This window comes from Eumetopias jubatus, unplaced genomic scaffold, assembly GCF_037043125.1.
Source record: "Eumetopias jubatus isolate StellerSeaLion01/CBP00866 unplaced genomic scaffold, mEumJub1_p1.0 scaffold_14, whole genome shotgun sequence".
Lineage (NCBI taxonomy): Eukaryota > Metazoa > Chordata > Mammalia > Carnivora > Otariidae > Eumetopias > Eumetopias jubatus.
Genome location: NW_028274820.1, coordinates 35065851 through 35137939, shown reverse-complemented (window position 1 = coordinate 35137939; position 72089 = coordinate 35065851). Strand labels below are relative to the sequence as shown.

General features: G+C 36.3%; 1 pseudogene; it reads left to right on the top strand.

Annotated features, from left to right (window-relative positions):
• Positions 1-14922: 14922 nt before the first annotated feature.
• On the top strand, positions 14923-20356 carry LOC114220053 (Y-box-binding protein 1 pseudogene; annotated as a pseudogene).
• The last annotated feature ends 51733 nt before the right edge of the window (positions 20357-72089 follow it).

Below are 72089 nucleotides of genomic sequence, written 5' to 3'. Positions count from 1 at the left end.
TTTCTATGTGTTCATTATTAATAGAACTACAGTTGATTTTTTTTTACTTTGATCTTGTATCATTTGACCTTTAATGAAGTTACTCATTAGTTCCAGAAATTTTTGCTGTTGGTCTTTTGGGATTTTTCTTTATGTAGATAATCATGCCATTTGCCAGGAGGGATAGTTTCCCTAACCACCCCCTTTCTGATTTGTTATTTCATTTTCTGGACTTTCTAGGACTGACTAGGATTTCCACTACAATGTTAAATACGAGTGGTGAGAGCATACATTCTTGCATTGTTTGCAATGGAAACAAGGGAGAAAATATGCAGTCTATCACTATTGAGTGTACTGTTAGCAGTAGGATTTTGTATATATTCCTCATCACATCGAGGGAGTTCCCCTTTGTTTGTACTTTTCAGAGCACTTTTGTCATGAGTGAAGTTGAAATTTGTTAAATGCCTTTTCTACATTGACCTATTTTTCTTTTCATCCTGTCATTTGGTGAATTTTTTTTGTTTGTGGAGAATCTGTACATCTCCTAACAATGGTTAACTGAGTAAAGAAAGTAATGAAATTGTTGAGCTTAGATTTCTACTAATTAAAGTACGTGATGTAATTGTTGTGGTGGATCTCTGCTGAAAATAGAGGATTATAGATTTAGGGGTTAGAGTCAGACCTTATTCTTACAGTAAGAATTTAGGTAGACAGTCTGGTATGTAGGAGTATATGTATTTCTCTATTTATTGATTTTTTTTTTTTTTATGTAACCAAAGCACAAGAACATGTAGTAACAAACTTGTAATGCCTGCCTCTTCCTCTTTTTATTCTTCCTTTTCTCCCTTATCCACTTATTTCTTTAATGAGTAAATGGTACTGCTCTAAAGCATTGCAGACCCTCACCCTAACTGCACTGTTGCCCCTTTCTCCTCAAGAACATGAAATTTTCCCCATTTGCCCACTGATGCTACTTCATTGAAGGTGCTGAAAAGTAATTCTCATTCTTACTAAATAGGTGTTCTGTAAGAACAGTTATCAGTGCTCATGTCTATTTTGCTCACTGTTGTATTGTGAAGTAATAGCCTAGTATTTGGTATATAATAAATGCTTAATTAATACTTGATTAATGGATGAAATAATCCAGGGGTAGCTAGATATGAAGCACTGTGCTAGCCCCTAAAAGTAATTTATTATCAGAAATAGTTTTTGTTTTCTAGGAGCTTATGATTTTGTTACAGAGGTAAAGTGCATTTTCTTAGTTTAATAGGTTATAAAAAAAATGATTGCCATAATTAGTGGGCTGGGATTCAGAGATGGAGCAGAGCCTGTGGGTTGTTCCATAGGGGGATGAGAGAGTGGAATTTGAATGGGAGGGAAAAAAAAAAAGGAAAAATGTGGCAGAAGAGCAGTAGTTATGTGCGGCTCACCTCAGTAGATTCATGCCAAAAAATAGTGATAAGAAAATTTGGATTAGAGGGTTGAATTCCACCCCCCACCCCCGGCCACCAAATATTGAACCAGACTTGCATACCTGGAATAAACTCCACTTGGTCATGGTATATAATAATTTTGATGTTTTGCTGAATCCTATACTTTAACAAAGTTTTTTTGCATGTATATTCTTGAGAGGTATTGGTATATAGTTTTCTTAGTACTGTCTTTCTCTGGTTTGGTTTTAGAGTAATGCTAACTTCGTAAAATTAATTGAAGTATACCCTCTGTTTTCTGGAAGAGATTGTATAGAATTAGTGCTAATTCTTTTCCTTTCTCTTTAATTCTAGAAAAAAAACAAAAACAGATGGACCAGAATATCCTCTTCTGGGAAGTCTTTAAATTATAAATTCAACTTCCTCTATCAATTCTTTTTAGGATAGGTATGCTGGTAATAAGTTCTTTTAGTTTTCTTTCATTTGAGAATATTTTTATTTCCCTTTAATTGCTGAGAGCTATTTTCATTCGATGGAGGATTCTGGGCTGACAATTCATTTCTTTAAGCATTTGAAAAATGCTGTGCCACTTATTTCTGGATTCTGTGTTTTCTCATAAGAAATAAACTGTCATGCAAATGTTTTTCTCCTACAAGTAGGTGTCATTTCTCTCATGCAGCTTTCCAGAACTCTTCTTTGTTCTACTTTTTCAGAATATATAGGTTTATGTTTCTTTTTTTTAATTTTATTTTAATCACCATACATTATATCATTAGTTTTTGATTTAGTATTCCATGATTCATTGTTTGCGTATAACACCCAGTGCTCCCTTCAGTACGTGCCCTCTTTAATACCCATCACCAGGCTAACCCATCCCCCCACACTCCTCCCCTCTAGAACCCTCAGTTTGTTTCTCAGAGTCCATAGTCTCTCATGGTTTGTCTCCCCCTCTAATTTCCCCCCCTTCATTTTTCCCTTCCTACTATCTTCTTCTTTTTCTTTTTTAAACATATAATGTATTATTTGTTTCAGAGGTACAGATTCAACAGTCTTACACAATTCACAGCACTCACCATAGCACATACCCTCCCTAATGTCTATCACTCAGCCACCCCATCCCTCCCACCCCCCGCTTCTCCAGCAACCCTCAGTTTCTTTCCTGAGATTAAGAATTCCTCATATCCGTGAGGTCATATGATACATGTCTTTCTCTGATTGACTTATTTCACTCAGCATAACACCCTCCAGTTCCATCCACGTCGTTGCAAATGTCAAGATTTCATTCCTTTTCATGGCTGCATAATACTCCGTTGTGTATATATACCACATCTTCTTTATCCATTCATCTGTCGATGGACATCTTGGCTCTTTCCATAGTTTAGCTGTTGTGGACATTGCTGCTGTAAACATTGGGGTACACGTACCCCTTCGGATCCCTACATTTGTATCTTTGGGGTAAATACCCAGTAGTGCAATTGCTGGGTCATATGGTAGCTCTATTTTCAACTTTTTGAGGAACCTCCATACTGTTTTCCAGAGTGGCTGCACCAGCTTGCATTCCCACCAAGAGTGTAGGAGGCTTCCCCTTTCTCTGCATCCCTGCCAACATGTGTTATTTCCAGACTTGTTAATTCTAGCCATTCTGACTGGTGTGAGGTGGTATCTCATTGAGGTTTTGATTTGGATTTCCCTGATGCCGAGCGATGTTGAGCAGTTTTTTATCTGTCTGTTGGCCATTTGGATGTCTACTTTGCAGAAATGTCTGTTCATGTTTTCTGCCCATGTTTTGAATGGATCATTTGTTCTTTGGGTGTTGAGTTTGATAAGTTCTTTATAGATTTTGGATACTAGCCCTTTATCTGATATGTCATTTGCAAATATCTTCTCCCATTCTGTCGGTTGTCTTTTGGTTTTGTGGACTGTTTCTTTTGCTGTGCAAAAGCTTTTGATCTTGATGAAGTCCCAATAGTTCATTTTTCCCCTTGCTTCCCTTGCCTTTGGCGATGTTTCTAGGAAGAAGTTGCTGCGGCTGAGGTCAAAGAGGTTGCTGCCTGTGTTCTCCTTTAGGATTTTGATGGACTCCTGTCTCACGTTTAGGTCTTTCAACCATTTGGAGTCTATTTTTGTGTGGGGTGTAAGGAAATGGTCCAGTTTCATTCTTCTGCATGTGGCTATCTGATTTTCCGAACACCATTTGTTGAAGAGACTGTCTTATTTCCATGGAATATTCTTTCCTGCTTTGTCGAATATTAGTTGACCATAGAGTTGAGGGTCCATTTCTGGGCTCTCCATTCTGTTCCATTGATCTATGTGTCTGTTTTTGTGCCAGTACCATAATGTCTTGATGGTGACAGCTTTGTAATAGAGCTTGAAGTCTGAAATTGTGATGCCACCAGCTTTGCTTTTCTTTTTCAACATTCCTCTGGCTATTCAGGTCTTTTCTGGTTCCATAAAAATTTTAGGATTATTTGTTCCATTTCTTTGAAAAAAGTTCATGGTGTTTTGATAGGGATTGCATTGAATGTGTAGATTGCTCTAGGGAGCATTGGCATCTTCACAATATTTGTTCTTCCAGTCCATGAGCATGGAACGTTTCTCCATTTTTTTGGGTCTTCCTCAATTTCTTTCATGAGTATTTTATAGTTTTCTCAATACGGATTCTTTGCCTCTTTGGTTAGATTTATTCCTAGGTATCTTATGGTTTTGGGTGCAATTGTAAATGGGATCAACTCCTTCATTTCTCTTTCTTCTGTCTTGTTGTTGGTGTATAGGAATGCCACTGATTTCTGTGCATTGATTTTATATCCTGGCACTTGACTGAATTTCTGTATGAGTTCTAGTGGTTTTGGGGTGGAGTTTTTGGGTTTTCCACATAATGTGTCATATCGTCTGCAAAGAGTGAGAGTTTGACGACTTTGCCGATTTGGGTGCCTTTTATTTTCTTGTTCTCTGATTGCTGTGGCTAGGACTTCTAATACTATGTTGAATAGCAGTGGTGAGAGTGGACATCCCTGCCGTGTCCCTAACCTTAGGGGGAAAGCTCTCAGTTTTTCCCCATTGAGAATGATATTTGCTGTGTGTTTTTCATAGATGGCTTTTATGATATTGAAGCATGTATCCTCTGTCCCTATATTCTGAAGAGTTTTGATCAAGAAAGGATGCTGTACTTTGTCAAATGCTTTTTCTGCATCGATTGAGAGGATCATATGATTCTTATTCTTTTGTTAATGTATTGTATCATATTGATTTTGCAGATGTTGAACCAACCTTGCAGCCCAGGGATAAATCCCACTTGGTCGTGGTGAATAATCCTTTTAATGTACTGTTGGATCCTATTGACTATTATTTTGGTGAGAATTTTTGCATCCATGTTCATCAAGGTTATTGGTCTGTAATTCTCCTTTTTGATGGGGTCTTTGTCTGGTTTGGGGATCAAGCTAATGGTGACCTCATAAAACGAGTTTGGAAGTTTCCTACCATTTCTATTTTTTGGAACAGTTTCAGAAGAATAGGTATTAATTCTTCTTTAAATATTTGGTAGAATTCCCCTGGGAAGCCCTCTGGCCCTGGGCTTTTGTTTTTTGGGAGATTTTTGATGACTGCTTCCATTTCCTTAGCGGTTACAGGTCTGTTCATGTTTTCTATTTCTTCCTAGTTCAGTTTTGGTAGTTGATACATCTCTAGGAATGCATCCATTTCTTCCAGGTCATCTAATTTGCTGACTCATAATTTTTGCTCATAATATGTTCTTACAGTTGTTTTTCTTTGGTGTCGGTTGTGATGTCTCCTCTCTCTTTCATGATTTTATTTATTTGGGTCATTTCTCTTTAATAAGTCTGGTCAGGGGTTTATCAATCTTATTAATTCCTTCAAAGAACTAGCTCCTAGTTTCGTTGATCTGTTCTACTGTTCTATTGGTTTCTATTTCATTGATTTCTGTTCTGATCTTTATTATTTCTCTTCTGCTGGTTTTGGCTTTATTTGCTGTTCTTTCTCCTACTCCTTTAGGTGTAGGATTAGGTTGTGAATTTGAGACCTTTCTTGTTTCTTGAGAAAGGCTTGTATTGCTACATATTTTCCTCTTAGGACTGCCTTTGCTGCATCCCAAAGATTTTGAACAGTTGTGTTTTCATTTTCATTGGTTTCCATGAATTTTTAAAATTATTTTCTAATTTCCTCGTTGACCCATTCATTCTTTAGTAGGATGCTCTTTCGTCTCCATGTATTTGAGTTCTTTCCGACATTCCTCTTGTGATTGAGTTCTAGTTTCAAAGCATTGTGGTCTGAAAATATGCAGTGAATGTTCCCAATCTCTTGGTACCATTTGAGACCTGATTTGTGACCTAGGATGTGATCTGTTCTGGAGAATGTTCCATGGGCACTAGAGAAGAATGTGTATTCTGTTGCTTTGGGATGGAATGTTCTGAATTTATCTGTGAAGTCCATTTGGTCCAGTGTGTCATTTAAAGTCTTTATTTTCTTGTTGATCTTCCGCTTAGATGATCTGTCCATTTTAGTGAGGAGGGTGTAAAAGTCCCCTACTATTATTGTATTGTTGTCGATGTGTCTTTGCTTTTGTTATTATTTGGCTTTTATAATTGGCTGCTCCCATGTTAGGGGCATAGATATTTACAATTGTTAGATATTCTTGTTGGATAGACCCTTTAAGTAGGACATAGTGTCCTTACTCATCTCTTATTATAGTCTCTGGTTTAAAATCTAATTTGTCTGATACAAGGATTGCCACCCCAGCTTTCTTTTGGTGTCCATTAGCATGGTAAATGGTTTTCCACCCCCTCACTTTCAATCTGGAGGTTTCTTTGGGTCTAAAATGGGTCTCTTGCAGACAGCATATCTTGGGTCTTGTTTTTTATTCAATATGGTAGCCTGTGTCTTTTGATTGGGGCATTTAGCCCATTTACATTCAGGAAACTATTGAAAGATATGAATTTAGTGCCACTGTATTGCCTGTAAGGTGACTGTTACTGTATATTCTCTGTGTTCCTTTCTGGTCTGTGTTACTTTTAGGCTGTCTGTTTGCTTAGAGGACCCTTTTCAATATTTCTTGTAGGGCTGGTTTCGTGTTTGCAAATTCCTTTAGTTTTTGTTTGTTTTGGAAGCTTTTTATCTCTCCTTCTATTTTCAGTGATAGCCCAGCTGGATAGAGTATTCTTGGCTGCATATTTTTCTTGTTTAGTGCTCTGAATATATCATTCCAGTCCTTTCTGGCTGCCAGGTCTCTGTGGATAGGTATGTTGCCAATCTCATGTTTCTACCGTTGTAGGTTACAGACCTCTTGTCCTGAGCTGCTTTCAGGATTTTCTCTTTGTCTCTGAGACTTACACGTTTTATTATTAGATGTTGGGGTGTTGACCTATTTTTATTGATTTTTGAGGGTGGTTCTCTGTGCCTCCTGGAATTTGATGCCTGTTTCCTTCTCCACATTAGGGATGTTCTCTGCTATAATTTGCTCCTATATACCTTCTGTCCCTCTCTCTCTTTCTTCTTCTTCTGGCATCCCAGTTATTCTAATATTGTTTCATCTTATGGTATCGTTTATCTCTTGAATTCTGCCCTCATGATCCAGTAGTTGTTCATCTCTCTTTTTCTCAGCTTCTTTATTTTCCATTGTTTGGTCTTCTATATCACTAATTCTCTTTTCTGCCTCATTTATCCTAGCAGTTAGAGCTTCCATTTTTGATTGCATCTCATTAATAGCCTTTTTGATTTCGACTTGGTTAGATTTTAGTTCCTTTATTTCTCCAGAATGGGTTTTTCTAATCTTCCATGCTTTCTGCAAACCCAGTTAGTATCTTTAAAATTGTCTCTCTGAACTCTAGTTCCGACATCTTACGAATGTTCGTATTGATTAGGGCCTGGCAGTTAGTACTGCCTCTTTTGTTTTTTTCTCTTTTTCTTTTTTATTATGTTATCGTTTTCTTTGAGGTGATTTTTTTCCATCTTTTCATTTTGTCCAGAGGATAATAGATGAGAGAACAAAATGCTAACAGGATAACAACGACCCCAGAAAAATATACACTAAACGAATCAGAAGAGACCTGAAACTGGGGGAAAAGAATGGGAAAGAAAGAAAAAAAGAAAAAGAAAAAAGATTAAAAAAATATGGTTAAATATGATCAGCCTGGTGCATAGATCAGTGTCACATACTAGATTTTGGCTGTATTTTGGTTAGAAGAACGTGTCTCACAAAATTTTAAAGAAAAACGTATGTGCGAAAATAAGGTGAAGGGAGGGAATATGACTGTAAAGATGAAAATTATAAAGGATTTTATAAAAGGAATTAAGATAAGTTGAATGAAAGAGGAATTAAAAAAAAAAAGGTAGAGAATGTCATCAGGCAGGAGACTAGAACAACACCATACACTAGAGATTTAGGGTATATTTTGGTCTCTTAGAAGAAACTGTATCCCCAAATTTTAAGAGAACAACTTAAATATATACCAAATGTAAGGTTAGCTATTTTTAAAGGAATTGATAAGATGTTGGTTGAAAAAGGGAAAAGGAAAAATTAAAAAAAGGTCAAGAAAATTAACTTTGAAAGACTAAAGAATCATGATAAAAAAGCAATGAATTGTATGTGCAGTATTCCCATAGCACTGGAATTCTGACGTTCTCATTGATCGGTAAACTTGGTCTTGGCCCGCGGATCTTGCTGATCTGCTGGGGGTGGGGACTGTTGCCGTGGTTCTCAAATGTCTTTGCCTGAGGCAGAATTTCTCCACCCTTCCCTGTCTGGGGTAAGTAATCTGCTTGGGTTTGCTCTTGGGAGCTTTTTTTCCCTGCAAGCCCTCCGTGTACAGGTTTGGGGGATAAGCGTGTAAATGGAGCCTCCCAGTCTCCGCCCCAGAGGAGCGGAGACCTCGGGGCCCTGCTCTTTAGTGCACCGCCAGAGAAAAGTAGTCAATCACTCTGGTCTTCCCGGTCTCTGGCCGCACTCTGTGCTCACCTGGCCTGTGACCGAGCGCTTCTATCTCTGGCACATGACCTCGTGTGGAGTTTCCAAACCCAGCAGATCCCTGTGGTGTGCTCCTGCACTGCTCCTCCCCGGGGAGCAAGGGTGTCTCCCTGGATCTGCCCCTTGTTGGGTCCCTTCTGGAGGAGCAGTGGCTGAACTGTGCCGCGGATCATGGTTTATGGCACCCCCGCGCTGAGAGTCCGCTCCTCGGCTCCATCTTGGCAGCCGGCTTCCCTGCTCCAATCCCTGGGAGCTCTGCCACACTCAGGTACCCCCGGTCTTTCAGTGACCCCGAAGGTCCTAAGACCACAATGTCCCAGTGAGGGTCCCACCCCCCCACCCCCCTACCTCCCCCAACCCCGCTTAGCCACTGGAGCGACATCCCTCAGTGGACCCGACTTCTAAAAGTTCCGATTTCGTGCTCCACGTCTTTATCACTTGCCAGAAGTGGGCGACGGAGGGCCCCCTCCCCCGCCGTCTATCCTCCCGAATATTGCCTCGGATTCACTTCTCCGCATGTCCTACCTTCCAGAAAGTGGTCGCTTTTCTGTTCAGAGAGTTGCTGCTATTCTTTTCTTCGATCTCCTGTTGAGTTCGTAGGTGTTCAGAATGGTTCGATCACTATCTAGCTGAATTCCTGGTACCAGACGAAAGTTAGATCTCCACTCCTCCTATAAGTTTATGTTTCTTGTCAACTCAGTAAAGTTTTCAGCCATTATTTTTTCAAATAATTTTAATATTTTCTTTTTTTTAAATTAAAGTCAATTAACATGTAGTATATTATTAGTTTCAGAGGTAGAGTTCAGTGATTCATCAGTTGTTCAGCCATTATTTTACTACTATTTTAGCCTTATTCTTTCTCCTCTGATTCGGGGACTAGACTTCTTGAATGTTAAATATTTTGCAATAGTCCCAGAGATACCTGAATATAATTTTCTTTCCTTTTTGATCAAAGTTGGCAGTTGCAAACAACAGAAACTCTTTGAATTTCTGAAAGAGAATTGTTTTTCCTTTTTTCTTCTCCATCTCACAGAATTATTGGGAGGACTAGAGATAGGAGCTCTGGGGTAAGCTTCCAGAACCACTCCCAGATCTACACTGCAGATTTGTCCCATTCATGAAAGTGTGGTTGTCCCTGACATGAGAAACCACAGAGCCTTTGCTTCCCCTGGACTAGCGAAATGGATGCCCCGTATCCATTGTGAGTCCCTACATATCTTACTTCTGAATTAAAGTCTCATATTAGTGTATTAGGTTAATATACCTATGCATCTCTCTGGTCCCCAAGCAGATAGTGCCCAAATGCAAGGGGGCCTTGGAAATGTAGGCTTTCCTCCCCCAGAAAGTGCTTTGAGATATAATTGATATATAACAATGTAAGTTTAAGGTGTACAATGTGTTCATTTCATAGACTTAAATATTGTGAAATGATTACCATAGTAAGGTCAGTTACCATCTCCGTAACATCATATAATTATCACTTTATTTTTGTGGTGAAAATGTTTAAGATTACTCTTTTAACTACAATTGCCATGTGTAAGTTACCAACTTAGTCATCTTTTAACTGAAAGTTTGTAGTATTTGACCAGCATCTCCTATTTCCCTCACACCCACCCTGCCCCAGCCTCTGGCAACCATCATTTTACTCTCTGAATTTAGCTTTGCTTTCTTAGATTTCACATATAAGTGATAGCATACAATATTTGATTGTCTCTTTCTGACTTAATTCACTTAGGATAATGCCCTCAAGTTCCATCCTTGTTGTTGCAAATGGCAGAATTTCCTTCTTTCTTTTGGCTGAATAACCTACCATTGTACCACATTGTACTACATCCTTTTTAATCATTCATCCATATTTGGATACTAGGTTATTTCAATAACTTGGCTATTATGAATAATGCTGTAGTGAGGTTGGGCATGCAGATATGTCTTGAAGGTGCTTTGAAGATTTCCTTTGGTTATATACCCAAAAGTGGGATTGTTAGATCATATGGTAGTTCAATTTTTAAGTTTTTGAGGAATTTTCATATTGTTTCCGTAGTGATTGTATCAACTTAAATTCCAACCAACAGTGCACAAGGGTTCCCTTTTCTCCACATCCTTGCCAATACTTATCTTTTGTCTTTTCTATGATATAACCTCACCCTGTTAGAATGGCTATCTCCTATCACTGTGGTTTTAATTTGAATTTAACTGATGATTAGTGATGTTGAGAATCTTTTCTTGTGCTTGTTGGCCATTGTCATCTTTGGAAAAAAATATCTGTTTAGTTCTTCTACTCATTTATTAATCAGATTGTGTTTTGCTTGTTTTTCTTCTAAGCTGTAGTAGTTCCTTATGTATTATGGATATTAGCTATTTATCAGATATATAGCTGGTAAATACAGTCTGCCATCATCTGTATGGGAGACTTTGTATGGTTGTAAGGATACAACTGTATGGTTGTTTTTTCACTTTGTTAATTTTTTTCTGTGTAGAACTTTTTAATTTGATACAGTCCCACTTACTAATTTTTACTTTTATTGCCTTTGCTGTGGTGTCCTATCCAAAAAATCATTTCCAAGACTAATTTTAATGCATCTGAATTGGAAAGGCGGAAGTAAAATTGTCTGTTTGCAGATATGATCTTCTATAGAAAATTGTAAGGATTCCACCAAAAAAACTGTTAACTAATCAAAAATTCAATAAAGTTGCAGGATTCAACCTCAACATACAGAAATCCATTATGTTTCTCGTATACTAACAATGAAATATTTTAAAGAAAAACAATCCTGTTCACAGATAGCATTAAAAACAATGAAATATTTAGGAATAAACTTGACCGAAGTGAAAAATCTGTACACTGAAAGCTACAAGAAATTGAAGACACAAAGTGGAAAGGTCTCTCCTGTTTGTGGATTTGAAAAATGCATATTGTTTCCATCTTAGATTTTGTTAATTTGTCCATACTACCAAAGGCCACTTATAGATTCAATGCAATCCCTGTAAAAATTCCAAAGGCATTTTTCAGAGAAATAGCAAAAAAAAATTCTAATATTTATATAGAACTGCAAAACACTTTGAATAGCCAAATCAGTCCCAACAAAGAAAAACAAGGCTTAGAGGTACCATGCTTCATGATCTCAAACTGTACAAAGCTATAGTAATCAAATCTGTTTGATACTGGCATAAAATAGACACATGGACCAATGGCACAGAATCAAGAGCCATGAAATAAGTCCTTGCATATATGGCCAACTAATATTTGACTAAAGATACAAGAATACTTAATGGGAAAAGGATAAATAAATGTGTTGGGAAAACTGGATAAATTCAGAATAATAAAATAGGGCCCTTATTTGACACCACTCACAAAAATTAATTTGGAATAAATTAAAGACTTAAACACAACTATTTATTTTTAAAGTATTTTTCTCTCTGTTCACGTTGAATAATTTCTATTCTATATTTCAGTTTACTGGTTGTTTTTCTTTTCCCTCCATTCTACTGTGGGATCCATCCATCAAGTTTTTTTTTTTTTTTTTTAGTTTTGGTGGTTGTGTTTTTCAGTTCTTAAAAAAAAATTTTTTTTTTAAGTACGCTCCACGCTGGATGTAGAGCTCAATGTGGGGCTTGAACTCATGACCTTGAGATCAAGACCTGAGCTAAAATCAAGAGTCGGATGCTTAGCCCATTGAGCTACCCAGGCATCCCAGTTTGAAAAATTATGTCTGATTCCTGTTAATGTTCTTTAAATATTAGAGTTTGTTCTCTCTATTCCAGGAAAGTTTCCTTCCATCATAGTTGTCAGTATTTTGTTCCACTGATTGTGTTTTCTTTTAAGAATTTCTTCGATATCTTCGTTGCATGTTTTTTGCTTGTCTTCTGTAGTTATTACTTTCTCCAATTTTTAAAATTCATTCCTTTATTACATTCTTATTTTGTCCTCTTTATTTCTGCAGAGGTTCATTCTATGATATCTGGTTCTTTTTGTATGCCTTATGGTTTAATCTACAATTCTCTGCGTACATCTACATCTGTTCCTTAAACATCCTTAAATGCCTCAACATTTATGATGGAAAATTCAGATTTGTTTCATTTGACAGCTTCTATAATTTTTTTTTTTGTAATAGAATCTAACTTTTTGTTCTCTAGTCATGTTTTTTTCTGATGTGATTTCATTTTTATAAGTATGTAATTTAGATTCCATCTTAGGTCTTGCAATATTTTTAATTGGGTTTAACTGCAATTTTTTTCATTGTTTATATTAAAGACAGTTTCCTGTATTTTAGGAGGAAGTGCCTGTTTAGCAGAAATGAAGGTCAGGATTGCTTTCCCAGCTTCAAAACTAGGTTTCCTCTTTGGTTTCACTGTAATAAACTTTAGAAAATATTTATCCGCATAGCTATATTTTTCTGAGATGACATTTGCAGCTTTTTTCTTTGGTTAGAATATAAGTCTCTTTCTTATACACAATATTTTTTTTTTTTTTTTAACCTCGAACAAATAGCTCTGAATGTACTCTGACCAGTTTCCGTTCATTGCAGGGTTTTGACTATTTTGACATCCTGGATGGTTCAGGCTGCCCCAACACCTTCAGAGTTGTGCAGTCCTCTTATACATATCTACAAATAGGAAACTGGGAAGCTTCCCAGTGCTTATGACTATCCTATGTGTGGCCATTTGAGTTCTCTACTTTGAGTGGAGACCTTCTCTTTGAGAATGAATGTGTGTTGGCAATTCCTGGCTTTCTTGGTTTTTAGAGCCCACCAGAATTCCCTTTGTATTCCCTTTTGCTTGTTCTAGCGTAGCTGCTGTTTTCTTTAGGGTCTTGCTGCTGTCAGTGTTTTAAATATACTTGCTCTTTTACTGGGATTTATGGGATAATTTATCATCTTGTTTTGCAATCTCTTCTGTTTATTGCTGCCTAACATATGTCCAAAGTATATTGCCTTAGAACAACAATTTATTGATATTTCTGGGTCATGGATTGAGGCGTGGCACAGTATGGGTGTTTTGTTTCTGTTTCACATTGTTGCAACTCCAGGTGAGATGACTGGAATGGTTGAGAGTTGGAACGGCGGGGCGGGGTGGGGGGCTTGCCAAGCCTCTTTCTCTCTCCACATGGCTCAATAGGCTTCCTCAAACTAGAGTGGCCTCAAGATATTTGAAGTTCTTGCATAGCAGCTGAAGTCTCCAGGAGATCAAGATGAAAGCATCCAGATCTCTTAAAAGCTAGGCCTGGAAATGGCATAGTGTCTTTTTTGCCTACTGTTATTCAAAGCATTCACAGACTCAAGGGCAAGGCAAATGGATCTGTCTCTTGATGGCAGGAATGCCTAAGAACTGTGTCCTCCTTTAACTCACCATAATAACCTAGTTAGCCTTTTAAAAATAACAGCTCTGTTGAGATCTAATTCATATATCCTGTAATTCATCCATTTAAAATGCACAATGTAGTGATTTTTGGTATGTGAACAGAGTTGTGCAACTTTTGCACAATTTTAGAACATTTTAATCACCCCCAAAAGAAACCCTGAACCAATTTAACAGTAACTTTCATTTCTGTTGGTTTTTTAAAAGGGAGTGGGAGATTCAAAAAATATGACACAGGACCACCACCATTTTGTTCAAACTTGTGATGTTTTTATTTAAAGGGAATATTTCTGGTTTGAGATATGTATTATTGAGACCAAGGCACAGATGCAATTTTAAAAATACATCAGTAATATGAGATTTTATCTTTCCTATTTTCTACCAGATGTTATAGGGAACAAATGATGAAAATAAAAACTGTTTTAGAAAGTTGAAAGTCTATTCTAAATGTATTATTTATTATTCCTTAAATATTAAACAGAGGAAAACAAAGTATTTTGAGAACATATTACCGTAGATTTTGTATATTTCTCAGTAGTTATAGTATCAATCTTCCTGTATTAAATTATGAAAATATATATTCCTCACATTTAAAGGAGTGAAAGCTAAAAATTTTTCCAGCAAAGTGAATGAATATTCACCTATATAGTTCTGTTTTTTCTTGAGAACCAATTTTAAAACTGAACTTAGGAATGGAGAAAACACATAAGAACAGAGTTGGAGTATGGGTTGTATAGCAGAGCCTCGGTAGTAAGAACTTCATCCTCTAATGCCGCTGCCCCTACCGTGTCTTCTCCTACACCTTCTCCTTATCCCAGCCTGGACCTCTGCGGCAAGGCTGCCTCGGTCCCAGGGATGGATACTGTATGACTGCCAACTTTCCTAAATTGGGGGTTCCCAAAAGGGAAAAACTGGATCTTCTCTCACTTATGATTGGGGTGATCATACGATAGATACTACCAAGTGGTGATGCATTTGTCTTGGAGAGATGTTAAACAGGACAGGCCATTGGGATAGCAGGGGTACACTGGGCTACTCCTGAGCAATCAAGGTGTTTGGTCCCTACCTAAAGATAACATCTTACTTGTCTTTGAAACTTTCTCTGAGTCACTTGGTAACTGAAGAATTGGGTGCTTTTCTTTCTGGGTATTGTCTTTCAACAAAGACTAGTCTAGTTGAGCAATGGCAGCTTGGGAGGAAGATGGATTTATAGTGAGGTATGCCTCCACCAATATGTAATGTAAATACAACATACTAATTTGAAGAGAGAGGGTCAGTGACATGCACCTTCCAAACCTGACTAATTGAAGGACTCTTTTTTTTTTTCTCTTAAATGGATTCACATATAAGTTACTTGGTTTTCTTTAAAATTATGCATAAAAATCCCTCATAAAACATGAGAGAGTGTCTACTATGAGCAGTTTAAATTCTCTACCCAAACTTGATTCTCCATTTCTCTAATGCTGGAGATTATCATGGGTTTAACCTTAATTAAACGTTAGTGTCTAACCTTAGTTTCTTTTCTTAAACAGTAAGGATGATACTAGTCCCTACCTCTCAGGGTTGTTTGAAGGCATACTAAGGTAAAATATGCAAAATGCCTTCTATACACTTAGTCTTATTTAAAGTCTTATATTAATCATATAGCAGGTATTACTGTTCACTGGTAAAGCATTTGGGCTCCAAAATGAAGATTCTTGGTTCTAAATTGCTGTTTCATAACTTACTTAGTGTGTGGCTTATATACTAACCTCACTAAACCTACGTTCTAGCTATAAGATGAGGATAAAACCAATACCTTCTTCTCAGGATTGTTTTAAGAATTGAAGTATAATAATATATATATAAATATTGTAGCCTAGTGCCTGGAAAACGCTAAGCAATGATAGATGTTAGTTATTATTAATAGGATGACTGGTCATATTAATGCTGACAGTAGAAAACTGGATAAGAACATTTACTTCAACAGGGTTTAATCGAGATTGTTCTTTGTGACTTTTTTTCTACAGAAGTCTGACAAAGATTTGAGGGTTTTTTTTTTTTTTAAGGCTCTGTGTCTTCTTTTCATGTATAAATATGGTTTTCTTTGCTACATTAGCATCTTAAATTCTGAAGTATTAAGAGACCAGTTGGTGAGGAAAGGCTTATCTATTCGTTCTTTCCTCAAGCTGTGCATGAAGCCCTGCTCTGTCAGGGCCCCTGGGCTTGTTGGATTTACTGGCAGAGGACAGTGTACTTGCTCTGTCTCCACTCCTGGACCCAGCACATATTTTGCCCCTGAACCTGCACAAGCCTGGACTCTTGGCCCAGACAGGATCCAATTCCCAGAAGGAAGAGGTGCCACTGACCTAGAATTCTGGCATTGTGATGTTCGGCTGTTTGATCCTCTGATTTTTCTCAGCTATGTCATGAGCATCTCCTGTTTGACGGTCATTCCTGCAGTGTGGTTTCATCTGTTTTGTGCCAATGACCTGGATCTTCTTCAAAACAGACCATAATGTCGGAACTCTGTTTTCAATTGAAGATTCGAGACTGATAACATAGCTGGGGTAAGGCTAATCTGGACTCACCTGTCTATAAAGGAATCTATAACTCTCTATAAAGATATTTTCCTTTTTTGTTTAAGCACTCAGTGTATGCTCTGCCTTCTGGTGTCTAAAGAAACAGCTTGTTCATTTCTTACAAGTGATCTGATCTTTGTCACAAGCTACTTGGCTGGGTTAAAACTGTCCTCTTCAGGTTTATGTTCAGTTTTTCAGAATTCTGCTTTTTTTAATTTCTCCCCAAGATGGAGTCTGCATGTGAAAAGGAGCTCCTGGTCCCCCTTGGCTTCAGAGAGAGGGCTGAAGTTGTGTGTGTGTGCGCTCTTGTTTTGCTCTCTGGATCTTTGCTGGGTTCCGTAACAGTTCTTATCAGCCTGTCATAGCTAGATGTGTCGGCATCCTCTGCTGGAGTTCGAGCCTGAAGAACATGGGATCTCTCCCTTTCTTGTCCTGGACAGAACTTATGGTCCTATCTGCCATCTTGACCCAACTTCCGTTCTTCTAAGTAGAGTGGCTGCCGCAGAGGTCTGGCTGTGATTCTCTTTTGCTTACTAGCCTATATGCTCTGCTAGTAAAGTGTTAACCCCTGCTAGTCATCCCATCAATTACCAGACATCTCATCCATTAATTTCCACGACTCTCGTTAGGGCATGTGAGAATTTCTGGATTCCTTCCATGACCTTACAGCCAAACTGGAGATGTCCACTCAGGCTCTTTCTCTACCCAACCCTGCTATGTCTCTGACTTGACACTGAAATGGCTTCCCTGGGTTGGCTGCTCTCCCTCCCAACTGCCAAAGCAAACGTGGAGAAAAAGCCCTCCAGAGTTCCTGAGAATGAAGAAAAGTAGGGCTTTCCTTAGCTCCTTATTGGTGGATATAGACTATTTTCCTTCCCTCCTACCTAAAGAAAGGAACTCCAAGTTTTGAATCTCCTGTTATACATTTTAACACTTATTAATTCTGCTTTTTTAAAAAGTCATCTACCTATTTCATTTCTCTTTTCCTGAAAAATTCAGCTCCTGTGTATTAATTTCTTCTTCCAACACCACAACTGTCCTAATTCTTGGTGATGCCAGCATCACCGAGATCCTCCAGTATCTCTGGCCTCATATCCTTCAGTGATAATGGCCTTATTTCTGCCACTCACGCCTGTTTACAGCCTAGATTTTTTTGTCCTTATTATTAATGATATCTCTTCAATCATTTCTATTTCCAGCTTCTCCTTCTCTGACCATCACTTTTTCTCTCCAGCTGGCTCCCTTTAATGGTCCAGCTCCAACAATCCTTTTACGCTCAGGGACTTGAAACTAGCTCATCTCCCACCTTTTCCATGTCCTTAAAATATGTCCTTATACCCTTTCTTCTGTTACAGGTCCATGTTTCATCATTATAATCATTCCTTTGCTATAAAACCACCGCTCCCTTGTATCTCTCTTGTTTTATTATACTGCCTGGCTATAAGACTGTTTATAGCACCCATGCCCATGCATGAAAACTTGAACATGGCTGGAGAAAAACTTGCCATCATGCTGATTGGTCTCATTTTAAATTTATGACACCCTCAAGTAGGCCCTAATGATGCCCAACAACCATTTATATTTCTCTTGTGTATTCACTTCTTCAGGCCTCAGATAACTTTTCAGACCTTTTCTTTCCTCTAGAACCTTTACAACATCTTCTCTTACTCTCATTCTCTGCTAATGATAATAAAATAAAAGCAATCAGAAGACAGTTTGCCTTGGTTTACCCTTCTCATATTTCTACCAATGTATATCAAAGCTTGTGTGTTCTCCCTTAACTCCTTTATATGAATGAACTGTCTAAATTCCTAGCAAAGAACATGCCTCTTTTAGTGCTCAAGGTCTCATGCCCTTATCCTTTTAAGAACTTTATGGTTATTCTCCTTTCTCATTCTTGCATCATCCGTTCTCTTCCTGTTGAACTTTTGCACGAGCATATTAGTGATTTCTCTTAACAAAACAAACTGCCTCTATTTTTTTTTTTCCAGTTACTCCCCTCATTTCTCTGATTTATTGGAAAGCTCCTAAACATTTGGCTCTGTGCATTTACTCCAATTCTTCTCTTCTGGACTGAACCTACTCAAGTCAGATTTCACACCTAGACCTCTTAAGAATGCTTGTGGTGTTCACCAGTGATCTCCAGGTTGGCTAAATCCAGTGCGTTTCTTTGGATGTCTTAAAGATGATTCAGAACTAACATATCTCAATCTGAACTCTTCATCTTGTTCCCATCTCAAAATCAACATCCTCCTTTACTTCTTCAAAATAACTTTTCTACATATACTGGAGTGGTGGATACATGACTATGATTTGTTAAAATTCATACAAAGCATTTTTTTCTTTTTCTTTTTTTTTTCCAAAGCATTTGTTTTTTAATTTCATAGGATAAAATACAAAGCTATAAAAATTCAGTGATGGCACTTCTTTATTCAAACTCTCCAAAGTTTGAGCCAAAGTCCTTACAATGGCCTACGAGTCCATTCTGCTTTAGTTATAGTGCACCGTCTGTACCTCAAACATATAAGACACACTCTCGTTTCAGGATCATTGTACCATAGTCAAAGAATGTAGACTAATATTGTTAATTTAAAAAAAAAAGACTAATTTTCATAATTGGTCTAATATGTGGCCAGTTTTTTTAATGGTCAAGGGACATTTTAAAAGAAGTATTATCTCTAGCATAAATTTTCAAAACCAAATTTATTATTAGTCGTTCTCTTACCTAGCATCATTTTACTTTTGCTACTTTATCTGTCAGATAATGAGAAAGGATAAAATATGTCACAACAGTGGAAGTTTATTATCCAACATGACCAGGACTGGAATGAATCAGTTAACCCAAAAGATCTATTAAGACTGGGGATAGAGGGCGCCTGGGTGGCTCAGTCATTAAGCCTCTGCCTTCGGCTGGGGTCATAATCCCAGGGTCCTGGGATTGAGCCCCGCATCGGGCTCCCTGCTCAGTGGGAAGCCTGCTTCTCCCTCTCCCACTCCCCCCTGCTTGTGTTCCTTCTCTCACTTTGTCTCTCTCTGTCAAATAAATAAAGTCTTAAAAAAGACTGGGGATAGAGTTCGAATGGGAGGGGGAGTGGAGAGCAGACCCCAGTGAGCCCTGAAGCTGCCCTCCCCGCTTTCCCCCTCCGCCCCCACTTCCCTAGTTTCCATCACACCCTGGGAGGCGGCCGCAGCTGCAGCTCCCTCGGCCTCACATCCGGGCACCTGCCGTTGGGGACAAGAAGGTCATCGCAAGGAAGGTTTTGGGAACAGTAAAGTGGTTCAATGTGAGAAACGGATATGGCTTCATCAACAGGAATGACCCCAAGGAGGGTGTATTTGTACACCAGCCTGCCAGAAAGAACAGCAACCCCGGGCAGCGCCTTCACAGTGTAGGAGATGGAGAAACGGTGGAGTTGATGTTGTTGAAGGAGAAAAGGGTGCGGGGGCAGCAGTGGTGACAGGCCTTGGTGGAGTTCCAGTGCAAGGCAGTAAATATGCAGCGGACCGGAGCCATTATAGACACTGTCACGGCGCAGGCGTCCTCTATGCAATTCCCAGCAGAATTCCCAGAATAGTGAGAGTGGGGAAAAGAAGAAAGGATCAGAAAGTGCTCCAAAGGCCTGGCCTCGAGAGCAGCGGCCCTGTTGCAGGCGACAGTTCTCACCTTACTACATGCAGAGACCCTCTGGGCGGCGCCACAGTATTCCGGCCCTCCTGTGCAGGGGGAAGGGATGGAAGGTGCTGACAACCAGGGTGCGGGAGAGCAAGATGGACCAGTGAGACAGAATGTGTATTGCGGTTGGAGACCATGATTCCGCAGGGGTCCTCCTCGGCAAGGACAGCCTAGAGGGGATTGCAAGGAGGAGGATAAGGAAAATCAAGGAGATGAGACCCAAGGTCAGCAGCCACCTCCGTGTCGGTACCGCCACAACTTCAGTTGCCAACGCAGACGCCCAGAAAACCCTAAACCACAAGATGGCAGAGAGACAAAAGCAGCCGATCCAGCAGCTGAGAATTCCTCCACTCCTGAGGCTGAGCAGGGCCAGGCTGAGTAAATGGCCAGTTTGTCATCTCTACCATCACTACCATCATCCAGCATGAAGGAATGAAGATGATATTCCAGCAATAAGTAATAAACAAAAGTTGGTACTGAAGACCTTAAGTGCTTGCTTTTTTGCCCATTGTCCAGAGAAATAGAACTATCTGCATTATCTATGTAGCATGGGGTTTTTATTATTTTTGCCTAAAGACGTCTCTTTTTGGTAATGACAAACGTGTTTTTTAAAAAAGCCTGGTTTTTCTCAATACACCTTTAAAAGTTTTTAAATTGTTTTGGGTATCTGGTCGAGTTGAGATTTTTAAAAACTTCATTTTTAATTCATAATAAAAGTTTACAATTTGAATTTTTTTTCCCAAAAAAGTCAACAAATGGCAAGCAGCCATTAATAAAGGTCTTAATTAAAAAAAAAAAAGGACTGGGGATAAAGAGAAATAATGTATACATATTGAAAACTTCTTTTTTTTGGTTTTGTTTTTGGTTGAAAACATTACCTGTATTTACTTGTTAATCTCTTGATGCAGGGCCAAAGCCTTAGAATGTGGGCCCTAAATTGGAGTTCTATTATTTGTGTGGCTTAACCACACCTCTTAGGTAAGTTCTGTCATTTTAAATGAATTTTTAAAGTGGAGAGTTCAGAGACGTTTTTGAAAGTCATCTGAGCATAGAATAGTATGTCTAGGTTTTTACAATTAATATTTGATCTAATAATTTACATTTGTGTCCCCACACTTAATTTGACAAGACTGTTGAGAGTCACATTGATTGAGCCTTTACAAACTCATTAAGTTTTAATTAAGTATAAACTTTCTACATATATTCAATACATAGTATTTAATATGCAGTAGCAGGTTCAGTATCAAGTACTACAGATGTAAGCATGTCTGGGAACAAATATGACTGACCCTTGGTAAGCGTACAGTTCAGTTTGTGGGAATGGAAGGATATGAGCAGTGGGAGCAACCCATCCGTGGTTAGTGTTTGCAATGCTGTGGATATGTCAGCATGTTTTGCAGAGGAATAGAAATTGTTAATTTAGAGAGTCAGTTAAGAGAGCTCTTACTGCATTACTGTGTTTCTGTTAATGTCAGCTTTTATTTTCAACCCATTTTTTTTGCTTTGTTTTATCCTTCATTGGATGCATAAAAGTTGATGACAGTTACAGCCTTTGAGCTTTGCTATTTCATACATAAAAGTAACATTCTTTGTTCTTTTGAAGCTTTCACCTTAGATTTGAATTTATCTCTTACTGTAACCTTTCTTTAGTACTCCTTATCTCTTTGTTTTCTGTTGTAGCTAGAGTTTCTTTGATATTTTTCCCTTTTGTAGCTTGGAAGGCCTCCAAATTGCTAGAGATCAATTTTAAGAATTTAAAAAACTTTCTGGATTCTGGATTACTCGAAAGTATCAGTTTTAATAACTCTTGGCTTTCCTTTTTGAGATGAAGTGTTGGCAAACTTTCAATTTTTTTCACTCTCCTATCTAACTTATATTTTGTAATATATTTTCCATAATCATTCTTCACAAATATTTATATATACATGCACACGTACATGTATATGCATGCTTAAACACACATGCACACACTCAAACATATTTAATGCCCACTAACAAATTCCTCTTTTATTGGCTACTTACTTGGATTAGTTTACTCGTGTATGACTTCAAATAGCTTCCTCCCCCTTCAGTGGCACATAAACAGTGTACTTTTCACACCATGTTTTTATCTGAGAAATTTTCTTATATTGCTTATTTTCCAGAATAGCAATCTATTAGACTGTAGGTTTCATGAATCAGAGTCCTTTCCTTTTAATATTAACAGATGTTAGTAGACAATAAATAGCATTTAATGTAGTCAAGGAGAAAAACCTACATGATCAAATTGCTTTTCTTTGTAGGTGAATCTCCCCTCCCCCACCCAGATGCTTGGAGGCTTTTTTTAACTTGCTCTCAAAAACGACTAATTTCATTAGGTGTGGAGTGAATACTTTTTAGCTGTAGATTTGATCATAAATATGTTCTTTTAGTACACCTCTGGTTATTCCATCCCATCTGTTCTGTTTTCTCCTGCAGGAAATCTTATTCCCAAATGTTGGATTTCTGCTTTCTGTTCTCAGTGTCTCTCATTTTTTCCTTAGACTGTTTTCTGGGTGATTCTTAAAGTCTCTCTTCCAAAGCAGTGGTTTGATATTTAATATTACTGATTCTACTTTCCCTTTCAATAGCGTTTAAGCATATATATCTTCTAATACCTTTTAGAACTCTTCAGAAACTAAATTTTTTTAGTGTGACCCAGGCATCCCAAGCTGATGACTTTCTATTTTTGTCTACTTTTGAACATATCATGACTTCCAATCCATTGAAATACCACTATTAAGGGAAACTAAGTCCTATGACTAAAACATGAAGCACAGTGCTTGCCATGTTAGACTTAATAAATGTGAGTTCTAGTCCCCTTGCCTTCCCAGGTGCTTTTATTGTCTAGCTCCTCTTCTGTTCTCTACATCCTGAAAATGATTGCTGAATAATTCTCTTTACAAGATAGCTCTCTTGGTACTTGAATCTCGGATTGGTTACAAAACCACTAACAAACTCTGTAGTCAGCAATCGTTTTATGTTTCATAAGCATTTCCTTGGGTTTTTTGTACATTCCTAGATGATATATAGCTAGACCAGTTAAAAGAACAGAATAGATACTCATGAATAGAATTCACTAATAAAATGGGAATATTCTTTGCTTTTTTGCTCTTTCTTTTTTTATTCTTTATCATTACTTTTGGATTCCTTACACTCATTGGCACTTGCTTTCCTTCCACTCTTACTCAAGTCTCAATGGGGGTTGAGTTTCAAGCAATATTGAAACTATTGTGTTTTTTTTTTTTTTAAGAAAATTCCATGGAAAATAATATTTGCTTGACATTTTTTTGGTTTCAGTGGAGGGTTTTGTTTGTGTTTAAATCTGAATAAAATATTTTCTGCCACTTTTGAGTTATATAGAAAAGTACATTTCTATAGAAGTATGGTTATATGGAAAGTACAGTTATTTTTTCTTTAAAAGGTGTACTGAGTCTTCTAAAAACTCTGTATTTATGCTGAAGACAATTCTATATTTCAGATTTGTTTCAGGAAAGAACCTAGAGCTAAAGAAAAATGAGGCATTAGGTAATAATATCTGTGTTATGAAATAATGCATCTTAGTTTAATGTAATCTCAGTGCCTTGGTTAATGTTGAAAGCATTGAAAGAACTAGGTTCAAGTTAGATTAGAACAAATTACATAGTGAGTCAGAAAGGAGATCTTGCTAGTGAGAAATGTACGTAACACCAAAATGATCTTCCTTCCGAAGTCTTCCTTTCAAAAGTTTTCAGTGTAGAGGATTATCTTTTCAATGATTTCTTTGCGATCTAAGCTAAACTACTCTTACTGCAATTTAAACTTTTTCCTATACCATTATAATTCTGTGGTATTGGAAACTTCATTTGACTCAACTAGATGCCGTCTTCCCAATAAATGGGTTCACTTAAAGGAATCTGAGAAGAGTACTTCACAAAATGCCTTTCTGTAAGACTTTCCTTCTTTTACACTGGTTACAATTAGATATTATTTTCTTTCTATACTCCCTTTTATTTTAGAGTCTTGATTTTTATGTAGCTTAATATAGATAATCAAAAATCTAAGGGAAAAGTTCAAGTTAGTTAAAGAATAACTTTTGTTAGAGATATGGGCTTTTCAAAATCCTTACTGAAAATTGATCATAATTTTCATTTATTTTGAAGTATGCCTTTAGGTTTTTGTTTTTTTTGTTGTTGTTTGTTCCTGAAGAGCATCTGTGTGGACATGCTGGTAAAATTCTGCTCACTAATCTGTCCCTGCATTACTGAGCATTTTAGAAAAGTATAAGAAAAAGATCAGTATAGCATAGCAATTAAAGGATTCAGCCTCTGGAAGAGTTGGCCTTGGTCTGAATTCTAGCTCTCCACTTGGAGCTGTGTGATCTTGGTCAAGTCACTTAACCTCTCTTCCTGTTTTCTCACCTGAAACAGATCATTGTGTCCATCTCAAAGGGTTATTAACAATTGTTGATTGAGTTATTATAAAGTACCTGTAAGAACTGGTGCATAGTATATACCGTACAATGTTAAATACGAATAATGATGGAATAAAAAGGTTTTTCATACTATAGAGGAAGGGTTGATCTTAAATTATCGTTGATTTTTATGATTCATTTAAAAGGAGCAGAGAATATGCATAGAATGCTGCTTTTTTTTTTTTTTCCTGTTGGTAGCCAAATTACTCTTCATCATGACAAAGTTTAGGCTCAGCACAATCTTTAATGATTTTCTGATTCACCAGCTATTCTATTTTAGAAATACCATTTTCGTGTTACTTTAGTGGACCATTTGGGTGTAAGACTTTGGGTACCAGCTAAAAAGGTTTAATTCTCATCAACATTAGATCTTTTCTCAGTCCTTTAAATTACAGGAGGGCGCCTGGGTGGCTCAGATGGTTAAGCGTCTGCCTTCGGCTCAGGTCATGATCCCGGGGTCCTGGGATCGAGTCCCGCATCGGGCTCCCCGCTCAGCGGGAAGCCTCCTTCTCCCTCTGCCTCTCTCTCTCTCTCTCTCTCTCTGTCTCTCATGAATAAATAAATAATCTTTAGAAAAAAAATCTTGAATTACAGGAAATTTCTTACAAATTTAAAATCTGGTACAGATAAGCTTAAAAATTAAAAGTCTGGTTTTTGACACATGCCATGCACTTAATACAAACAGGCCCTACCTCTTTTATTAGTCCACCATTGTTTATTTTATCCCCTCTGCCACAAAGAATTCTCTTAAGCATTTTAAAGAGAAGCGTATAGTGGCAAAGGCTTGAAATGGTAAAATCCCCCTTTCAGTGTTCAGTGTACTTTGTGGAGTTTTGGCCATAAATTCTTAATATTATACATAGCCTTTGACTTTATAACATTTATAATAAGAAAAATGTGTTTTTAAATATGTATTTTTCAAAATTGAGAACTCAATTTTTTAGCCTGCTGTTTTTCTTCAAGGCTCCTGTTGAAGTAGCTAAAATCTAGTTAGTAAAACTTGTGAAATCACACTCCACCATTTAAAAAAATTAATCACTTTATGTCCACAGGTAGGAAGCAGTGTAGCTTTGGAGATATTAATCATTGCGTTTCATGTCATGAATAATACATTTATGTTCTTTGTTGGACTTAAGCTGATGATATACATATGTAGCATGTTTACCCTTTGCAAGCATATTGTAGCTCTTATGACGTATTATGTATGTATAGGCAGTTCTGTTTATTAGAGCTTATGCTCAGATCTTGCTGCAGTGAAGTGAAAAAGTTGTAGTTACGTTCAACAATATTGGGGTCTTCATTAAAAGACAAGACTGGTGCTGGTCCTAACTTTTGCTGGGCTGGAGGTACAACTATAAATAGTGATTTATATGCCATATGTATAAGATCTTAAAGTTATAAATCAAACTAAAAATTATAATGTGCTATCCTCCTACCTTGATGAAGGCATATTCGTGAATTGCAAGATTGGTTAGAATTTGAAATCCTTTGAATAATTGGAGCTTCCCAGAGGGAGCTAGACATGTGGCCTATGATGGCTTACTCAAGCCACCAAGCTCTGTTCCACATCACAGGTACCTGGTGCCTTATATACACATGTGTGCATCTTCTAGTCCCCCTAGGCAAGCTTCATCTATAGCTGCCTCTTTGAACAAAAGTCTTCTTGGCCACTTTTCAGCTTTGCAATGGTGGCTTAGCTCACCCTTTGGAAGATGTAGCTAGTGAGAGACCTATGTAAGCCTCACTAAGGATATTTAGGTAGCTGATCCCAGGGCCCCAAGTTTCCAGAGCCTTGGCCTTACCAGGCCCTCATCTGTGTGGAGTAACATGCCTGTAGGAGGGTAAGAGCAGACTGCTCATACACTGGCTTAGGATAGGAGCCTTCTTGTCTAGGTGGTACTGCTGAGAGTCCAACCCAGAAATGTAGTCTTCATTTACTTTACTTGATGACTACATTGTTTTGAGAGTTGAATTTCTGCAGTTTCTGTGATCCAAACAGAAAAGAGAAGCTCTGTTTATTTACATGCAGGTATTTTAAAAACAAAGGTGAATTACCAAGGAGATTGTGAGTGATACTAATATATATTACAAATCCTGGCACTTAAGGAAACTTTTAGCATGACAGTAAATATACTTCTGTGGTTTTGTACAATGTAGGTTTTACTTGAAATAGCAAAATTCAGCAGTTTCCTGTTATCTGTAAGTCATCTGACATTTGTAGAAACCAGAAGAATAAGTCACCAGAAGAATTCTATGACTGTACTTTAAATTAGATCTGTGATTCATTTGTCTTCATACCTAAACACAAAGTAACTAAAAATGATTTTTCAACTGCCAGTAATTCTGAAATAGAAATAACATTTCTTTTGGAATTATAATGCAGGAAGAAGCCGCATCATTTTTTTTTTTTCTCTCAACTTTGCTGAAATATACTATCACTGCTGTTACCTAATCAGTCTGAGGGAATATTTACCCAGATCAACTGTAGATTATTATATTTCACATCAAACTGAAAGTTTTATTACAAGTACACAGTCAGGGATTTAGTTTTCCTTCACTCCTCATGCTTTACCAAAGCACATTTAATACATTCATTTGAAAGACTATCTCTTGTCAAATAACAAGTTGTTTTATGCTTTACAAATGACAAAGACAAAATCAACTTTCTGTCAGGTCTGCCAAAGGCTGCTTGTGCTAAGTAAGAAGGCAGAGGAGGTTCCTCAAGCAAAGGCAGGTTGTAGTTTCACCTTTACTACTATGTAGAGAGATGTGTGAAGCAAAACTCTGAAATGAGATCTAAAGGCATAGAACCCTTTGTAAAAATTATTTTGGGTGAGGTATTATTTCTCCTGTTGGGTTTTGCTGTACAGTTGTGCTTAGTGACTGCTAGTTCTACTCCCCGCATGCCAAAATCTGTTGGAAAAAGTGCACTATTTGGTGTTGCAGTCATGGTTTTAAAGAGCCACTAAGGGGCACATGCACCCCAGTGTTTATAGCAGCAATGCCCACAATAGCCAAACTATGTGAAGAGTCCAGATGTCCATCGACAGATGAATGGATAAAGACATGTGGGTGTATATATGTACACACACACAGCGGAATATTACTCAGTCATCAAAAACAATGAAATCTGGCCATTTGCAATGATGTGGATGGAACTCTAGAGGGTATTATGCTAAGCAAAATAAGTCAGAAAGATAAATATAGTATGATTTCACTCATGTGGCATTTAATAAACAAAACAGATGAACTAGGGGAAGGGAAGGAAAAATAAGATGAAAATTGAGAGGGAGGCAAACCATAAGACATGCTTAACTCTAGAAAACAAAACTGAGGGCTGCTGGAGGGGAGGGCGTCGGGGGATGGGGTAACTGGGTGATGAGCATTAAGGGCACTTGATGTAATGAGCACTGGGTATTATATGCAACTGATGAATCACTAAGTTCTACCTCTGAAATTAATAAAAACAAAGATACATATGATTTACAAAAAAAGCCACTTCTATAATTTGTGGAGGTATCACAGAGATCATGTTAGAACAGGAAGTTGGGTCTCAATAAAGTCCCGATCTCCTCTCCGTGGTCAGAGGATCTAATGGGAATTTCTTATTAATAACATACTCTATTCAGTGCCTCGGTCCACACATGTGCTGCAAGAGAAATTTTGAATTTGGAAGGTAAAAATCCTCCCTCAAAGAGTAAACTCATCTGTCATTAACTTCATTGACAGTGCAGTGACATTTATATGCACACATTTCCATCACTGAAAATAAATTACATGAAGTAATTTCAATTACTTTATCAAACACATTTGCAGGATTTCATGACATTTAAGTAATTACACACGGGCAATAGTAAGGAACATGTGTCTGAAATGAGATTCAGTCCTAAGGGAGTAGCACAATTTTTTCTCTGTAGAGTTCCTGTACTGAGAATGAAGATAAGTGTTCAGTCTTTTTGAATCTTAAGTGCCATTACATTTCAGAAATAGGCCAAAAATCATGGATTACAGGTTTTTTTTTTTTTTTTTTTTGCATAGGCGCTACCATAATTTGAGTATTAGTAGATGAAGTGACCAGCCCTCTGATTGCAATCCCTTATGAAGCAGTGTTGCTTTTTCCATTTAAAAGGGTCAAGAAATAACTAGAAACTGTGCTTCAAATTTTTGATATACGAGGCCAGAATTGGTTAAATTTTCTGGGCAATAAAGGTGGTGGGATAGCAGTCCCAGAATCAGCCTTGAGGAGTTTGCGGTCGTCTTAAACTCCTTTCCTTCTATCAAATCCAAGTTGAAATGGACACAGATATTTTGAAGTCAGTTGGAAAGGCTGTTTGGAAAGGTATGGTAATAGTGGTGATGTGAGGTCCTAGGTTGATTCTGACCTTTTGAACATTAATAGAAAGATTACATATTATTTCTCCCAACTCCAGGAGCTGAGGATCAAGCTCAGCCCCAAGCCTCAGTCTACTATAACCATATGAAAGCCTACTTGTTCCACTACTTACTCTCTTTTCCACTAGTGACTGTTTCCTTTGGATGTTGTTTATCTAAACTTCAGTTTTTTTAACTGCCTCCAAAAAAGACCCTGGTAGACATTAGCAGAGCCTCTAACTTCAAGCAAATGATTTAAGATTATCAGTAAGAAGAAATGAAGTAATGATGTTATACAGGGAAGTAGCGTTTAATTAAATACCCAGTAAGAGTAAGTAATGGTGAGGAAAGGGGATTTGTAAAGACAACCTGAGGAGAAGACCTGGGTAATCATTCATGAAAAGTTGCATCTTGCAAGGACTTCGGATTCAGGACAGGTCAGAATCCAAATTAAATTAGGAAAGTCCCTTTCTTTGAACCTCAGTTCCCTTTGAAGTAGAACGAGGCTAATGGCATCTATCATAATATTGGTGAGGTTTGCAAATAATGTATGCAAAACTGTTTTTTATGTAAGCATTTAATAAATTGTATCCTCGGATGACAAAAATGCAGCTAAGGTGCAACTCAGAGAAGAAGTGAGCATTTACAATGAAAAACCCAGATAGCTATTACATTTGGGAAGTCAGGGTAAAGGTTAGGAATGTTAAGATTTGGGAGAGAGGTATCGTGAGAAAGTAGGTAAGGATGAAGGCTTGAAATCCAGACTACTTGTTTTCAGATCCTAGTGCTACCATTTAACAGCTGTATTTTATTAGACAAATGACTTAAAGACTTTGGATTTCAGTTTACTCATCTGTAAAGTGGGAATAATGATAATCCTACCTGCCTGATAGGGTTGTTCTAGGGATTGAATGAGTTGATATTTGTATATCTAAGTCCCAGCACGTAGCAAACACGGAGTAAACATTTGTTTTCATTATGATTGCTTGGACTCCTGGGCACTATTTGATACCTTTTTATTGTCTCAGAGTGAAAGGGAAGATCGGTGATATTTTTTTCATAGTCGTAAGACTGTTGATTTTTATTTTGGATATAAAACCTCACAATTGACCATCAGTCTCAAATTTGCAATTAAACAAGCCAGAGAAACTATAAAAATCAGAGTTAAAATCATAAAGCCAAGCTTATAAAGAAACCCAAACAAACCAAACCTCAGAGGGCTAGAAGATCTTTATTAGGTAGAAGGGCTGAGCACTGCTCTCATCACTGACGAAATGCTTACCACAGATAAGAGAGGGAAAAACCACCGGAACTGCTAACACATGTGAAATAGCTGTGTGTGGGCTCTTGTAATAGATCAGAGCTACAAGGGACCACAACCAGAGAGCAAGTCTCTACTCGCCACCAACTGGAAAGTAGCATTTTAAAAATGTACAGTTGCATTAAGAAATCAGATAAGAAAACAAATCTAATGAAAGATGCCAAAGATCTCCCCACTGAAAACTATAAAATATTTAGAGAAATTAAATAGGACCTGAAACATGGATCTAGCAGGTTCCTCATTTAGAAAATAAAACGTTGAAATGTCTATACTTCCTCAATTGATAATACATTCGATGTAATCTTTATCAGAACGTCAAAGGCTGTTCTGAAGAAGTAGACAAGATGGTTCTGTATTATATATAGAAACGCAAAGAAAATAGGATGGCTAAAACTATGTTAAAAAGGAACAAAGTTGGGGGACTTAAATGAGCTGGTTTCAGAATTTACTATAAATGTACAGCAGTCAAAGCAGTGTGGTTTTGGCCTAAGTATAAACAAATAGAATAATGAAATAGGGTTTAGAAACAGACCCATACATATCTGGTTAACTGATTTTTAACAAAAAGTGCCAAGGCTATTCCTTGGGGGAAGACCTTTCCACAAATGTTGCGGGAGCAACTTGGTATCTATATGGAAGAAAATACATTTGACTCGGATCTCGTGCCATAAACAAAAAGTAATTTCAGATGGATCATAGATCCAGATGTAAAACCAGATTCAACAAGTTCTACAAGAAAACAGAAAAAGATTGTCATTACCTCAGTTTAGGCAAGATGCCCTGTACGGGACAGAAAAACGCAAATTGAGCACTTTTAAAGTGTACTTTTTTGGTGAAGTGTCTGCTCTATGGCACATATTTCAATGGAATTACTTGTGTTGATGGGTAAGAATTCTTTATATAGTCTTTGTCTTTTGTCAAATACTCTAAATTTTATTTTCCAGCTTGTGGTTTATTTATTCATTTTTAAGGGAATCTCTTAATGGGCAGAATTATAAAGAACAAAGAAATATTTTTTAATTTTATTTATGTTAGTCACCATACATTACACCATTAGTTTTTTTATTCTTTAACATTTCTTTTTTTATTATGTTAATCACCATACATTACATTACATCATTAGTTTTTGATGTAGTGTTCCATGATTCATTGTTTGCGTATAACACCCAGTGCTCCATGCAGTGCGTGCCCTCCTTAATACCCATCACCAGGCCCATCCATCCTCCCTCCCACCCCACTCCCCTCTGGAACCCTCAGTTTGTTTCTCAGAGTCCATAGTCTCTCATAGAAGAAGACAATATTTTTGTCAAGAACACAAATACTCATTTGTTTTGTTTGTTTGGCAGAATAGAATCCTCCCTCAGTACCAAACCCTTTTGTCCTGAAATATGTCACACTACCTAAGTGCAGCCATCCTGAACCGTGTCTCTAATCCCCAGTGTATTCTAATCTCTAGTGCAGCTGATTTCCTATATTGAAATTGACTAACATTCCTGCTCTCTTTGTGGTAAATAAAACAAATGCTGCAACAAGGCAACATTTTATGCATCTGAGATTTTCATAAGAAAGCAATCCCTTATTACAAAGCAACCCGTCATGTTTTCATTACTTGGCACCCTATTTTGCCAAATACATGATGAGGATCTATGTGGAGGTGTTGAGGAGGTAGAAAGTTAGGGTGGATTGAACTTCAGTGGGCTTGGATGAAGGATATTTTAGTCCCTTAATAAGGAAAAGCTCAATAGAATGAAATTATCTAATGGAACATGATAAATTCTGAGTCTGTAAATGTCCTATTGTGGGTTGATAAATTTATGTGCCCCTCTAACTTAGAAACACGGTTACCTGCTGCATTTGAAAGAGCTGTAAGTTCTACTTTCAAAATATGTGCATCCTTAGTAGTCAGCTTGTTTTAAGGGCATGTAATTGGTTAAATGCTTTAGAAATATCTTTATTACTGTCTTGTTATAATTATGCCAAGAGCTGATCAGGAGTGACCACTTTTGCGATGCCCTGAGTGAGTTTTCTTTATGCCACTGTCAACCCAGTTGAACTTTGAGCCTGATGAAAAGATATTCTCCCTGTCCTGGCATAGCTGAAAAGCATCTAAATACATAATTCGTGGTGCTGTGCTCATTTTAATCAGATCACCTTGGAATTCAAGTTATATATAATTCTTAGCAAGTTTTTTCTTGCTACAACTTTTGAGGAAAAAAGCATAATGAGGGCTGATGCTGTTGTTGAGCTCCTACATGGACTTAGGATGCATCAATTAGATATTTGTAGCCACAACTATTCTGAGGGAGAATTCCTGATGTGAGAGAGTGAGAGAGTATTCTGCCTTGGGATGATCATGGCACTGGGTCAGAAAGCATGACGGATACCACCTGTTTTTAAATTAAAAAAAATTTTTTTTTACTTTTTTCTTCACTACGCCCCCAAAGGGGGATCTCTTTTCCCTTCTTTGAGGGCCCAATGATCCTAACCCTGGGTGGGTTAAGATAAGGGCATCAGTGGCATTTTTCTTAATTCATATAACTGATGCCGAGTGGCCTTCCATACACCAGGATAGTATAAAAAGTGTGTGCTGTATACTTCTTACACATCTTAAAATGTGCATATACATAAACATGCATACACACACATACACACATAGCCGTTTGACCAGGTAAGAATTATTCTTCAGCTTAATTGGCCAGTTCATAGAGCACTTTTGGAGAACAAATTAGCAGGCTCAACCAAATTGGAAATGTGTATAACTTTTGCAAACAAATTTCACCTTTGAAAATCTATCCTACAGAAATTTTTGCACATTCTTAAAGGTATGTAACCATTGCAACCTTTTTTATAATATGAAGCAACTTAAATGTCCACCAGTAAATCATACATTCCTTCTATCAAATATTGTGTGTTTAGAAAAGTAAAGGAATAGGGCTTACTGTAGGAAGATATCTTTAAGACATTGATAAAAGAAAAATGCAGTTGACTAATACGTATAGCATGATTTTGTGGTAAGACAAGTTAACTACCCTTCATGTGTGCACAAAATACTCTGAAAGGAGTTTCAAAGTGTTAGTTGAGAAGAGAGGAACTAGGCAAAGAGTATTGAAGGGGAATAATTCTTTTCTCTATACTTGTGAATTTTAAGATTGTATACAGGTATTACTTGTTTAAATAGCAGGAAAAAAGTCATTTGTAAGATTTTTTTTATAATGGTGATCTATTAATGAAATAGTACATGCTCAAGTTAGAATATCATTAACAGTAATGTGAAAATTACATGATATAGAACATATTGATAGATTGAAAATATTGCTATTTAAATGGGTAGTTTCACAAGATATATTAAAGCACTGAGGTGCTATCTTTTGTCAGTAGTTGAAAAATTTGCTATTTGATTATCCTTTTCAGTATGTGAGATGTCTAAACCACGTGTATTCTATAAGTGAGTGACTGTTTATGTAGCTGTCTATAGTGCATTCATGAGTGGCTTCCCAAAAGATAGATCTAAGTCCTCATCCCTGCAGCCTGTGAATGTGATCTAATTTGGAAATAGTCTCTGCAGATGTAACTAAGTTAAGGATCTTGAGATGAGATCATCCTGGAGTATCTAAGTGGCCCCCTAAATCCAGTGACAAGTGTCCTTAACAGAGTTAGGCAAAAGTAGATTGTAGACAGAGGAAGAAAAGATAGAGGCAGAGATTGCCGTGATGCAGCTACAAGCCAAGTTAAGACCTGAAGCCACCAGAGCTGGCAGGGGCAAGGAAAGCTTCTCCCCTAGAGCCTTCAGAGGGAATTGGGTCCCACAGATGATTTGATTTTAGACTTTGGGCATCCAGAGACGTGAAAGAATAAATTTGTTGTTTGAGCTACCAGGTTTGTGGCATCTTGTTATAGAAGCACAGGAAACTAATATACCATACATCTAAGTAAAAAATGATAGGTTTAACATGCAGAAGAGATCGGAGAATTTTAAAGCTTGGATTATTTCAAATTTTCTTAGTGTGTGTTTTTTTTTCTTCATTCCAAAATTTAAGTCCTTAGAATATTGACTACTAGAGGAATGGAGGTTATTCCAAGTGTTTCCCCAGAACCACTGAATGTAGGAATCAGTCAAGGTAGGGATCATCTGGTCCAGTGGCCATACACAGAAGAGCCCATAGGTGTCAGGAGTGAGTCATGAATGTTGGAGTTGGGCTCGGTTAGGACAGAAGTGCGTGGTGAAGGTAGAAAAGTAAAAGTGTCTTATCTACCCAAACAAAGGCACTGCAAATCAAACAATTAAAAACCCTGTGAAGGCACAAGACCTATAGCTCTGTCTGGCTGCCTGTGTGCCCAGGGGCATCTACTACCAAAATGAAGGGGTAAATGGAATTGGGAAGATCGTTGTCTGTCCCTGCCACAATATCTAACCAGCTACTGAGCTAGGATCATAATCCCTGGTTCCTCCCTTCTAATCGAATGTTCTGCGTCTGATTTGCTCTTTATCTCTGCTAGCCAGGATGGAAAGAAACTAAGATGTATTGACTAGCATGTGTTGGGCACCATGCCAGGTTTTTTCAGATATGTAATCTCATTTAATTTGCACAACACCCCCGTGGGGTTGGTAGGTTTCCTCAAGGTTGGGTAACTTGCCTAAGGTCACTCAACTAGTAATGCAGGTGTCTCTGGCTGTGAAAACTCAAGCTGTTTCCAAGATATAATACTGCTTCCCAAGGGGGGTGTTCAACAAGCCATGAGACTTGGGGGAAATATGAATATGTTCTCCTTCCAAAGACAGGTCATGGTTATTTTTAATAGTCCTATTAATTTTTAATATGCTTGAATTGGGAAAAAAATAGTGTTTCTGCAGTGATACAGTCACCTTCACTATTTTTTTTTTTTTTTTTTTGCTGTTACATATCCTGTAGGTTTTCCTGTTATCTTTTTGGTTTTATAAGAATTTCCATTCTCTTAATAAATTCAAGGCAACAGCCTTACTGCTTTTTTCCCCCTAATTATTCTGTAACTGCCAAAATTATCAAATTACTTTTGAAATGTGATCTGATTTCCTCTGTACTTGGTGAGGCAATAATTCTGTATATCTGGCTTTATTTAAATAGTTGTACCTTTAACAATTCTGTCTTTTGGTTTTTACACATGCTTTAAGAACTAAGTTGGGCTATGCTAGAAGACAGTCATTATTTTCATTGACACATTGGGAAAATGCACTTTTGGAAAATAAATTTTGGGAAGGAGTCTTTGCTTGTAGTCATTTTACCAAATGACATGGGAGTTTTCTAGTTATTTTCCTTATTTAGTTAACCAATAAATATTTATTCATGGCCTATTATGTGCTCAGCATGTTGCATGTTACTTATGGACTATGTTAGGTGTTTTAAAAGAAATAAGAAATGTAAAATATGACTCCAGTCTTCAGAAGCTTGCAACTTAGCTCTAGAAACAGGTCTAACACATGAAGAATAAAAGATATGGATGCCTAATCAAGCATTAGGAACTCAAAAATCAAATAGCCCAGTATGAACTAAAGTAGTTAGAAAAGATTTCATTGAGATTGTGGAATTTGAGGTAGACCTACAAAAATTGGGAGGATGGAAGAAATGAATAAGAACACTGTGTGTGTGTTTTGGGGGCAGAATAGAATTAAAAAGGCAAATGTGGAATTTGTGTATTTGAGGGACAGTGAATGAATCAACCTTACCGAAGAGAAAGAAAGGGAATAAGAAATTAGGTAAGGTAGCTAAATGGGAAAATAATAAATGCTTTAAAAGCCAGTCTAAGGAGTTTAGATTTAAAAGCAACTGATAATGAGTCCTCTTGTGCTGGAAAATGAAAAGATAAAAGGAATTTCTCAGAGAGCTAGCATCAAAACACATGACAGTTGGATTAGAGGAGAAGCAGGGTCCGTGTTAGAGTCAAGTAAGTATAGCAGCTAAAATACTGCTATTTTAATCAAGTTGTCGTATAGGGAGGACCTAGACTCGGGTAGTAGTTGGAATGGATAGAATAAGGCAAATTCTTCCAAGAGGCATTAAAGGGAGAAACGATGATGTTTAGAGATTAGAGAATGGAGATGTCCGTAGGCAGCTAGAAAGGACATAGTATGCCTGAGTATGGAAGGAAACGCGGATTCAGTAGTGACCAGGTAATACATGCCATAGCTGAAGTAGTGAGTGAGTATCAGCTCAATTATACTTAGATAGAAAACCAGAAGGATGAGCTTAAAGAACATTACACATTTAGGAACCTGGTAAGGAACAGGAGAAGGGAAATTGCATTAGGAAGATGGGAGACACTCTTAAATATGCCAACGAATTAGAGAATTTCATGAGTGGGTAGTTTGTAACATCAAACATAAGATATTGAAAAAAATGAGGAAAGTTCAGGGTCATCAGTTTAGCAGGAGATCACTCGTAATCTTCAAGCAAATAGTTTCTATGGAGTGGTATGCACTGAAATAGGTGGTGAAGGGAATAAGAAGGAATTTGAATAGTGGAAAAGAGGAGAGGAAAGACGTAGATCAAATGTTGGAATAGTCTGGGAGCAAAACCAGAGAGGGACACTGTTTAGTAAGTAGAAGAGATAGAAGTAAAAGAAGGATGTTATGATGGCTGGCATCCAAAATGGCACCCAGTGATCTTCACCTCCAGCTATTTACACCCATGTGTACTTTCCTCTTACATGCCATGGTGCTGACCTGTGTAACCAACAGTATGTTGCAAAAATAATGGTGTGTAACTTCTGAGACTAGGTCATAAAAGATACTGTGCCTCTGCCATGTTTTCTTATAGATTGCTCATGCTTGAAGAAGCCAGCCCTCATGTCATGATGACACTGAAGCAGCTAGTGAAGAGGAACTGAGGCTTCCTTCCAACAGTGGGCACCAGGTTAGTGAACTGTCTTGGAAACCAATCCTTCAGGTCCAATTAAGCCTTCACGTATTTGCTGACATCCTAACTACAAATTCATAAGGGATCCTCAGTCAAAACCACCCAGGTAAGCCACACCTGAGTTTCTGACCCACAGAAATGGTGAGATGATAAATGTTTGTTTTAAGCCACTAAGTTTTAGAGTACAATTGACTGTTGAACAACGTGAGAGTTAGGGGTGCCAACCTCTAATGAAGAAGGAATGTATCCCCTATCTGTCTTCCCTAGTTTCACTTCTCAGATACAGCCACTTTTAACTGTTTGTTATTGTAATGCTAATAATACACTTCCATCAATGTTAATTTATCAACTCTTGGTATCCTTTGTTAAGTACCTCCTGTAAAAACTAGGGCAGTTAATGCATATGTGCTTTTTTTCTCCCTGACAGATTCCACTTTTGGTTTACTTACATATATTATTTTATAAAGAAGCTCTTCTTATGCTATTTAAAATACTTAGACCTCTATTTTTTGATCCCGATAAGACTCATGCTTTTCCAATTTGAGCATGCATCAAAATCACTTGAAGGGCTTGTTAAAACCCAGATTCCTGGGCTCCATCCCTAGAATATGAGTCAGCAGGTGTTGTGACTTTGTTAAATTAACATTGCTATTTAGAGCCCTGGGCTGGGCTATCAGGCTGCCATAAGGTGAGTCACCACTGGTCACCAAAAAACTAAAAAGTAATTGACTTATTACTCATAAATCCTGGAGGGACCGTGAAAGGGGGTCAAGGCAGGGTGCAGGCAGAGAGAGAGGTGGGATGTGGGGCATATGCCTTTATTAGGGTCTGAGGGTGGAGTGCTTTGAAATTCCTGGGCTAAAGCAAGATTAGTCAATTCAAACTAAAAAGAACAGTGTTTTACTAAGCTTCATGGGGGGCTTTGGGGGGCCTGTGGGGAAGGCCCTGGGATGCAGGAGAGAGTGCTTAACACAAGGTGGCTAAGGGGAGTCCTATCAGGAACATATTTATTCATGACTCCAGGGACTTCTACCTAGGGCACGCACTCTGGGTGTGCTAGTGCAAGTTCAAGGCCCCTGCAGGCCACAGAAGATGAATGACAAAGCAGCACTATCAGGGAGCGGCTTAGCTAAACTCTGAACAGGGCTCTAGGATGAGACCTGAGAATTTGCTTTCCTAGGAAGTTCCCAGGTGATGCTGATTGTGCTTGTCATAAGGTCCATACTTTGAGAACTAGCCCTTTAGATTCAGTAGTGACCAGGTAATACATGACATAGCTGAAGTAGTGAGTGACTTCTGAGTCACTGATATATAAGATGAAGAAATTTGTGAATCTACCCTTCTCCTTATTCTTCATTGCTTTCACCTCAACTTTTGTCAGTTGTACCATTACTTTTATATTGTCAATATTTACAAAATTGCATTATTTCTGGTTATTATAGTTATGCTTTCTGTCCTGTGCATTCGGTTGATAGAAAAATTTGAAAACTGATAATGTGATACATGATCTGTAGAGAAGAAAACCTGTGCCTATGTAACAGGATCAAAATCATTAATATTGTGAGAATCTTTCTTTTCTTTTTAAGGTCTGTATTTCTGTATCTTTTGTTGATTGAAAGGTCAAATGATTTTTATCCTCTTATTATTAAGTTCTGGACCTTTAATAAACACAATTTATATACTGCAATTTAGCTTCTTTGTAAAGACACTCCTCACAGAGAATTCTGAATTCCTTTTCTTCTATTTTACTCTCAGAAAGTTGTTTAAATTCATAGAAATATTTTTTCCCTCAGGTATCACTGTTATGAAAACATAAAACAGGAAGTTGTAAGTATAATATATTGGTGATTACAAAACTATCTTTTTGGTCTCAGGACCCTTGTATACTCCTTAAAATTATTAAGGATCCCAAAGAACTTCTGTTTACATGAGTTGTTTTTTTTTTTCTTTTTCTTAATTTTATTATGTTAATCACCATACATTACATCATTAGTTTTTGCTGTACTGTTCTATGATTCATTGCTTCTAATTCAACAGTACTACACATGTGGTCAACAGCACCTGAAAACTGGAGAAGAAATGAAGTTGGGTGGAATCCATTTATGTTCAGGAATTTCACCACAGACTGCCTCCAAGTCTTCAATACTTATGTATTTATCTATTTCTTGAATCACCCACCACTAACACTTACTACATGGCAGACATGGCTCTAAGAGTTTTCTTAATGTTAAATATCATTTAATCTTTACAGTCATCTATGAAGTGGGATTATCATCATCCCCATTTCTCACATCAGGAAACTGAGATGCAGAATGGTTTAGTAACACAGCTCATAAGAAGCAGAGCTAGGATCAGCTTGGCTTTGGATTCCATGTTTTATTTATTTTTTTATTTTTATTTTTTTAAAGATTTTATTTATTTATTAGAGAGAGAATGAGAGATAGAGAGCACGAGAGGGAAGAGGGTCAGAGGGAGAAGCAGACTCCCTGCCGAGCAGGGAGCCTGATGTGGGACTCGATCCCGGGACTCCAGGATCATGACCTGAGCCGAAGGCAGTCGCTTAACCAACTGAGCCACCCAGGCGCCCTGGATTCCATGTTTTAAATCACTATGCTTAGTCTCCAAGAACCTACAAAAAGTCTAAGTCTTAACCCCAAACTTTGCTTTTCCCAACCCTACAGTCCCTAAATGGCCCTAGTATCAAGGACATTCTCTCAATTCTCTTAACAGTTCACACTCCTTCCCTGTTCTTTTTTTTTAAATTTTTTATTGTTATGTTAATCACCATACATTACATCCTTAGTTTTTGATGTAGTGTTCCATGATTCATTGTTTGTGCATAACACCCAGTGCTCCACGCAGAACATGCCCTCTTTAATACCCATCACCAGGCTAACCCATCCCCCCACCCCCCTCCCCTCTAGAACCCTCAGTTTGTTTCTCAGAGTCCATCCTCTCTCATGGTTTGTCTCCCCCTCCGACTTACTCCCCTTCATTCTTCCCCTCCTGCTATCTTCTTCTTCTTTTTTTTTCTTAACATATATTGCATTATTTGTTTACATGAGTTTTATCCATCAGTATTTACCATATTAAAAATCACAAGTGAGAAAATTTAAAAATATTTATATATTTTAAAATAGCTATACTAAAACTATTATTTATTAACATAAACACAGTTTTAAAAGTTAACTATTTTTCCAGAATAAAAAATAGCCATTAAAGTAGCATTATTTTATGATTGTACAAATTGCTTTGATGTCCAGCTTAATAGAAGACAGCTGTATTCTCATATCTGCTTTTGCATCAACCTGGTGCCGTATATTGTTTTGGTAGAAATATATGAAGAAAATCTGTTTTCACACATGTAACTGGAAAAGAGAGGGATATTTTAATAGCCTTTTAAATGTGAATATTCCTTTTTTAATGCTACACTGAAACTTACTAAATGGCAGTTTCTTAAAGGTTAGTTGGGATGTGGAATCTGAAACTATATTGTATTATTTTCCTATTGCTACTGTAGCAAATTACTGTAAACTGAGTGATGGATAACAGAAATTTATTACCTGGAGACCAGAAGTCTGAAATTTGGGTGCCAGCTGGGTATTGCTTCCTCGAGAGGCTCAAGGAGAGATTCTGTTCTGTGCCTTTTTCATATTCTGGTGGCTACTGGCATTTCTTGATTTGTGATCTCATCACTCCAGTCTCTGCCTCTGGGTCGCATCTGCCTTTGCCTAATTCTTATGACTATTGTCATTGGATTTAGGACCCACCCACATAATGCAGGATAAGCTTCCCTCAAAATCCTTAATATATCTTTGACATGTAATTCACTCTTTCATCACATAAGGTCCTGGTTCTGGGGATAAAGACAAGGACTTACCTTTTGGGGGGCCACCATTCAGCCAATGAGACATATCAATAACCTTGTCCTACACTATTTCATTAAAATTCATTGTTTTGTCTTGCAATCTGAATGGTCTTTTACCATGCATGATATTATTACATCATACATTAGTCATTTCAAATATACTCATTTACCAAGTTAAGAGGATCTTCCAAATATTGATAAATCTTACTATATAGTATAAAAAAATCTCACTAATATCACCATAAAACTCATCAATAAAGTCTTTGAAGATTGGGAACATGCATGGAGGCAGATAAAGTTTTTCTAAAATTATCATTTTCCCTTGAAAGTTCCAATTTTTATCATTGGCAGCAAATCTAGTCAGTTCTCTTTTTTTGAAGTTGACAGGCTCACTTTGTTCATTGTTAGAAAATGTTCTACCAGATATCCCCAGTCTGAATAACTATCATTTGTTTGTCTGTCATTCTTGCAAGTAAAAATAGTGTTCTGTAAAAAAGTAGCTAGTTCAGCTCACAAGTCAAACAATTGCATGGGTGCTTTTCCCAAAGGCAACCATCCTACTTCAGTATGCAGAGAAGTACTTTATGTATAATCCCCCCTCATCAAACAGAGTATTTAAAAGATGCATACCAAAGAGTTGAGATTTAATAATATTAATTTCTACTGGTTCAAGGATATTTTTAAGTGAAATTGGATTTTTCCCCTTATTTTTTCTTTTTTTCTTTTTTTGGTACTGTGAGTGTGTGGGAGTGAAAAATATGAATACTAGTACAGCTTGGTAACACTTGACTCATGTGGAAGTGTCAGCAATTTTATCCATGATTGCTCTTGTACCATCAGTGCAAATGTCAACGTAGTGAAAGACAAATAACATTCTAAAAATGATTAAAGTAGTTTTGACCTTGCATACCCCTAAAAGGTCTTGGGAACCCTTAAGAACTTCTGTGTTGAGATACTCTAAAACAGCTTTGCATTTAGAGTCCAGCTCCTTTAGATGTAAGGTTTGCGATGCCTGTCGTCTTTTTCATTCCAGAATTATACTCTGTATCATCAATAGCATCAGCAATAGAGCATTTCTCTAAAGGCTGCTCCATAGTATACTCTGCAATTTCCTTCCAAGTTCAATATCCATCCAGTATGTTTTGATGTTGAACTTTTCATTATTTCCAGAAAGTGTCAACAGAAGAATTTCAGACAAAAAGCAGGATGCATATTAAATACTTCCAAAGTTGTTTATGATTGAATAGTTAAGGGGTTGCAATTGTCCAGTCATGCTACTAGGACTGAAAATTCAGGTCATGCTGTGCAAGCAATGATTCACATCCTTGTGATAGTGAATTGTATATGCATGTATATGGTATATCTCCCCTTTTGTTCTAGCTGCTTTTCTTCCTTTCCAGGAGTATGTTATGTCTTTCCTCATAAAAATTTTGAACATTCTAAGCTTGCAAACAAATACTATTATAATGGGATCCTTTCTTTCATTATGTCCTCTAATTGGTTTTGTGTTGTGTGTTTACATACTACATTTCTTCAAAGAAAGACTTAACATTATAGATACTAATGTTTTCTAAATTAATAAACTTAATGCAGTCTCAATGGAATTACAAGAATTATCAAATAGTTTTCTCTCTCTGGGTGTAAAGGTATTGATGAGGACTTTCATTTGCAAAAGCAAATAAGCAAGTATAGCCATGAATGTCCTGATAAGAAGAATAGTGGTATGTGGGGTGAACTAGCTCTATCAGATACTAAAACAATAAAGATTAAAGTGGTATATTATTGAAAGCTAAAGAGACATTCAGACCAAGGGAAGAGAATAAGAAAATCTATGAATAGATTCTAATCCTTGTGAAAATTTTTTGTAAAGTTCAGTGTATCAAGTCAGTGGGGAAAAGATGTTTTTAAATAAGGGATGTTGGGATAACTGACTAGACATAAAGAAAAAGATAAAATCCAATTCATTCTCACACTGTACGTCAAGATAAATTTCAAATGGACCAGAAATGCAAATTGAAAGAACAAAATGTACAAATGTACTGGAAGGAAATCTGGATATATTACTCTGTAAACTGGGAGTAGAGGGAACTTTATTGCTTCTGCATTTAATTATAGTTCAAGGAAAAACTGGTATATTTGATCACTTTTAAACAAGGAATGGCAAAAGAATTATAAACAAAATCAAAGATAAATGATAAATTAGATAAAAATTAATTTCAGAAACAAAGGTACTGACACAGAGTTTGTAAAAATAGGGAAGGAGAATTATAAGTTTAGAAAAAAATGAGCAGTTCATAGAAAGAGAGAGGCAGGACCACAAGGGAAAGGAGGAAAACTGAATGGGAAGAAATCAGAGAGGAAGACAAACCATGGGAAACTCTGGACTCCCGGAAACAAACTGAACGTTACAGGAAGGAGGGGGTGGAGGGATGGGGTAACCAGGTGATGGGCATTAAGGAGGGCACATGTGGTGATGAGCACTGGGTGTTAAACGCAACTAATGCATCACTGAATGCTCTATCAAGAAGTAATGATGTACTTACTTTATGTTGGCTAACTGAACCTAATAGTAATTAAAAAAAAGAGGCAAATGACTCAAACGTGGAGGAGTCTCAACTTTGTTCCCAGTACGTAAAAGGTAAATTGAAACTACAATGAAATTCCACTTCTATTAGATTGGCAAAAAGTCCAATTTGGCAACTTACTCTTGGATCAAACCTGTGGGGAAACAGGCACTCTCATATGTTGCTAGTGGGAATACAAAATGATACAACTATTACGAAGAGAAACTTTGCGATATGTAGTAAAATTATGGATGATATTAATTTTTGACTCAGCAGGTCCTCTGAATCTGTCTCACAGATACTCAGGCAAAAATGCAAAAAGGATATTTGCATAGGACTATTTTTCCAGTCCCCTTTGATGGGATATTTGAGTTTTGAGACTGTGTAAAAAAATTATTACATCCACAAAATGAAGTTTTATTTTTTATTTTTTTCACAAAATGAAGTTTTAAATAAAAGTTATAAAAGAATGAGGAACTTCTCTAAATACTGCTGTGGAGTAAAATAATATGTTAGAAAAAACTGTATAGTTTATTAGTGCTTATAGCTAAATATATAGATTTAGGTTTATAAATATACATACATTTATAAGCCTACATGTGATATGTACATCTATGCACATATGAATAAATGGATATATAATGTGTAAACATGTACATTATATAAAAATATGTATAAATACATAGGTACATATTTATATATTTTTCCTTGTATTAAAAGGATTTTTCAAAGGTGAACAATATGTGGAGGGCATATAAATAGAAGCTGAACTCCTTGAATATGCCACATTTTATGGGTTTGACTTTGAATCCACTTAAATGTGTTTACTTTTACATAAGCCTAGAAAATTAATAAAAATACATACAAAGGCAGTACATAAAATAAAACCAAAATGAACTAATGAGCCTAACTTTGACTCATTATAATTGTATAAATCACATGGAGAAGAATTATAAGTGATTTAAAATTATGGTAAATTTACTAGAGACACAGGATTATATTCTAAGGAAAAAATTACATAAGAATTTTTTTTTTTTACCAATTGTGCTATTTATTATAATATTGGAATTGTTATTCTCTTATTAGTAGAATAAGAGAACTAAGGGGTATGTTAATATCACAAGGAAGTCAAAGTTTTCACATTGAGGGAACAACAGAGTAATTTAAATTTGAATAGGAATTATTGGTATGAATTCACACTTCTTGCTGTATTTTATCTTTTAAAAAATGCATATATCCTTTATCTACTGAAAGACCTAGAAACTATAATTAACTCTCAAGCAATAAGCACCCATATTACTTAGATTACCATCTCTAAATACCATTTTTTATCCTTTTAGGAACCAAAATATCTTGGAGAAATGAGAAACTTCAGTTTAGAGAAATAAAGCTATCAAAGACTTGTGTTTCTGTTTTATTCTCCTTAGGATGCACTGTTGTTTGATTGTGTTGATATATATTTTTCTTCCATTTCAGAAAATCCTCTAGCTCTAGCTCTTTGAATAGCACCCCTTCACCATTTTTAGCTTTTGTAATTCCAGCAAACATTTGATTTCCTCACTCTGTCCTCCATGTCTCCTAAATTTGTTTTACATTTTTCATCTCTTGATCTCTCCCTGGTTTCATTTCAGGTAAATTATTCATATGTGTCTTCTAGCTCACTAACTATCTTTTCTACTCTATCTTTCCTGAGATTATAAACATTCAGTGATTATTTTAAATTAACTTTCTGTATTTCTATTTTTTTATTTTGTTGTATTTATTTCTGTTAGTTTCTTGATTTGTGCTGATCTTTGCCATTGCTCAGTTGGTTCATGTAAACATTTCATTCATGGTTCTTCTAAATATTGGGACTTACAATTTTCAAAATCTTTAAGCCTTGCAGCTATTAATTTTTACTTGATCTGTTATCTTTTTGTTTTTGCTAGATTTAATTCAAAGTGGTTTACTTTCTTGTGTGTGTGTGTGTGTGTGACAATCTTTGTAACGTTATGCTTGTTTTTTAATTCTGGAAATTTTGCAAGATGACTATATGCAGGTTTGTGCTTAAGGATTTCGGGTTCAGCGCAGGTAGTTAAGACTCTGCTTCTTTTCCAAGAGTCAGTATCCCCAAAACTGTGTTGCTGGAAGACTTGGCCTCTGAGATTCTGTGCTGCTTCCTGCTGCCATACATCTAGACAAGCCCCCCTCTTCCCTACTCCTTGCCTCTCTGACTCTTAAGTACTGACTCCACTTTTCTCTCATTGTCCTCTGGGGTATAGCTGTTCCAGTTCTCACCTACCAAAGCCTTGGCTTTGGAATTTTAAGGTATTAGAACACTTGAGTTTCGATCTGTTTCATCCCTTACATACTGTTTATAGTCAGTATTCACTATTTTCTTTAACTCCACAAATTTGACACTATAATCATAATTATTATTTTATCTAGACATTTTAACATTTTTTTTTTTGCTTTTTTTTTCTTTCTTGTGTCTGTCCTGACTGGAAGAATGACTAATTTGGGGTCTGCAGGACACTTAAAAAAATTTTGAAACACTTTGGGGTCTTCATGGTGGTTATTGCCACTTAAAGGTCAGTGGAAATTTCTCTAGTGTGTTTTAGTAAGTAAACATGGTAAAATATTATAGTGGGTGTGCAGGGGGACAGAAAAATTGTGTGCTCAATAGAGCATTTTGCTTTGTACCAGGGGCCTCTCCCGTAGACTTAATTGCAGTGAGGAGATCGTGGCCAGTAGCTTGAGCCAGCAATTTACATATTATTAGACAAGAAGATTTATTGAACTAAACAATAAAAGGGAAAAGCCATTTTACAATTTGTGATAGAAGAGTCTAACCAAAAAATTGTTGTCTCCTCTGGCCTATACATAAATCAGTGCCTTATCATTTCTGTGCAGTCATGCCTAACATTTTTTTACCCTGGAATTACAAGTAAAATCTTTGTAATACAGGCCCTAGAATACATTTTTTATGTCACATCTAATAAGTGTTTTTAAAATGCCATTTTTCCCCCTCACGTTCTTTCTCTGTTAGAAACTCCCAGTCTAGTAACTCATTCTTTGTATCATGAACAGATCCTAAGTAGCCCTGTGCAGGTGGCTGACCCTCCGATGAGACACATTACTTTGCATGGAGAAAATAGGAAATGCAAAATAAATACTTCAGCCTTAATGTTACCAGAGTTTTTCTGTTACAGGAAATGTTATTATAGTGGTTATTATTACTAAGGACAGATATGAGCTATTTGAGGCTGGTTTGGTTTTGCTATTCTCAGTTTGACCCTTAATGGGTAAGTGTTTTTCTATTGCTCATAATTCCATTCTTCACTTTCTTCTTTGTCTTTATTTCTACTGCTGCTCCAGCCTCATTTCAGAAATTGCTGTTGACAAGAAGAGCTGTGTACATGATTACCTGTTGGGGTCAGATTGCATCAGCATTGTCATTAATATTGTTTTGAATCAGCTTTAAACATTGCTTTGTAATTGTGAAAAAGAGTGGGAATGGGAGACATAATATCCAAGACTCTCATATCTTCATTTTTTTTTTTTTTTTAGGCGTAGAAGAAAAACCCTGTGTTTGGGAGATTTCAAAAGGATGTGGTTTTTGAGAGAGGAAATCATTTTCTTGTTTATAAGGAAGTGATAAGTAAAGCAATTAATTTAAAAGTGAAAGAAAATAAGTCATATTTATACCCCAAGTTTGTGGAGTATTTCATACAAAAACTTTTGTAAAGTAGAGAAGATAAAGTGTTAAGAGGTATATGCATTTTGGAGGCAAAATAAATCCCCATTTCCCCATCACTGAGGCTAAGAAATAGGATATTACTACCATAGAAGACCACGGCCCTGCCAGATGATTCTCCTAGCTTCCGTGCCCCTCTTAGGTTCCAAGAAGGCACTGCCATTCTGAAATTATGATTTCTGTGTTTCTGAAATTGTGAATTCTCACTTTTCTAATTTTATAAAAAAATTTTCTCTAAATTTACCATTTTACGTTTTTAAAAAAATCACAAAAATAAAAATAAATCACATAAATGGAATCATATTGTATGTATTCATAAGTTTCTTATTTTGTTTTTTTTTTTCTATTAATGAGGTAGTCCACTTTTACTCTCCTATAGTATTCCATTGTGTTGATCTGTGTATACATGGGAATATACGGAAGTATATTTTCATGTATGTATGCATGATGAATGGGTTATTTGTTCTACTAGTAATAAATATCTGCAGCATTTTGGGGCTTTTTGTGTTATAAATAATGATGCTGCTGCGAATAATAATAACAACAGCTTACTCTATAATACTATAGCTAGGCACTGTTCCAAGAACTTTATGTATATCAACTCCCTTAAATACCAGCATAAACCTGTGAGCTAGGCACTATTACTGTCAACTTACAGATGAAGAGACTGGAGCATCAAAGTGTTAATAAATTAATACTGTGCTTTGTTGCTTGATTTTTGCAATGCTTTTGAAACACATCTGCAAGGATGTTTCTATACTTGACATACAGACATAGAACTGCTGGATAAGTAGAGTTTGCACATGCTCTGCTTTATTAGGTAATGCCAGACTTTCCCATAGGGTTGTTCTAATTTCCCTCCTCCTAGCACTGGATGAGAATTTTCATTAATGCACAACCTTGCCAATACTTGGTATCATCTGATGTCTTAAGTTTTACAAATCCTGAGGGTATGAATGAGTATTTGAAAGTGATTTTCATTTTCATTTCTTGATTATTAATAAAGCTGAATGTTTTTCATACATTTCATACATACAAGCATCATTTTGTGTTCCCTGTGAAAAGTCCTTTATTTTTTTCAACTTTTTCCTATTTGAATATCTTTTCCTTATTGATTGATAGGATATTTATATTTTTTGTGATTTGTGTATGTTAATATCTTCACCTAGTTTGTGACTTAATTTTGATGAGCAAGAGTTCTTAATTTTACTGTAGTCAAATTTATAATTGCCTTTAGGGTATGTACTTTTTGTTATCTTATTGTAATGAACATTTTTCTTCATATTCTAATTTTTAAATTTTCCTTTCAATTATGTCTTTAAACTGTATTTTTTGTGATAATCCACTTTTTTTTTCTATGTGAAAACCAATTGCCCTTGTACCATGTATTGAAGAATTCATCTTTTTTTATGGCTGAGTAATATTCCCTTATGTGTGTGTGCGCGCGCGTGCACACGCACACACACAGTCCATTCGTTAGTCAGTGGACGTTTGGGCTCTTTCCATAATTTGACTATTGTTGATAATGCTGCTATAAACATTGGAGTGCATGTATCCATTTGATTTAGTATTTTTGTATCCTTTGGGTAATTACCTAGTAATGCAATTGTTGGATAGTAGGGTAGTTCTATATTTATCTTTTGGAGGAATCTCCATACTGTTTTCCAGAGTGGCTGCACCAGTTTGCATTCCCACCAACAGTGTAAGAGTGTTCCTCTTCCTCCACATCCTTGCCCACACCTGTCGTTTCCTGTGTTAATTTTAGCCATTCTGACTGGTGTGAGGGGGTATCTCACTGTGGTTTTGGTTTGTATTTCCCTGATGATGAGAGATGTGGAACATCTTTTCATGTGTCTGTTGGTCATCTGGATGTCTTCTTGGGAGAAATGTCTGTTCATGTGCTCTGCCCATTTCTTAACTGGATATTTGTTTTTTGGGTGTTGAGTTTGATAAGTTCTTTATAGATTTTGGATACTAACCCTTTATCAGATATGTCATTTGTAAATATCTTCTCCCATTCAGTAGGTTGCCTTTTAGTTTTGTGGATTGTTTGCTGTGCTGAAACTTTTTATCTTGGTGAAGTTCTAGTGGTTCAGTTTTGCTTCTGTTTCCCCTGTCTCAGGAGACATATCTCGTAAGAAGTTGGTATTTCCCAATGTGAAAGAGGTTACTATCTGTGTTCTCTAGGATTTTGGTGGTTTCCTGTTTCACATTTAGGTCTTAAATACATTTTGAATTTATTTTTGTGTATGGTGTAAGGAAGTGGTCCAGTTTCATTCTTTTGCATGTTGCTGTCTAGTTTTCCCAATGCCATTTGTTGAAGAGATTGTCTTTTTTCCACTGGATATTCTTTCCTGTTTTGTCAAAGATGAATTAACCATATAGTTGTGGGTTTATTTCTGGGCTTTCTATTCTGTTCTATTGATCTATGTATCTATTTCTGTGTCAGTACCATACTGTCTTGATGACTACAGCTTTGTAATATAACTTAAAGTCCAGAATTGTGATGTCTCTAGCTTTGACTCTCTTCCTCAAGACTGCTTTGACTATTCAGGGTCTTTTGTGGTTCCATACAGATTTTAGGATTGTTTGTTCTAGCTCTGTGAAAAATGCTGGTGGTATCTGGATAGAGAGAGCATTAAATGTGTAGACTGCTGTGGGTAGTATATACATTTTAACAATATTTGTTCTTATCCATGAGCATGGAATGTTTTTTTCATTTTTGTGTCATCTTCAATGTATTTCATCAGTGTTTCATAGTTGTCAGAGTATAGATCTTTTACCTCTGGTTAGGTTTATTCTTAGGTATCTTACAGTTTTTGGTGCAGTTGTAAATGGGATTGATTCCTTGATTTCTCTTCCTGCTGCTTTATTGTTGGTGTATAGACACGCGACAGATTTCTGTACATTCATTTGTATCCTGCAACTTAATTCATGTGTCAGTTCTAGCAATTTTTTGGTGAAATCTTTCAGGTTTTCTATATAGAATATCATGTCATCTGCCAATAGTGAAAATTTGACTTCTTCCTTGCTGATTTGGGTGCCTTTTACTTTTTGTGTTGTCTGATTGCTGTGGCTGGAACTTCCAGTACTGTGTTAAATAACAGTGGTTAGAGTGGACATCCTGTTTGGTTCCTGACTATAAAGGAAAAGCTTTCAGTTTTTCCCCCATTGAGGATGATATGAGCTGTGGATTTTTTTATATATGGCCTTTATGATGTTGAGGTATGTTCCTTCTAAACCTACTTTATTGAGAGTTTTTATCATGGATGGATGTTGTACTTTGTCAAATGCTTTTTCTACATCTGTTGAAAGGATCGTATGGTTCTTATCCTTTTATTAATGTGGTGTATCACATCGATTGATTTACAAATATTAAACCACCCTTGAAGCCTGGGAATAAATCCCACTTGATTGTGTTGAATGATTCCTTATTATATGGTTGGATTTGATTTGCTAGCGTTTTAGTGAGGATTTTTGCATCCATGTTCATCAGGGATATTGGCCTGTAGTTCCCTTTTTTAGTGGGGGTCTTTATCTGGGTTCGATATCAGGGTAATACTGGCCTCGTAGGATGATTTTGGAAATTTTCCTTCCATTTCTATTTTTGGAAAAGTTTGAGAAGAATAGGTATTAACTCTTCTTTAAATGTTTGGTAGAATTTACCTGTGCAGCCATCTGGCCCTGGACTTTAGTGTGTTGGGAGATTTTTTATTGCTGGTTCAATTTCTTTGATGGTTATTAGTCTGTTCATGTTTTCTATTTCTTCCTGTTTCCATAAAAAAAATGAACTCTTGCTTGAAATAATGATGTTGATGGAGCTAGAGAAGTATTATGCTAAGCAAAGTAAGTCAGTCAGAGAAAGACAAATAGCATATGATTTCACTCATATATGGAATTTAAGGAAAAAAACAAACTAACATGGGGGAAAAGAGTGGAAAATGGAGTAATAGACTCTTAATTATAGAGAAAAAACTGATGGTTACCAAAGGGGAGGTGGTTGGGTAGGAAGAATGGGTAAAATAGGTGATGGGGATTAAGGAGAGTGCTTGTGATGAGCACCCAGTGCTGTTGTATATAGGTGGTGAATAACTAAATTCAACACCTGAAACTAGTATTATATGATAACTAATTTGAATTTAAATAAAAACTTGAAAAAAGATTCCATCTTTCTCACTAAACAGAAGCTCTTGTTCTATTACTAAGAATGACATGTGTTTATGTGATTGTGTATGTGCATGAATAGGATGTATGTTACTGGATTCAGGGCCTATCTTTCCCTTTATATTTACTTTATGAAAATTAATAATTTTCCTTGTAATAATTTTCCTATTTTTGTTTTATTTCTAGGTACTTGGTATATTTTGTGTTATGGAAAAATATCATTAAAAAACTATTTTCCATTGATACATAGAAATAAAACTATTTTTATTTAAAAATATTGTTTTGACTTCCAACAACATTGTTACACTCTTACTAACAATTGCCTGTTTAGTGTGTTGTTTTTTAAGTAGCTAAGTATATTATCTTATGACTTGTTTTCTTTCCAATTGTGATCACTTTTAATTTTCTTTTTTCTCTCATTCTAATGGTCAGAACTTCCAATACAATGTTGAATAGAAATAGTGTCACAACCGTTCTTATGTCATTTCTATAAAGAAAATGACTTCATAATGTTACCACTAAATATGACATTTACTAAGGATTTCCCTAATTCTTTAGTCAGATTAAAAACAATGTCCATTTTGTTTACATTTTGAAGTTTATCATAAGTAGCTATTGAATTTTAAGGACTGATTTTTCTGTTTGTATTCAAATTGTCATACATTTTTCTTTTCAGTCTATAAATGTGAGTTATATTAATTGATTTTATAATATACTAACTGGGCATTCTTTTTTTTTTTTTTAAGATTTTATTTATTTATTTGACAGAGACACAGCGAGAGAGGGAACACAAGCAGGGGGAGTGGAAGAGGGAGAAGCAGGCTTCCTGCCGAGCAGGGAGCCTGATGTGGGGCTCGATCCCAGGACCCCGGGATCATGACCTGAGCTGAAGGCAGACGCTTAACGACTGAGTCACCCAGGCGCCCCCTAACTGGGCATTCTTAATGTTCATATATTCCTTCCTCCAGAGCAGTTCATGTAGTGTTACCATATAAAATGTAAGACATCCAGTTAAATATGAGTTTTACATAAGCAATATATAAAAAACAGATTTTTATTTGCTGAGTCTGTCAAGTCTAAATTCATGAACATAAGAATAACTTTACCTCATCATTCTCCTAACTATATAGACCTATAGTTTATTTTGAGCCTGTTCCCACTCACCTGTACGTGGGACATTCTTATTTTATATTCAGTGTTTCTTTAGATTTACTCACATATTTACCTGTATCATTTTCCATCATTCTTTATTTTATCTCTGCTCTCTATCTAGAATCATTGTCTTCCTGAAGCATAGCTTAAAAAATTTAGTCCTTTGTGGTAACTCTCTTGGTTTGAAAATATCCTTTTATCTACCCTCATTCTTGGATGATATTTTTGCTAAGTATAAAATTTTAGGTTGATAGTTGTTTCATCTCAGCACACAGAGTGAACTGTCATGACATTTTTTTTCTTCCTATTGACAAGTCAGCCACCAATATAATTGCTTTCCCTTTGTGAGTGATTGGCTTTTTACTCTTTAACTTTTTTTTTCTTTTTTAGCTGCTTAACTGTTTTTCTATTATGTGTATTTTGTTGTAATGTCTATTCCTGTTCACTCTGCAGCTAAATTTATATATTGACTTCTTAATATTAGTTAGTATAGCATTTATTTATTGGAGTTTTGTTTGGTTCCTTTTCAAATCTGCATGTCATTATTTAGTTTCTTGATGCTGGTCAAATTATCAAATTTTTATTTCTTTAAACATGTAAAATACAGTTATTTTTTTCTTTTTTAAAAACCATTTTATTGAGGTAAAATTGACATACAAAAAGCTGTACATACTTAATATACACAGCTTGATGAGCTTAGAGATAAGTATACATCTGTGAAATCATTGGAACAATCTATGCCATTGTTATATATATACATCACCTTCAAAAGTTTCCTCCTGCCCTATTTGTTGATTCATTATTATTATTATTATTATTATTATTATTATTATTTAGAGAGAGAAGGTAGGGGAGGGAGCAGAGAAAGAATCTCAAACAGGCTCTATGCCCAGTGTGGAGCCCAATGTGGGGCTGTATCCCACAACCCTAAGATCACCACCTGAACTGAAATTAAGATTCAGACACTTGGGGCCCTCAGGGTGGCTCAGACAGTTGAACATCTGACTCTTGGTTTTGGCTCGGGTCATGATCTCCCCATTGTGGGATCAAGCCCCGCATCAGGCTCCATGCTCAGTGTGAGTTCTGCTTCAGATTCTCTCTCTATGCCCCTCCCCCCACTTGTGTGCATGCTCTCTAATCTCACAAAGAAATAAAATCTAAAAAAAAAAAAAAGTTGGACTCTTAAGCAACTGAGCCACCCTTGTGCCCTGATTTATTATTATTTTTTCGTAACACTTAACATGATACCTATGGTCAGCGAATTTTTAAAGTATACAACATGGTATTGTGAACTATAGGCTATATTTATCTTTCTTGCATAACTGAAACCTTGTACCATTTGACTAATACTTGCCTATTTTACTTTTCCCCAAGCCCATGAGCACTGCCATTCTACTCTTCCATGAATTTGACTATGTTAGATTCATCATATAAATGGTGTGTCATAGTATTTATCCTGTGTCTGGTTTATTTCACTTAGCATAATGTCCTACAGGTTTATCTGTGTTGTTATAAATATTAGGATTTCCTTCTTACAGCTGAAAAATACAATATTGTAGGTATATATCACATTAAAAAATCCTTTTCATCTATTGATATTTAGGTTGCTTCCATAAGTTGGCTATTGTGAATAATGCTGCAATAAACTTGGGAGTGCAGATAACTCTTTGAGATCTGATTTCATTTCCTTTGGGTATGTGCCCAGAAGTGGGTTGCTGGATCATATGGTAGTTCTAATTTTTTGAGGAACTTCTATACTGTTTTCCATAGTGACTACACCAATTTATATTCCCATCTTCAGTGTAAAAGTGTTCTCTTTTCTCTGTACACTTAGCAATACTAGTTATCTTTTGTTTTTTGATAATAGCCATCTTAATTGGTATGAGATAATAGCTCATTGTGGTTTTGATTTGCATTTCTTTGATTAGTGATATCAGCACCTTTTGTATACCTGTTGGCAATTTGTATGTCATCCTTGGAGACATATCTATTCAGTTCCTATGTGAATCTTTAAAACAGGTTATTTGGTTTTTTGCTATTGAGTTGTTTGAGGTCCCTATATAGTTTGGAAATTAATCCCTTATAAGATGTATGGTTTGTCAATATTTTCTCCCACTCTGTAGTTTCTTTTTTGATTTGGTTAATTGATTGCTTTGCAGAAGCTTTTTAGTTTGATGTAGTCCCAAGTATATGTTTTTCTTTTGTTGCCTTGACTTTTGATATCATATTAAAGAAATCATTGCCAACATCAATGTTAAGAAAATTTTCCTTAGGTTTTCTTCTAGGAGTTTTATACTTTCTGGTCTTACATTTATTTATTTTTTATTTTTTTTAAATTTATTTATTTGAGAAGTGAGTGAGTGCAAGTGGGGAGAGGGGCAGAGAGAAAGGATCTCAAGCAGACTCCCTGCTGAGCACAGAGCCCAACCTAGGGCTTGATCTCAGGACCCATAAGATAATGACCTGAGCCGAAATCATGAGTCAGATGCTTAACCAACTGAGCCACCCAGGCACCCCTCTGGTCTTACATTTAAATCTTTTAATTCATTTTGTATAAGTTTTGTATAATGTGAGATCAGGGTCTAATTTTACTCTTTTGCACGTAAATACATGTGGTTTTCTCAGCACCATTATTAAAGAGGTTATCTTTTCCCCATTGTGTATACTTAGGATCTTTGTGGAAGATCAAGTTGACTGTATATGTGTAGGTTGGTTTCTGGAGTATTTTGTTCTCTTGGTTTATATATCTCTCTTTTTATGCTGGTACCATACTGTTGTGAATACCAAAATTTTGTAACTCGAAATCAGGAAATATGCTTCCAGTTTTGTTCTTTTTGTTCAGACTTTCTCTGGCTATTTTAGGTTGTTTTGCGGTTCCATATGAATTTTTTTCAGCTTTATTAAAATATAATTAACAAAATTCTATATATTTAATGTCTATAACTTGATATTTTGATATTGCATAGAGGATGTGAATGATTAATCTTTTTCCTTAATGAACTCCTTCCATAGAGAATCAACCAACAGATTATTCAAAGTTTGAATTAGAGCTTTTTCTCTTGCTTAAAAAAAAAATACACAAACAATCATGGAACACTACATCAAAAACTAATGTGATATATGGTGATTAACATAACATAATAAAATAAAGTAAAAAAAACCTTATATACCAAGAATTTTTATTATCTAAACAGAGTTTTAATTCTAGTGCATATCATGCTAACCTTTTCTACTTTAGACACCATTTTGTTTCAAATTAAACATATGATTGTATTCTGGTTTGTTTTCTAACCATCAGTGAGAAGGTACTTGATGTGAGAAGAAGCTATGCTGGTCCTGGCACTTCTGGGTTAGCCAATTAGTATGTGATGTCTGGGATAAAAACAGTAACTAACAAGTCCAGGCCACACATACTTTCTCACATCTATAACCGGACACAGTTAAAGAATCAGCCATCCAGTGATAATAATTTTCAATCACTGTTGGTCTGGTTTGAGTCCAGATTGCTGCCCTGGATTGGGCACTGCTGTGCGTTCCATACTGGCTCTCTGCTGTTACATTTCCCTTTAATCCTGTGGTTTCTGTGCCAGTGGATGCCATGTCTATCTCTAGGAATCTCATAAATAATTATGTTCACTCTTAGATTGTCCTTTATTGATGCTTCTAAAATGTTTTGGTTTCTATCCCTTCAAGCTTTAGCTTTTAATAATTACAAAGAAACCTTTTCACTGGTGGAGCTTCCATTTAAAGGTGTTATTATTATGTTGCTTTTTTTCTTGTAGGGCCACTGATCATTTAGTCAAATCATTAGCAAACTCTGGAATTGAATGTGGAATGAGCATTTTAAAGGTCCTTAGCAGGCTTTTAAATATTTATGAAGAAGTTTTCCCACCCAATTTTATTAAACATGGCCTCTGGCTTTGAAGTAAATAATTATTCGTACTGTCATGCTGTTTTGAGGAGAAACAAGTGGGTACTCCTATATGCTTTTCTGAAAGTACACATGGGTATAGTTATTTATAGAAAAATGATTGGAAAAAAAATAGGTACTGTTGAAGCAGAAATGTTTTAGACTTTTTAAACCTTGAGTCCTAAATTTTAGTGTATATTTTATGTGTTGTACCTATGGTGTGGGATCTGTTTTATAGCATAATTATGAAGGGAAATGGGATTCTGGAAATAACTAATATCCATTGTAGAATTTCTGTGGGGTCAACCTTAATTGGGTGGCTTAAAACTAGCTGTTGTGGATTTTCTCTGAGTATAGCCAAGGAAGAGAAAATGAATCAACGTTTTAGATTTTGTACTTTCTAAATTTATTTGACTATTGTTGACATACAATATTATGTTAGTTTCAGGTGTACAACTTAGTAATTTGACAAGTTCATACCTTATGCTATGTTCACCACAAGTATAACTAACATCTGTCCCATTACATCGCTCTTAAAATATCATTGACTGTATTCCTTATGCTCTTCTTTTTTTCCCCTGTGACTTACTCATCCAGTAACTGGAGGCCTGTATCTCCCTCTCTCCTTGTCCCATTTTGCCCAGCCCCCCAGCTCCCTCCACTCCGGCAACCATAAGATTGTTCTCTATTGTTTATAGTTCTGATTCTTTTTGTTTGCTTACACATTTTTTTTTTTTTTTTTAGATTCCATTTATGAGTGGAATCCAACAGTATTTGTCTTTCTCAAAGACTCAAAGTAGTATACTACCTTCTAGGTCCATCCATGTTTCAAATGGCATTATCCCATCTTTTACGGCTGTGTATTACTCCATTATGTACATATACCACATTTTCTTTATCCATTAATCTATTTGTGGACACTTAGGTAGCTTCCTTGTCTTGGCTATTGTAAATAATGCCACAGTAAACATAGTGGTGCATAAATCTTTTTGAGTTATTCTTTTCCCTGAATAAATACCCAACAGTGGAATTATTGGGTTATACGGTACTTCTGTTTTTTAATTTTTTGAGGAACCTCCATACTGTTTTCTGGTGGCTATACCAATTTACATTCCCACCCAGAGTGCATGAGGGTTCCTTTTTCTCCACATCCTCACCAACACTTGTTTCTTATCTTCCCTAATGAGTGATGTTGAGCATCTTTTCGTGTGTCTGTTGGCCATCTGTATGCCTTCTTTGGAGAAATGTCTGTTCATGTCTTCTGCCTATTTTTAATTGTATTATTTGGTTTTTGGGTGTTGAGTTGTATAAGTTCTTCATATATTTTGGATATTAACCCCTTGTCAGGCAAATCATTCAAAAATATCTTCTCCCGTTCATTGGATTGTCTTTGGTTTGTTGATGGCTTCCTTCATGGTGCAAAAGCTTTTTATTTTGGCTTAGTCCCAACAGTTTAATTTTGCTTGTGTTTCTCTTGCCTTAGGAGATACAGAGAAATGTGGCTATGACTGGTGATAGAAAAATTACTGCCTGTGTTCTCTTCTAGGATATTTATGGTTTCAGATTTCCCATTTAGGTCTTGAATCCATTTTATTTTTGTGTAGTGTTAGAAAGTAGTCCAGTTTTGTTCTTATACATGTAGCTGTCCACTTTTCCCAGCACCATTTATTGAAAAAACATCTTTTCCTTGTTTTATTTTCTTGCCTCCTTTGTCATAGAGAACTGAACATATAAATGTGGGTTTATTTCTAGGATCTCTCTTCTGTTCCATTGGTCTATGTATCTATTTTTGCGCCAGTACCATACTGTTCTGATTACTGTCCTCTTGAATTTCTTTCATCAGTGTTTTATTGTTTTAGAGTATGGGTCTTTTTACCTCTTTGGTTAAATTTATTCACAGGTGTATTTTATTCTTTTTCATGCAATTGTAAATTTTTTTTTCTCTATTTTTCTCCGACTTCATTGTTAGTGTGTAGAAATACTACCAATTTCTGGGTATTAATTTTGTATCCTGCCACTTTACTGAATTCATTTATTACTTCTAATAGATTTTGGTGGAATCTTTAGGGTTTCCTATATATATATGTGTGTGTGTGTGTGTGTGTGTGTGTGTGTGTGTGTGTGTGTGTGTATTATCATGCCATCTGCTCATATTGACAGTTTAACTTCTACTTTACCAAAATGGATGCCTCTTATTTCTTGTCTGATTGTTGTTGCTAGGGCTTCTAGTGTTATGTTGAATAAAAGTGGTGAAAATGAGCATCCTTGTCATGTTCCTGACCTTAGGAGGAAAGCACTCATATTTCACCATTGAGTATGATGTTAGCTGTGGGGTTTTCATATTTGGCCTTTATTATGTTGAGGTATAGTCCCTCTAACCCCATTTTGTTGAGGATTTTTATCATGAACAGATGTTGTACTTTGTCGAATGATCATTTTGTCATATGATATTTATCCTTTGTTTTGTTGATGTATATGACATGGATTGATTTGCAAATACTGAACAATCCTCTCATCCCAGGAATAAATCCCACCTGATCATGGTGAATGATCTTTTTAATGTATGTGGTTTGCTAATATTGTGTTGAGGATCTTTGCATTTATGTTCATCAAGGATATTGGCTTATAGTTTTGTTTTCTGTGGTGTCTTTGTCTGATTTTGGTATCAGGGTAATGCTGTCCTCAGAGTGTGTCTGGAAGCTTTCCTTCATCTTCTATTTTTTGGGAATAGTTTAGGTATTAACTCTTTAAATGTCTGGTAGAATTCACTTGTGAATCCTTCTGGTCCTGAACTTCTATTTTTTGGTAGTTTTTTGATTGCTGATTCAATTTTGTTACTTACAATTGGTCTGTTCACATTTTCTGTTTCTTCCTGGTTGAGTGTGGAAGATTGTATGTTTCTAAGAATTTATCCATTTCTTCTACATTGTCCAATTTGTTGGCATATACTTTTTTACAGTATTATAATCCATTGTATTTCTGTATTGCCCATTGTTACTTCTCTCTTATTTCTGATTTCATTTATTTGGGTTCTTTCTCTTTTCTTCTTGATAAATCTGGGTAAGGGTTTGTCAGTATTGTTTATCTTTTCAAAGAATCAACTCTTGGTTTCATTGATTTTTTTTCTTTTCTTTTTTTGTCTCTAGGTCATTTATTTCTGCTCTAATCTTTATTATTTCCTTTCCTCTACTCACCTTAGGCTTTGTTTTCTTTTTATGGTTCCTTTAGTATAGGTTTGGATTGTTGAGGTAGGCCTGTATACATCCCTCCCCACTGCCACAGCGCTCGGAGTGGGAATTCCCTTTGTTACCATGTCTCTGTCTCTCTTGCTGTTGTCTTGCCATTCTATCTTTGATTGTTCAGTAGCTGTTCAGTCAGCCGTCAGTTCTTTTTCAGGAGGAATTTTCCTATTAATAAGTGTAATTTGATGTGTTCCATGGAGGAGGTGAGTTCACAGTCTTCCTATATAGCCATCTTGAACCAGAACCCCATATTTTTTTTTAATGAAAGAGAAATGCTTCCCTTGACAGATCGCTCCTTTTATCCTTAACTCAAAACTAGAATAGTGTTTTATTAGAAAAATGGTGCATAAATTGCAATATTGATCTTTGACAGTAAGAATTGAGACTTGCAACTAGTAAACTATATAACCTGCCCTTTTTTTTTTTTTTAGTTGCATTACCAATTTTTCCATGAGCATAATTACATAGCAAGAGCATTCATTCATCTCTGCTGCCAAGGGGACACTCTTCTGTTGGGAGTGGAGAGGCTCCTTTTGTGTGGTGGAAATTGAGGTGTATACCATTTGTTCCATTCTTGGCATTTTACTTCCGTGAGTTGGTGAGAAGTGGTAAGTTAGTGATTAATCTAGAAGAATGGATTCTTAATATAAGTACTAAAAGAAACATCTTACAACAGTTACAATGAAGAGGAAATAGAGTCTGTAAGAAATTCCAACATTATTGAACTTTTAATGTGCCCTCTACAGCTGGCAGAAAAAGAAAAGCTGTCACTGATATTTTTTTCCTTTGGGAAGAATTAGGAAATAGAATGCTTCTGAAATACAACATGACATAAATACGGTTCTACTCTATCTTATCACGTTATTCTAGGCAAACATTTTACCACATCACAAGAATTGTCAACAGGGCCTGTAAAGATTAGACAAACACACCAGGAGTATTGACTAAGAAGCAGGAACAGAAATAAAAATCCTACAGAGTGAATGTATTAGATTTCTTATTTTTTTTTCCATCAGAACTTCTGAAGGTGAATGGATTTTGTTGGTGGTAGTTTAGGTTTCAAAGAAAACCAAAGACCAGAATTAGACACACAAGTCAAAAGAAGTTAGGAGGGAGCCAGTGTTCTGGAAAGAAATAGCAAAATGTAAATTAACAAAAGAAAGAGACATAAAAATGATGCTAGGTGACTTTGGCTTGTATTCTCTGGGTCTCCAACCTCTTCATTTGTATAAAGAGCAGTAGTAATCCATGGGGGAAGGGAGGGTGATTGGAAGGTTTCACTGGACACAGGTAAAGGGGGATGTCTTCTCTGTGGGAAACTTAAACTAAATTCAGTTTCTTTTCTTCTTCTCTTCCTTCTCCTTTTTTTTTTTAATTACCATGCACAGGCAATTCTAAGTAATGTTAGTGATAAAATACCCCTTCCCAAAGGGGAAGGTTACTTCCACTCACCCCCATCTTAGTAGGCCATTCCATTCTCAAAATCTACTTACATTGGTCTTAGCAGTGGAAATAGTGCTGAATAATCATAATTTCACTGCTACATTTAAAGAAATGGGAGCTAATGCCTTTCTATTAATAAAAAAAACTACAACATGACAAAAACAACAATAACAGGGAGTGTTTATTGAATAATTTTGACATCCCAGGCACTATACATAAGTAATTGCGTTTTTCTTCACCACAATCATGAAACTAATGTTACTATATTTTTCAGTTTTGAAGTTTTAGAACTTAAGAAATTTGCTTAGGACATACTCATGGAAGAGCTAAAATTCACATCCAGGTCTGTCTGAATATAAATTCTACATTGTTTTCCATTGAAATACATCAATTCCTACTAACTCACTTGGTTGTCTTTGGAGAATGATTTTTAAAGAGACTTTGGTAATGATGATATTCTTTGTCTTCTAGCTCCTTATTCCCCTTTCATTTTTCCATTCTCTTAAGAGGACTTTCATACTATCTTTACCTTTTCTTGATTCCTTTTGCAAGTCTTTACGATTTGTACTAAGTCAGGTGTGGCTTTCTTGACAGATCCTTTGAGGCACTTGTGTAAGTTTGGGGAAGAGACATGCAGTGTTTCATTTTCTAACCTATTGGTAGGGGAAGCTAATGATGAAAATGGTTCTATGGGTAGCTTATAAACTAGTTTCCTCTGTTAATTGTGACAGGCCTGGTGTTACTTTAGTCACCAAAAGTGCCTTAATGCTGAATTCCAATGTCACTTGTTATGGACTACATATTTATGTCCTCTCAAAATTCATATGTTGAAAACCTATTCCCCCCCATGTTAGGGTATTTTGAGTGGGACCTTAGGGAGGTAATTGGGTCATGAGGGTGGAGCCCTCATGATGGGATTAGTGCTCTCCTAAGAAGAGACATGAGAGCTCTGCTCTCTGCGTGAAGACACAGGAAGAAGGCGGCCATCTGCAAACCAGGAACAGGGCTCTCATCAGAAATCATCCATGCTGACACTCTGATAGCAGACGTTCCAGCCTATGACATTCTATTATGCCCAAACTAAGACACAACCCATTAAGATTCTACTTGGAGAATCAGAATCACAGAGGATGGAGAAAGATAGTTATCACTCTTTATTAAGACTTTTTTTTTTTTTTTAGAGGAGTTTTAGGTTTACAAGAACATTGAGAGAAAGGTTTAGAGATTTTCCCACATACCTCCTGCCCCCATACATTTGTAGCCTCCTCATTACTAACATCTCCCATAAGAGTGGTACATTTGTTATAATTATATATAACATATAAATATGTAAATAAGTAATATAAACTAATATATAGAGCTTATCTTCGGGTTTGCCTTTGGTATTATGCATACTATGGGTTTGGACAAGTGTATAATGATATGTGTGCATCATTATAGTATCAGAGTATTTTCATTGCCTTAAAAATCCTCTGTGCTCCACTTACTCATCTCTTTCCTGAACCAAACCCTTGATGACCCCTGATCTTTTTACTGTATCCATAGTTTTGTCTTTTCCACAATTTCATATGACTGACATTACAAAGTATGTAGCTTTTCAGATTGGCTTCTTTCACTTGGTAATATGCATTTAAGCTTCCTCCACAGTTTGATAGCTCATTCCTTTTAAGTGCTGAATAATAATTCATTGTCTGGATGTACCACAGTTTATTCATTTGCCTACTGTAGGACATCCTGGTTGCTCCCATGTTTCAGCAATCAGGAATAAATCTGTTACATGCATACATGTGCAGGTTTTTGTGTGGACATAAGTTTTCAACTCCTTTGGGTAAATACCAAGGAGCAGAGATTGCTGGATCTTATCTTAAGAGTGTGTTTAATTTTGTAACAAACTGACGAACTGTCTTCCAAAGTAGTTGAACCATTTTGCATTTCCATCAGCAAAGAATACTAGTTCCTATTGTTCTAATTCCTTGTCAACATTTAGTATTGTACATGTTGAAGATTTTAGCCTTTCTCATACGTGTGTACTGATAACCCATTACTGTTGTAATTTGTATTTCCCTGATGACATATGACAGGGGGATCTTTTTATGTGCTCATTTTCCATCTGTGTATCTTCTTGGGTGATGTGTCTCTTAAGATCTTTGACCAATGAGGACTGACACATCACTCACCCTTCCTCACTGATTGCAGGTTGGGGAGAAAGAATAGGAAAAGCTCACTCAGCCTTTAGCTTTCTATTTTTAGGAGTAGCTTCATACACTTTTGTTTTCTCTCCTGTACTCAGGTAAACTCGCAGAGATGGCAAAAGCCTTCATTGCTGCCTGTCACTGGGCTGTGTGACCCTGTCTACATAAGGGATGGATGGAGTGTTGGGTAGTCCTTTAGATGCAAGTTTAAAGCCACATTCTCTAATCTGCTTTATCAGCAATAAACCTGTTTTAAATCTCCATCTGTCTATCTTCTGTGCTTTATTTTTAATTGGTTCTGAACCTAAGATGGGAAGAAAGGGGTATTATTTATTGACCCCATAAGATCTTGAAGGTGATACTGAAATCCTTGAAGCATATGTTTCTATGAAATGTGGAAAACAAGGCCATCCTGTCATAAATTCAAATGAAAATATAGCTGAATTATATCCAAATGAAAACAAAAATCCTTTTAGAATTTCTAAAATATGAACTAATTGAACATAAAAACCAAAACCTAAAATAAGTTCATTTTGGTTTTCTTTATCCAGATCAGATAGAGAAAAATCATTCAATTTCATTGTATGAACCCCATCACTTATTACTTCAAAGATAGTGATACAGATTTTTGCCTGTGTTGTGGTCATTATATACTTTGATCATTCAAAAAAATGCATCCTATGAAAGACCTTTCCCATTGGTTCAGCCTTGTGGCCTTTCTGTAATACCCAGTTAATCTAAGAATTAGTGCATGATATTTACATATGAAAAATTCCAAATAAAGAAATATTTGTGCTAGGGATTTCATGAGTTTTTACATTGATTTAATTTTAAGTCACAAAGAACTGAAACTCTTGAGAGGATATTTTTCAAGACATGTTTCAGTACTTAGGGAGCTTAAGGCAACTTTACTAGTGTTCCTTTCATTAAATTTCTTCTTGAATTTTGAGTTACCTATTCTTTACAGACTGGTACCAAATTGAAACATTTGCTTTTGTTGTCAAAGAATTGAGAAAGTTGAGGAATTAGGATTGTCTTACCTTTGAATTTGTTGTGTCTTCACTATTTCTCTCAGTGAAGAGTGTCCTTAAGATGCCAGATTTTTCGGTTCTGTTTACCAAATTACATATGCATTATTGCAAATGAGTTCTGCCACAAAGAAATCTATAATGAAAATATCAGAGGGAATTAAAGTGCTCTTTATACGCATCAGCTTGCTTCATTAATCTGAGGGCAAAAAAAGATTTAGCTATTATATTCCCAGATGGCATCAGGCAATAAATGGACAGTCTCTGCTGAAGTGTTTTTAAGTTTTTTGTTTTTTCCTGAAGGTTGGGTTTAGTAGGAACAAATTGATGCTGGTTAAAGTCCCTGAGAAGCATTTTAGCTCAAGATTAAATCTTTAACCCCCAAGTCAGCAGGTCCCTGTTAAACTAGCAAGAGAGCCTTAAAGTTTTAAAGAGATACATCCCAAATTGTCTTTGGGGGTAAAAGTAAGAGTTAAACTAAGTCTAAATATAACTTACTCTGCAGATTTGGGGGGAGAATTTATTTTTCCTGAATTTTTAGGCTCTCAAATGTGTATTCTGTGAGATAAATATATGATTGTGATTGTTACAAATGTCAGATTTTCACAGAATAATAATATGGCTCCTGGCCGAATAAAATTGGTGATTATGATTATGCGTAGGAACTTCCTTTTGTTCATCCCTCTGAATGCTTTTAGCATCTATTTTCTTACAGTGATTAATTTACCCTCAGAATATGCTACCTTAACACCCTCCTTGTGTAGCAGAAAGAGTGAAAATGTTGGAACCAGATACACCTGGGTCATGTCTAGCATTAGTCAGCTATAGGACTTGAATTATTTCCTCTTACCTGCTCTGAATCTCAATTTTCTTAGCTGCAAAATAGAACAGTATCATCACATGCAAGTTGCAAGGGTTTAATAAATCTTCTGAGGTCTTAAGCAAAGTCCCTGGTATGAAGTAGATGTTCAATGCATTTAAAAATAATAAGTATTATATTTCTAACCAAGGCATCATGTGCTTGAGGGAAGGAATTGGGCTGGGCTTTTTTTGTGTAGGAATAAATCTTTGTGCTCTTACATTCTCTTTATGAAGATATCTTTCCTGGCAAAGGCACAGCTCTTACAAGAGTTGTGGTGTCTGAAAAGATAGGATGCATGAGACTTTACACTAGATAGAACTGCTTTGTGTTCTTTGATTTGGCTTCTTTGGCTCAAGATGGAGAAGAGAGGATAAGATGAAGTGTGAGTGATGATTCCTATTTTGTGGGTAGCCTGTGCAGCTTGGAGACCACACTTTCAGGACTCCACTGTCTGCAGGATTCTTGTTTTGTTCTGCCAATTAGAGTCTGTCTTGAAGACTCAAAATGGGGAAGAGGAGAAACTGTTCATCTGCAGATGGACCACGTCAGGTACATGGGTATCAGATGGCTAAGGTGGGTTTTGCCTGCAATTTCAGGGTATCTTCCTCAAAATCCCTCCTTTGATGATGCAGGCAGATGAGATCACTGATGGTAGCTTCCTTGTAACCCCAAGACTGAATTTCCTGGGAGAGTTCAAAATGTCTAGAGTGGCTTCCATTTTTTGGATCAAACTTTAATGGATGACTAGTATAACAGTCTTTCAGTTTAACGGCTGCCTCAAGAAACTTTTCATCCATTTTTGAGCCAACAGACTAAAGTTTAGCCTGATATCTTTGTTCAAATTCATTTGAAAGAGAAAAGCTAACAAGTCATTACCTTCAATTTTGAATAGATTATTTTGATAATAGAACTAAGTGAAATTTTGAATACATTATTGAAAATAATCAGTTTCAGGTTAATAAGGCACTTCAATATCCTCCATCTTCCCACAAACCAATTTTTAGTGAAAAGGAGAAAGAGAAAAAAAACTAATAATTAATTTGAGAAACTTCTTTTGGTAAGCAGAAAGAAAAAAGTTTCAGGCTTCTCTTTTATTTTCATTTTTTAAATTAAGGTTTTTTTGTAATTTAAATTTTTGGTAGTTAACATTACAGTGCAATATTGGTTTCTGGAGTAGAATTCAGTGATTCATCCCTTAAAGGCAATACCCAGTGCTCATCCCAACAAATGCCCTCCTTAATATCCACCCCCAACCTTTCTCCATCAACCCTGTTTGTTCTCTATCATTAAGAGTCTCATATAGCTTCTTTCCCTTTCTCTTTTCTTTTCCCCTTTCCCATATGTTCATCTCTTTTTTTTCTTAAATTCCACATATGAGTGAGATGTGGTATTTGTCTTTCTCTATTTCTCTTAGCCTAATATACTCTCGCTCCATCCATGTCATTGCAGATGGTAAGGTTTCATTCTTTTTGATGGCTGAGTAATAATTTTTTTAAATTAGGAGATACTTCAATGCATTTTTGGATGCTGTAGCTTGTGAATACATAAATAAAATATTCTAGGATGTTTCCTGGGAAATATAGACACATAGGATTTAGAAAGAAGAGACAAGGCAATTTCAGTAATTCTGTGTCTCAGACACAGATACAATTAGAAATTGGTTCAGGTAGGAAAATCTATAAGGATTGTACTTCAGAATTGGCTATCCTTATTAAATAGCTGGGCCATCTCAGACTGACTTTAAAACAGAGTTGAGGATACAGAAATGAATTGGTAAAAATCTCTGATTCTATGTCCAATGGAAAAAAGACAGTCTCTTCAACAAATGGTGTTGGGAAAACTGGACAGCTACATGCAGAAGAGTGAAACTGGACCATTTCCTTACACCACACACAAAAATAGACTCCAAATGGTTGAAAGACCTAAACGTGAGACAGGAGTCCATCAGAATCCTAGAGGAGAACACAGGCAGCGACCTCTTCGACCTCAGCCGCAGCAACTTCTTCCTAGAAACATCACCAAAGGCAAGGGAAGCCAGGGCAAAAATGAACTATTGGGATTTCATCAAGATCAAAAGCTTTTGCACAGCAAAAGAAACAGTCCACAAACCCAAAAGACAACCGACAGAATGGGAGAAGTTATTTGCAAATGACATATCAGATAAAGGGCTAGTATCCAAAATCTATAAAGAAGTTATCCAACTCAACACCCAAAGAACAAATGATCCGATCAAGAAATGGGCAGAAGACATGAACAGACATTTTTCCAAAGAAGACATCCAAATGGCCAACAGATACATGAAAAAGTGCTCAACATCGCTCGGCATCAGGGAAATCCCAATCAAAACCTCAGTGAGATACCACCTCACACCAGTCAGAATGGCTAAAATTAACAAGTCAGGAAACAACAGATGTTGGTGAGGATGCGGAGAAAGGGGAACCCCCCTACACTGTTGGTGGGAATGCAAGCTGGTGCAACCCCTCTGGAAAACAGTATGGAGGTTCCTCAAACAGTTGAAACTAGAGCTACCATACGATCCAGCAATTGCACTACTAGGTATTTACCCCAAAGATACAAATATAGGGTTCTGAAGGGGTACGTGCACCCCAATGTTTATAGCAGCAATGTCCACAATAGCCAAACTGTGGAAAGAGCCAAGATGTCCATCGACAGATGAATGGATAAAGAGGAAGTGGCATATATACACAATGGAATATTATGCAGCCATCAAAAGGAATGAGATCTTGCCATTTGCAACGACGTGGATGGAACTGGAGGGTGTTATGCTGAGTGAAATAAGTCAATCAGAGAAAGACATGTATCATATGACCTCACTGATATGAGGAATTCTTAATCTCAGGAAACAAACTGGAGTGTTGCTGGAGTGGTGGGGGGTGGGAGGGATGGGGTGGCTGGGTGATAGGCATTGGGGGGGTATGTGCTATGATGAGCGCTATGAATTGTGCAAGACTGTTGAATCACAGATCTGTACTTCTGAAACAAATAAGGCAACATATGTTAAGAAAAAAGAAAAGATAGAGGGGAGGAATGAAGGGGAGTAAGTCGGAGGGGGAGACGAACCATGAGACACGATGGACTCTGAAAAACAAACAGGGTTCTAGAGGGGAGGGTGGTGGGGGATGGGTTAGCCTGGTGATGGGTGTTAAAGAGGGCACGTTCTGCGTGGAGCACTGGGTGTTATGCACAAAAAATGCATCATGGAACACTACATCAAAAACTAATGATGTAATGTATGGTGATTAACATAACAATAAAAAAATAAAAAAAATCTCTGATTCTGGAAACTACAGTTTGCTGAAGGGGAAAAAAAAACTTTAATTCAGATTCTAGTATCATATTTATGAGACTGTGTTTAGGACCTATTATTTGAGATGGTAATGGCTGGTTTGATGGTACCACAAACTAAAAAATGTTTTATTTTTTGAAAATAATGCCATCTAATTTCCTAAAATTATTCACATTATGCAAGAATTTTTAGATCAATCCATGATTTGAGCAGATTTTAAAGGATTGTGGAATTAATATGGTTCTAAGGTATGCTGCTGACCTGGTAAGTGCAAGCTGGTGAGATCCCCTCGTTCCATGATGCCCTCTGTCCTCCGAGCCTGTCCTAAGTCTCACAGTCGCCATCCAGAGGCCTGAGAGTACATGTCTTTGTTCCTTTAAGAGTTCATACCTGCTTATGTGGGTCCTTATGGTGTTCTTAACACTTAAAACTTTATAAAATTTTATAATACTTTCCATAACCTCTATACGTTTATTATTCTATAAGCTTCTCAAAATCACTGTATGATTTGTTTATGAAATCAAGAAAGATATTTTCATCTTTATTTTAGAAGATGAAAAATCTGATGGTCGAAGTACATCAGTGTCTTGGCTAAGATTACCCAGAAAATTTAAAAGGGGGAATGAGGGTAGGATCTAGGTGCAGTGATCTTCAGCCCAGTGTTTTTTCCACTGTCGTCTGAGCAGTATTAACGAGTTTCACTTCAGGCAGTGGGAATCTGAAGTGAGAGAATGATATGGCTGTAACACAATGTTAAGAAAAAAGATATTCCTAATAGAAAATAATTGCAGGCCCCATAAAAGATAGAAAAGCCCATATTCCAAATTTGCTCTCAAACTTCAGTTTATATCTTTTTGTTTGGCCAAGGCTATGCTATTAGCCATCCATTGTTGCCAGAATGAACAACTTCAAAGAACCCATCAGCCGTCTGGCAAGGTTTTTCTCCTAACACTGATCCAGTGAATCTATGCCAGGCTATTTGCACCATCTGTTGGGCATGAGTTAGTCGAGGGAGGAACGGTGGACAGCTGGAGCTGTCGGCTTTGAAATGCCACTTACTGGGGAAATATGAGAATTCACATCAAAAGGCATCAATACAAAGTACCCTGCCAGTCCAAAAAGAAGACTGGTTAAATATGGTGGTATTTCTGATGAAGGTCTTCTCTTTCCAGAAACTCAGGCCCCTTTTTCATCCTTCCCAGCCTTTTTCTGAGGGAGGGTTTTGCTGTACCATGTGAAAGAGACATGAGCAGAGATGTTTCAGGTGAGAGTAGAGTAAGGAACTCGGAGGAAAGAATAATATATTACATTATGTCTTCCTAGTCTAAGGGCCTGGAAGCAGAGCATCTGGAAACTTTTGCTGGATTTTACATTGGAGGTAGAGTTATGCATCCATACCGATATCCATCAACTCATTCCCTCCCTCATTCACTGAATGCTTACTGTATTCCAAGTGCTGGGGGATGAAAGAGAATAGTAATAACTATCATTTATTGAGTAACTACCATCTGCAGTATGCTTTAAATAGGATATTTTACTTAGTATTGGCAAGAATCCAAAGGTACAAGAATTACTCATTTTTCAATGAGACTGAAGCACAGCAAGAAGTAAATTTGCCCCAAATCACCAGATAGTAAGTGAAAGGGACTTGTCAGGGATCTGAATCCTGGGATATTTTTAAAATTGCTTAAGAACATATGATCTGTGAATGTCTTCTTTTCTCTTCCTCCCTTCATGAAATTCATAGAAAAGGCTCTTTATTGTAGGAATCTCCAGTGGGGTGAAAGAAGTCAGTGTTAATCAAAATATAGGGTGAACCTGTCAGTGCTGAAGGTCAGATGGAAAAAAAAAAACTACTATGGGATGGTGCCACTCCTTCATATTTCAAAAGTTTCCCTGCTTGGCCATTTACATGCATCAACTTTGCTTTAAAATGTAGAGAACCGTAGGGATGGAATAACGTCTAAAAAATGCCAAAAATATGTTTTTTTAGTTGTTGAATGTATTTCTTTAGTTGGTTTCCTTTTGATGTACTTTCAGACATGTCAGAAGACAAATTTTGCCCTCTGATAGTGGCCTAAAAGAACTTTTAAATGTAATCTGGGATACAATTAGTACTGACATTCTTTTATAGAGTGGACAAGTATCATAAAAATTATTTGTAAATTATCATCTCTCCCTTTGATCTCCCTTGTTAAATTGAACAAGATCAACTTGGAGGAAAAACTTTAGCCAAACTGTGAATTTGCTAGTGCAGGTATGGGGTAGTGGATGGTCTCACAGATTGCTGTTACAGCTTGGTACAAACTTTTTGGAAATAGATCATAAGACCCTAAACTGTTCATGATCTAGGACACAGTATTTTGCTTCTACAAAATTTCCCAGAGGAAATAGGGATTTTGGTTTGAGAAGTCTTATTTCAGAATTATTTGTGGTAATAAAAATATATAAATACACATGTTCACATAAAAATGATGAGTTAAATTGTGGTTTATTTGCATGAAATAATACAAGCAACACAAATATTTTCAAGAAATTTTAATGTCATGAGAATTATTTATAATGCAATGTTAATAGAATAACTCAAAATATATGATGTAAAATAGAGAATGTTCCTAAAATATCAAATAGTAGCTGTCGAAGTGTAGTGTTCAGACCAGCAACATTAGCATTACCTAGTATCTTGTTAGAAATACAAATTCTTGGGGCTTACCTCAGACTTAATGTATCAGAAACTCTGGGAGTGCAGGCAAGCAACCTGTGTGTTAACAGGACCTCTAGGTAGTTCTGATACTTGTGAAAGTTTGAGACCACGGATAAAAATTATGAAAAAATTATTAAAAAAATACTGGAAGATAACCAAATTATTCACTTTGATAATTTCTTGGTTAAATAATTAAAGGTAATTTCAGAATATTTTGTATTTATCAAGGTTTTCCCTAATACAAATTTCATTATTAGAAAACTATAAGAAAATTAAGGTAAGGCAAAAAGGAGTAGAAATTGCCTCTAATTCCATTATGTTAATAATTCTAAAAACTAAGAATTGAACATTTCTCTACATCTCAAACTTCACTTTTCAGAAGTATCACCTCCATTAATGACCTATCCTACAATAAATTTTTAAATTTAAAATGGAATCTTGCCAAACGTCAACTAGATAGAGGTTACTTTTATTAAGAATAATATATCATGGACATCTTTCTCAGTGATTATATTTACTCATTCTTTTTTACTGCATACTTAATATTCCATAGTTAGGCTCTGCCATAATTGAAATTACCGTTTCATTTTGACCATTTAAAGTATTTACAATTTATTGCTGTCACAAAATAATGCTACAATGAAAATCCTGTTTTATGGCAATAGTAATAGATCAAAATATAATTGATTAAAAATACCAAGTATTTGGGGGCACTTGGCTGGCTCAGATGGGTAGAGAATGTGACTCTTGATCTAAGGGATGTAAGTTTGAGCCCCATGTTGGGTGTAGAGATTACTTAAAAATAAAAAATTAAAAAAATACCAAATACTCTATTGTAGGAAATTAATTACTCATTTAAACTTTTATTCATTACTGTGACAGGTTTGTTC